Raw genomic sequence first — 72,089 nt, forward strand, 5'->3', positions numbered from 1 at the left:
TGAATATTACTCTGTACATTTAAAAATGTGTATATATATGATGTGTATATATATACATAATGTATATATAAATACACACATATGAATATATGTTTGTTATTATATTTCTATATATTATTTATTATATTTTAATACATACATATATAAATATATATAAATATATGTGTATATATAATGTATAAAAATGTATATATATATATATATATGCACACACACATATATTTCCCCAGGTTACAAGGATTTTTTATTTATTATTATTTTTAATCCAAATAGCATATAAAACATATACCCCATTTTTAAATAAGAGAACTGAAAGACAGAATAACCAATAAACTACCCTTATATGTAGACGAAATTATGAATACAAAGAGAAGGCCGACTGAACTTCTCATTACGACAAAGGTAAGCCTAGAAAAAAACAAGTGTTAATAACACATTAACAAGGGACATCCATGGTCCCTACTATTAACTTGTTCTGAAAATAAGTTCAATGAAATTTCAAGTCCTCTATAAGAAAAGCTTGTTATTTTTATTTTGTCAAATACCTTAGTAGGTCAACTCCCATACTAGCTATTAGTCTTTCTTACTGCTATTCTTACATTAAATAAAAACTTAAACCCTGCTACTCCAGCATCCCTCATTGAGTACTATTCCTTTTCTTAATACCACTGCTGTCAAGTGACAAAGGTAGGTTTCACTCATCAGTTTAACAGTGAAATGCAGAACATTTGAACAGACATTCTGAATCCTCAGTAAATAGATGAGATAATATGACTAGTTGGCAGGTGCATCCTAGCACATATACCACCTGTCTGGTAATGGTTTTAACATTTCATTGGGAGAGGATCCAGAAGAACACGCTGTTTTCTATAGGAGTGTTTATATTGGACAGGTCAAGCTCATATTATCTCTTTCAAATCATCATTACCTCATTCTAGCGAGTGGCCACTACTTTTTTTTTTTTTTTTTTTAATTATTTAATTTATTTAATTATGTACTTATTATGTGACACATTTCTGCCTAATGACTGGTTTCACCTAGTGATTGGTTTTCACAGCCACCAGTGGGGAAAAATATGTTTGGAATTCCACAATTCATTGCAGCTGCTCTCTGCAGTGAAAATGCTTGTACATGCATCAGACAGCTCTCTGCTTACATGGGCCTATACTTTGTAGCAGACCTCCATCTCAACAGAGCAACAATTCTCAGTCTAAATGGTTGAGGAACAAAGGACACCTAAGCTTTTCTGGAAAAAAAAAATAAAATAAAAAATGAATACAGCATCTTTCATCTATCATTTCAGAACAGGAATGCAATAAAAACTGCCTTCAACATGAATATAAAAATGCGTTACAGAACACTTTAAGTCAAAATATTAATGATAAGAAAAAACAAGATGTTTCATTTACTGGGATAATGGGACTATATCTCACAAATGCACAAATGCACAAGCAAAGCTTGCTCATTAAAATTCTAAATGTTCTGGAAAATAAGATGGCTTGTTAAACACAAAAAATTAATGTAATTCTTTATTCTGCCTTATCCCCCTCTACACCTCCTTCACTCCCCACACACCTTCCTGAAGCTCAGGTGTTTATGAATAATGGTAATTGTGAGGAACTGAACTCTAAATAGAAAATAGACCATGAAAAACTACTTAATTATTGTGTCATTTTTATATCCTTCACTTGCCTCTCTAGTCTGCTGGTACAAAGTGCTAAAATCCTGCCAAGCCTACTCACACTTCTGCCTGGCTTCTAAGTCTATCATTTTAACCTTCTGCTTCATGGATGGTCTTTTAAATACAGTTTTCATTTTACTATGCTATTTTGCCCAGTTAATTAAAAATAAGATATCCATTGCTGACTCATCCTGCTAATTAAAATGTCTGGTCTTGGAGGCCTGCATCTGCCCAGGTATTTTTGAGTTAAATTATATTTTGAAATCTTTTAATGGTTTCAGGTTGAGTCAGAGGAAGTTTAGACTAGACTTTAGGAAGAATGTCTTTACAGAGAAGGTAGTCAAGCATTGGAACGGACTACCCACGGAAGTAGTGGAAACCCCACCGCAGAGGTATTTAAGAGGTATGTGGACATGGCACTAAGGGACACATTTTAATGATGGGACTCAGTAAGTAAGGTGGATAGTTGGACTTGATGATGAAGTTCTTTTTCAACGTAGATGATTCTATAAATAAGCATGTCATACTTGTTCAACAAGATTTACTCAAAGTTCATTGAGCTAAGATTAGCAAAAACTGTTTGCAATTATGAATTTGAAGTATGCTTACTAAAGCAGACAAAGCAACAGTTTCTCTGTTTCAGAAAACAGGCACAGTAGCACAAAGCTCAACTGAAGCACAGAATGCATATGGTGATCCTTTGAATATTGGGGAAAATTTAGAAAAAATTGCATATTTTTCTAAAGTGTTGTGAACAATGGCAAAATAGGTTGTGCATTAACTGTAGTTATGCAGGAAAGGCTCTTTCACTCAGATGTGGCAGATGCATAGGATCCTGACAGTTTTTGCGACAATGACATTTAAGGAATGTCAGGATAATACAGTTAGTAGCATGGGATATCTTATATCCTTATTTTAAATCCTAGACTTAAAACAGTGACCTGCAGTAGCAGGAATCACATCAGTACTAATCGTGTTTATTAAAGCTCAAGAGGAAGGGCTGAGATGACTTTTTAATTTACACCATGTAATGTATCTTTAAGCCATTATGGCTACAAGTGAAGCCAGGTTTGTAAAGAAGGAGCAGTATCTTTTATAAAAGCAGCTGATAGAATTGGAAGAGAGCACCAAGCTCTGAGTCCCAGTGAATTAGGCTGGTTTCAAAGTGGAATTGAGCAAACTTATATGCCTGGAAAAGAGGGTCAGCTCACAATAAAGTTATTTCTGATTTCAGTGCTAACCCGAGACTGAACAGTGACATTGCTCATAATGCTTTGCTTGTGTTTTTCCATAACATAGAACTCCATTATACTATGTCCCACCTTTCCCTCCAGTAACATGAGATAGCTTTGCAAGTAGCAGAGCAAAGCAGAAAGAAAAGCTTCAGCATTTCCTTGTATCAGTCAGTAAGGATGGTCCAGAACACTCCTTAAACTGAGTGAGAGTTGGGTCCACATGTAGAAGCTAAGCAGCATTTACCATCAAAGATAAATTCAAACGATGCCAGTATTTGGGGGTTTAGATGTGACTTGGCAACTTTTTTTCAAACAAGCACTTCTTGCACACAAGGTTCAGCAGTTATTTCATAGAATCATAGAATGGCTGGAGTTGGAAGGACCTTAGAGATCATCTAAATCCAATCCCCCAGCCATAAAAACTGACATGCGTTGGCCGGGAATCGAACCCGGGTCAACTGCTTGGAAGGCAGCTATGCTCACCACTATACCACCAACGCGATATTTCATAACCTTCTAAAAAGTTCATTCTGTTTCTTTTTTTTTTCTTTCTTCTTCTCTATATTTGGTAATACAGATGATTCCACGTATCTCCAAACTATAGACTCTTTTTAAACTGGCCAATCACTTTCTCATTTATGACTTCGAATTTTTATTTCCTTCAGTCTTTCCCATACAACAGTGCCTGCTACATTCCTAGACAAAATAAATCTTTTAGTAGAAAGCTTTAAACTTTCTGCAAACTTTTCTATAAACAGGAAAAAAATGCCTCTACTAACATTGTCAAAAAAAAACACTGAAAATTCATGTTTGTGATGGCTTTGAAAAAGACGAGAGTTGAACAGTGAACTGTTGATTATCAACAGCTATCTTTCTCCCTCTTTTTTTTTTTTTTTTTCTCCCTCTCCTCTTTTAGGAAGAGCTGCCTATTGACTTGTAGGATTAGGAGAAAAGTAGTCAAAAGGCCATCCAGGTCTCAAACAACATGCAGGTGAAAACACCTGTATTACAAACAAACTGCTTCAGGATGGCACCAAGGATCTCTGGTACCACCAATACTGCTGCATTTTAAAACCACCTGGTCTTTCAGTAGTGCTGGGGAAAAACAAGTGGAAAGTAAATCAATTTGTTCCAGTGCTATAACAACTCTTTGCATCACGTGTACAGCAAAGAAGAAGAACAGCAAGTAAATGAAGCATCTGATAAAAAATAAATGGGACAAATTACAGAAACATTTAATGGAAAGAATTAGCCTGTAGTGGTATGGAGATAGGGTTGAAACAGTCTTTATTTCACTTAATTTCTCCCAAGTCTTTTATCCCATGATTTTGATACTTCCATTCCTGGAAGTAAAGATGCCACATGGCATCTTTTATGGGGTCAAACTACAGCTTTAGAAAGCTGTACAGTAAGGAAGGGTAAGGTGAAGATGAAAGCATGTGTTACAAGTTGGACACGTGGGGAATGAATGAGCCTAGCCAAATGTGATCTTTAGAAACTACTCAGAGAGACTGACATTAATTTACAGTATGTTTCACTTTGTATACCTCTGTAAATTTCACTTCTGACAGAAATTAAAAAAAAAAAAAAAAAAAACACACACAACCAACCAAACAAAAAACAACAACAACAACCACCAAACAAAAAACCCTCAACCTCCAAGTTTTGCAAATTGGGATCAAGGGAATTCCATTCCCCCAAAGCAACCATCAGTTAAATGCCAGTTTTATTTATTTATTTTTAATCAGATGAGAGAACAGCCAGTTTATACCCAGCTGTTTATAGTGAGAACACAGCCTTAGAAGCACCTCCTTAAGTGTACAGGTTATACAACTTTATTGTGTAGGATCTCTTTTCTTTCAAGTTACCATTTAATATGGCTTTGTAAATATTTAAATCTATCTTCAGAAATTTCATTAATTAATAAGGTTGAGTTTTGTTCTTACCATTTAAACCTCTGACATTAGAAGTTGGTGTGCTTCCCATCTGTTTCATTTCTCTCGTTAAATAAGCTCTTTTGTGCTCTTGAGAAGGTTACTAACTGAAAACACATAAACTTTAAGGTGTGTCAGGTCCTGAGAAATAATGCTTCAGTCAGTTTACAGGCCAAATGCACAAATAAAAAATGAAGGAAAGAAAAGAGCTTTTCAATCGACAGGTGATATACAGAGAGGTTTGGGCATGGTCACAAAACAACTTTGTTATTGTTGTATTGATCCCAGTTCTTGTTGTATTGAACCCAGTTCTAATGGCATCTCACCGAATGCCTCAAACATCTCCCTCCTGTATTCTATTTACACTAGCTGTTCAGGATTTATCAATGTGTAGGCATTGATATCAGGTGTAGGAATAGTTTTTCATAGCAATTTGACAAAGTTATACTTGAGAAGTATTTTTTGCCACAAGAGTCCTTATACTACTTATATAATAGAAAAGAAAACTACCATTGGATATAATTAGGATACTTTTTTCAACAACAACAACAACAAAATTAAAAAAATACATTTCTACTGTAAAATGTAAAGTTGCAGCTTTACTTTATGAAAAGGAGCAATGAAAACTCAATGGAATTCTTGTTTTAGGAAGCTTTCTTCCTAAAGAATATGCAAGACAACAAAAAAGGAAATATATACACATGCACAAAAAGAATCAATGTTTGGGAAGACTTTTTAGAAACTAACATTAGAAATAATTTGCTTTTTCTAACAGACTATAGCAGATGGGCTATGGCCATCATAACATGGTAATGACAAACTGCTGTTTAACAGCAACTTTGGTAGCTATCTGTATTCTCTACCTGTTGAAAGGTGTATACTGGGAAGTCTACAATACAGAAACTGAGTCAGGTAATAACTCCACTCAGAACTTTGTCCTAAATAACCTTCTACCTCTGCCTTGCACTATAATGGACTGTAGCCTGAAGCTCAACAAGGTCACACTATAAAACTCCAGGGCATTGTTCAGGTGATATCCCAGGCATATCACAATTCTAAGCAGAAAACAGGCTGAGTCTTAATGATCTGGTTTGGTGGCTGTGCTGATGTGTTTGGGAGAAAAACAAACAAACAAACAAACAGCTTCAGTAGAGTCAACTTTGAATATAGCTGTTAGTTTTCCTACTGAAGATGAAGACAGATGGGTGGTTGGATTTTTGCCACAGTATTCTGCCTCTTTTTAAATTAAAGGCTATATTTCTAAAAAAAAAAAAAAAAAAAAAAAAAAAAAAAAAAGCAAAGCTATTTTAAAGAAGAGGAAGTATTTCATTTTGTTGCCATGAACAGCTACATAATTTTCAAGACTTCCCACTTCCAAAACACTTTTGAAGCAAAATAGTTAAACATTGATGTGAACTAGAAAGTGGTTTATTTTATTTTGAAACAAAAATTTCGGTGAACAAAAAGTTTCTGATAAATGTACTGAGAAAATATTTTCAGTTAGAGGAAGTGTATGAGAAACACATATGAAGGAATGTTTTGAAAGCAAGTAATTTTTATACATACAGTACATACAGCAAACTTGAATTTATTGTAGTACAATAAATTTGTGTTTAGCTTGAGATTTTTTCTTTTTAATTGTAAATTTGGTAGATGAATTGAGATATGCTACCTAGTGGTTTTGACTCATTGTCCTGACTGTCAACTTTGTAATATCAAGGAATATCCCCTTGAATAAAAACCCCAAACTGCTAATGCATACACGTCCCTCCCATCTTGACTTGTCAAAAGCAGGTCCTATTATCAGTGGCATTATTTCTTCAGTTAAGGACTTCAAATAATTCTAGAGAAGCTGCTTTTATACATGGTGCATCACTGGAAACACTCCAGATAATCAAAGTTTATGCTTCTATGAGACTGCCCTTTAATATCAAACTGTCTTATCAACTAATCATATAAAGCTTTAGGGTCCTTAAATTAGAAGGACAAGATCAGTATCTTCACTCAGTTCACAGCCACCATAGCAGTAATTTAATCTGTTATTATTAGAGGAAATCAATTCATATATATATATTTTTACACTAATTCTTTACTTTGTACTTTAATCACGCAGGTTACATGGATTGATCTTCCAGTGTTTGTGGACATTCCCTGTTGGTGGTGGATTCCACTGTTGCGGAACTCCTGGGTTTTAAATTCAAAATTAACCTCCTATTTAGACAACACTGATTCTCATTTCCTTCTCCAAAATTTACCTCCTCAACAGAGCAAAGACTTTCCAGCAAAGGCTTTTTTCCAAAAAAGGCTTTGTACACATTTTTTTTTTTTTTAAGCATTATTCATGACCAGCAAACAAAGATAGCAAAAAAGTGATGAATATTTCAAGGTAGAAGCAGAGCTTCTTCATCTTTTACTTACATCATAATAACAGATAACACAAAGCACTAAACAGAGATGGGGCCTTACTTTCTTTTAAAAATTGTCCTATGTTCTCAGCTTCAGTATTTCAGAAGAATCACAGTCTTATATATATACACATCACACACAGTATGTGTTCATATGCATTCACTACCATTACTACTCTTCTCATTCAGCTCTTAGATTCATCTCATCAGTAAAGCAGGAAAACCAAACCCCACAAAACTATAAATCCTAAGCTTGTAGTTCTCAATTTAGGTGAAACTGAAGTCCCCTGACACTTTAAATGACAAATTTGGCAATTAAAAACAATAATTCTCTCTCTAAATATCTTTACACAGCTTTAATGAGAACTACCTACCTAATTATAGTTTAGAAAACTGAAGCTTTTTTTTTCTTACCATCTTAGAGCATTTTTTATTACTTTTATTTTTTAAATTTAGCTCTCCTCAAGTAATAGCTAGCACTGTGATACTGATGCATGTCATTTCCCTTTACATCCACATTTATTGGTAAATACTGCATTCCTATATCAAACTAGATCTTTGCTCTTAGAATTAACTTTATTCTTAGAGAAAACCTCTAAGTGGAAACAGCTTACCCTCCTCAAACCCTGATATAAAAGCAGATTAAAACTTAACTTTTCCCCTCAGGAAAGTTTTCACCATATTGAAGGAAGCAAGTATGGCCAGAAAAGCAAATTCAGGTTGTTTCTTTAAAAGTTTGGAAACATTGTGTGTGTGTAACTGCTGACAGCTGCAAAAAGCTGCCATGAAAGCTAAATGAAATAATGCAAGCACTCAATAGCCTGGTCATCAGAGACACTGTGGAAGCTGTGGTCAGCAGCATGCCCACTATTCCTGACTGAGCTAAAATATGCCTGTAACTTTCCTTCATCTACACAATATTGATCTGATAATTCCTTCTATTCTGTACATTTAAAAACATGCTAACTTTGTCTGGTGAAGACAAACTGTCTACAGTTAAAACCTCAGTACATTTCTCAGCTATATAGGGATAGTTATCTTTATGAAAGCACATCCCGTTTATATCTATTTACTGAAGACTAGTTTTTACCTTCAGGCTTGAGAAAATGCAAACCCTTCATAGTCGTTGATTCCTCCTCTACTACTTCCTGAAGTTTCTCTAATGCAGTTTTCATACTATTTTCACGTTATTGTTTGATTTTGCAGTACTAGCAAAACACTAGAAGTAGTTGATGGAGCTTATGGAACTTTTTTTATTTAAATTGCCTGTAGTGATGATATTTGGTTTAATGTCACTCTACAAAAGATTAAAATTCATGGTGCTCTGTTACTAATGTGCAGAAGGGAGCTCCTGCAAAATTTATTTATATCTATATATAAACATGTTCCTAGATAGTGTTGACAACAGGAATGAAATACTGCTGTTTCACACATTTAGATTTAGCAAAGCATCCCCTTATTCTGAAGACTTGGAAAACATCTATTTTTAAATAGTGCTGACCTTTCCTGTAGAGCTCTGTCAGTTTTTTTTTTCTTTAATACGAAGGACACACTGCAACCTGTATTTTACATAGTCATTAGCATTCATTAGGCTCCTTTAAAGGGTAGCTTGAATGAAGTCTTAGAGAAAAACTAAATAACGGTTCTTACTAGAAAAGAGACTTGCTTTTAAAGACAGATTTTTCTAAAAAGTTGTGATAAAACTAAAACTTTCTTCACCAAAAATACCTATGATCCATATTATGGGTGGTTCTCCTCAAAAATCTTAAATACCTATAAAAAGCATCAACATGTGTTAAGTATATAGTCAAATGAGCAGCATGAATTGATCTGGCACTAAGACTGAAGCTCTCTTCCTCTTATGTCTCTTACAAGGACATGTATACACACACACACACATATATATATACAGTTGGGGTAAAGAATAGAGAACACTTCTGTTTTTATTTCAAATTGGTGTTACTTTCTACTATTTAATACTGAACTAATGAAGGCAAAATGAATTGTTTAAAAACATTTGGTTATACTGCATTTACATCTTTATTAAAAAAAAAGTTTAAATTTGCTATGTAACAACTATAGAGCTAGATGTGAATATTATTTATAATTACCTTTAATTTCCTTTCATCTGCTGATCTCCCTCACATCACATGATATCACAGATAACAATGATTTAGAAACAGACTAAGTGTCTGCAGAGCAGCCGTCTCCACCAAATCAGTGTCTAGGTAACAGAATCACAGCCCAGTAAGGGAGGCATAGTTAGAGTGAAGAAGTTTAATCTGCACAATCATGCTTACCACTGCGTGGGACATCAGCTAGACAGACATATTTCCTTTTTCAAAATCATCTCTTTACTTCAAGACTAGTATCTGTGCATTCTCTAGCAGGAGAATAGAGGTGTGCATACAGGTTCTTTCCAGGTACAATCTGAAGAGCAAAGATTCCAGGACTTATCCTATTTAAAGAAGGGCTTTCAGATGTTAACATTAGATCACAACAGCCAACTACAGTATTTCATTGGATTTTTTTTTTTTTTTTAATGGTTTTGAGTTACTAGAAACATTGTTTTGACTGCTGAGGCAGGGAGAAAAAAAGTGCTACTCCTAGGAATTATCAGTCACTTCCCAAGTGGGGTAATACTGTATGCTTTTGTAGCCTTTCAAAGTACTAATGAAACAAAGTGCTTTCCAATCAATGCAGGTTTTTTATGTCTCAAAGTTTACAGAATAACTTAGTTATAAACTGGCATCTTGGAACAGCTTTCGAGTAAAACAAAAATATTTTGAGGAGAGCTTTGAGGAGAATATACTGTTCTCAAAACAGAGAAACAATCAAGTCATCCAATTGAAAAAAACTTGCTTTTTCAGGCCAACTTCCTTTTGAGCTAAGAAATCCATTTCTTCTGGGAGATTAGACAAATATGAAGATAAGTGCTTACATGTATGCATGAATTTGGTTAGCCAGAAAAAAATGAAGGAAATCTACATTCTAAAGCTTAGCTTGTACTTTGTCCTGCAGAAAAGCTACCTATCCATCAAAAACAAACAAAAAACCAGGATGGACACAGGAACCCAAGCACAAATCAGTTGCCACCTGCTATCACTTATTTGAACTGCTTTGGAAAACTATTTATGATGAACACAACCCCCTCTTCTGTTTTCCAATATTGACTGAAATGTTGTGCATACAGCATTAAGTCCCTGTTTCCGAAATTTTGCACAGAAACTATGTTTCTTTAGAAATACTCACTTTTTTCATATTCATACAATTTTCCCACTTCAATACTTTTTTTTTTATTACTCAAAAGTTTGTATTTTAGAAATAAACCATATCAAACAACTGGATATAAATCACTACTGCACGTAGCCCTGATGAGTCAGGAAACATAACAAATATACATTTGAATATAATTTTATTTACATATCATCTGTGTTCTCTGTAAACAACTGGTTTACTTTCTGTGATAAAGACTAAAGTAATTCATAGTCTCCCAAACAGCTAATAAGAGGGACATCCCTCCACTACAGAATGTCTCTTAAAATTTAAGATGAATAACAGATCTTTAATATTATGCATTACCATTTAACTGGGAAATGCAGACTACAAGACCACAGAATTAATCAAAAGCTTTATATACTTAGTTCTCAAGGGAGTTTCTATCCCACATTTAAATCTTAAGTACCTGAGTATTTTAATCACTGTAAAAGGGAGATGAAGCTTAAATGCCTTCTAAGCAAATACAAAGTTGTAGCCAGATTAATAAAACAGAAGCAAAAGAAGAAGTAAGACTCCAGATTCTCATATCGCACAATTCAAGTTTATTCCATTCATTCTTGCAACACAAACTTAAAAATACAGTATCATTTAGCATTCTGATGTCTATGAACCATGATAATGAACCCAACTGTGTCAAAACAGTTAACGATGGTGAAAAGAGGAAGTCAAATATCAAAATGCACAGAGCACTATTCTTCCATCACTGCGTAGAAAGATGATTGTTTATCCATTTACAAAATATAATTAAGACAAGTTCATTTTGAAATTTTGCATGCAACACTGCAATTGCTTGACCTAGGACACTCCACTCTTGCCAGCCTCTTCTACTAATAATTCAATGTTATATTCAAGGATAAGTTCCATTTAACTATTACATTACTTTTCCAATTTGCTCCCCCATAACAAAAGAGGGTACAAAATTCAAAATACACTTTAGGTTATAAGTTATTCAGCACAAGTTTCAAAGGAAAAGGTTTACGAACAGAGTGGATTTCCAAGTGTATGTGATTCCAGTCTGACAAAGTATTTAAATGTTCTTTAAAGAATGTAAAATAATTTACATTTTGGTATTTTCATCTAGTTAGGACCTACTCAAAGATACAGGCACCCACCCATTACTTTTTCCCCACAATATAGTTATCAACAAGGGAATGAATGAACAAGCCCAGTTTCTAGAGAATTACAAAAGAATTTAGTTGTTTGTTTTTTTTTTTTTTTTAATCCTGGACAAAATGATCAATCACCTCTCATGTAGTGCAAAAAGCAAAAAAAAAAAAAAAAAAGTATTTCTTCTTTACAAATCAAACATTAAATGCCATCTTTTAACAAACTGGAAAGGCAGCTTGGGTGTATATTACAGCCAAATTAATACTTGTCTCACTGAAGTTTGTTTGCATTTTTTCCGTCAAGTGAAGTAAGAAAAAAAATATGGTGTTCACATAACTGTAGAAAAAGGGAGGCAAAATTACCTCAGTGAATCACCGCAAGGGTTAGTACAAAGATGATGTTTCTTTACTATTATAATGCTCACTGAAGCTAGTTTAAGGGAAGTGCAGTAAAGAATACAGGGAGAAAAAAATAAACAAAAACAAACACTATGGCCAGACAACTTGACACTAATCAATACAAACTTGAATAATCAAATTTTCCACATAAAAACAGATTGCAGTTTTCTAGACTAGTAATTTAATAGCTAAGAATTGACTAGCATAATATGGAGGCAAATTTATGCCAAAAATGGTTACTTTTATAGCTGAATAGAGTTAAACCTACAGTCTGTGTTCAAACACTATTACAATGACATGACAATTCAGCACTGATCAGAGATAAGATTAAAGAGTTCTCTTTAAATAGTCATTAAACACACTGTTCACCAAACATGCTTCATCTTTTATCAGCAGCTCACCAATTGATTTATCACTGATTTCCAATCTTTCTGCTCTTCCTCGACACCCATATCCAAGAAGCAAGAAGTAATTGCACTGTACTGTTGATGGCCAGAGTTGATTGTTTGCTCCATTGCATTCTTTATGGGATATAGATGTACATGTATGTGTAAATCAGTCTGTTCTCATTTTACAATCTAAATGCAAGGCTTTTTATAGCTGAAACATTCAATAATAATATGCAACATGATTCAAGTAAAACTAAGTCTCCATTAAATATTTATGAGTTGTAGTCACCAACCTATTTCTACATATCCTCTCAATTTCAACAGTGATATCAAGTAGTATCAGCTACTTTAATGAATTCAGCATGAGATACTATATACATTGTTTTCTATATTCCGTATACGTTATCAGAAAGTGTGAAATCTGTTAAAAAAAGAAAATATTTATAGTTTGCGGTACTCAATTCTGTTCAATAAAACCTGTTGTTTAGTCTTGGGTGAATCAGCATTATAATGAAAATTCTCAAGATGAAAGCCAGAAGCTCAGGCATTCCTGAGGACTAAAGGATGTGACAGGAATCTCTAACAATTTCTTAAGTACCTTCTCATGAGTTGTCAAGGCTCTCAATAGCACTGCCATATTTACTGGTACAAAAAGTCATATCTAGAATTCAATTGTTAATGTGGTTTGGTTGTAGTGGGAACTTTCAGAACAAGCCCCATGCTTTAGTAATGAAATTTAAGAGATTTGTTCAGCCAATAATGAAGCACCAAATCAAGGATACCCACAATTACTTTGTCTTCTCCAGCAATAAGAGCAAGTGAAGCTTTCAACTTGTAAGTCTTTCTGTTCTTAACATCTCAACTTAGAGAACTCCCAAGTATTTAAATTACCAGAGAAGTTTAGCAACTATATTCACCTGACATTTATGTCTAAATAATTACTGTTCATTTTGCACGACTTGATTATCTTTGCATACAAAACAGCCTGGAGCTTTCACATGTGGATTCATTTTATGCTGACATGGTGAATAAAGAATAAATTCTATCTTACAATCATTTTTAGAAATAAGTGCAATGATGTTTTTAACTTTCTCAAGAACAGTTGTTTTAAACCTGTCTTGGATTAACATGCAAAGGAAAAAAATATTCAAGCACCCAAAACTATGTTGGCAGATATTCTGGAGTGTAACACCATGCCTTAACTCATCTTTTCTGGTTTACTCAAGAGTCAGAAAAAAAAATATTAGTGTGACATCCAATTAGTCAATAAAAAGACCAGCTCCAATAAGTAGTATTAAAAGTCCTCAAAACTGCAACGTAAGCTTTAGGCAGAGGAAGAATAAAGCTACCCACAGAGAAATGAGAGAAAAGCAACCCAGCCACCTATATTACTACACTTCAGATTATAGCAGACACTAAGAGCATGGGACTATTGTCCCCTTCACAATTAGTTTCAGGTACATAGCACAGTACTTTCCATCTAAAGGAATCTTGCAACAAAAATCTTAGTACTAACCTAGAAGGTTTACAAGCCAAAAATTCAAGATCATGGTCTCTCTTCTTCTGTTTTCACTAGAAATGGGAAGAGATTGTGCACTGAAAAGAAGTCCTAGAGGGACACTGCCCATAATTGTTTTCAACCCTCTCCAAACAGGTTATCTTCGATACAGGCCCCTAACTAGTCTGATTCATAAAGAATTTCCCTCCCCCCAAAGTATTTAGCTGAAGAAGCTGGAAGATGCAAAGAGTGACAGACAGGCAGCAGTGTGAGGCCACAGGAGAGACATTTAAGATATCAGTCCATCCGTCACTGAAGAAGAGTTTTGATTGCCTGGTTGTCAGTGGCTTCAAAGGCAGTTAGTCCATCTGGGCCTTTCACAGTCTTATCAGCACCCTGTAAAGACATTGAGAAGGACTGTCAATTCATGAAGTTAGGCTGTGGAAGTATCAAGAACATCACAACACTTAACTTGGATAATTACACTGATTAAATTACACCTTTTCAGTCCAGTGCATGTTCTCATTTAGGAAATGAACAGGCCACATTTATTTATCGAACTATTCAGCATGCAGCTAAACTTCAAACTTTATAGCTAGAAAAAAAAAGCCAAGTAACCTGTCACAGAGCAAATTTCAAGATCAACAATTTATCAATTAACGTAGAACAGAACTATAAGGATTTGTATTCGGTAACTATTCATATGAATGTAAAAATTCAGTCTCATACATTTCTATGAAATCTATGGTGCAGCATCTTTTTCCACATTCTAAATTAGTTAATAAGATCTTTCAGAGCTTACATGAAGTGTTTTCTTTTTCTATATCGTAACAGATTACACCCATCTAGCATTCTGCTTCTCTTCCATTTTGGAAGGAAAAAAAACCTTATTACTACATGGAAAAAAAAGTGAAGTCATTCTAAATGAAAAATTGAACAACCTTTCTGAATAAGTTTCTGAATAAGCTAAGCCTACCTGAAAAATAACAAAACAGAACAGGGAGGCATTTTATTTACAGATATGGCATTACTTCACAGATGATAACAAATATATCAAATGGGCAGTAGGGTACCAAATGGGCAGTAGGAGAATGGTAACCACAGAAGCAGCCCCACTGCCAGAAATATAGAAGAAAAAAAAAAAACAAAAACACAAAAGCAAAGAGTGATTAGTCATGTTTGTTTTGAGCACTGGTCATATATATGTAAAAATAAAAACCCAGAGGAGATCATAAATAGGGTAGTTAAATAAATTAAATAAAAGGATAAAAGTTAGAGAACATAGAACTACAGAAATCAAAACCAAGATGTTTCCTGAAAGTAAGTTAGATTCCAAAGTAACTCCTCATGAAAATGTTCAATTCTCAATGCCTGTATTAGCTCAATCAAATGACAGGAAGAACACTGTGGGTACAGACATGCTTTGGCAAGAACATGGACTGAAGAGTTCTGCCTTTAGTTTCATGTATAACCTGTCTATAAAATACAAATTCCTTTTCCAGTACATTAAAGGGAAGAAAGCGCATAGATTAATTGTAAAGGACACACAATTTTCTAAGAACATATTGGATCTAGAATTTCAAGGGCTTCTTTATTGAAAAAAGGTTACACACACAAAAAACAGATGAACTTCTACATGTAATACCTTGTTTGTTCCCAAGACAACTCTTGCCACTACACTTCCCACTGTAATTGTTCCTCGTACTTTGGATCTCACCTTACTGTAACTTGCTGCCAAAGATGGAAATATTCTACCTGCCATTCTAAGGAGATGTCTTTGCAGTACTTTTAAAACACACTAGTGCTCATCCTGTAGTCCACTGGCCAAACCTACCCTGCTTACAGCCATTTACCTCCTTTGCAGCCCCTACAGACCCTTAACACAAGGCATCAACTGAACAGACTGGTAGCAGTCAGCTGTTGGGCAGGGAGACAGGTTTCTGCTATCAGAGAAAGAGCCCGTGAAAATACAATTGTCTTGAACTCCAGCATAGAATTCCATGGAGGTTACTAATAATTGCAGTAACTCTTTCCAGGCTGCTCATGTTCTCCACACTTTTCAGACTGCAGAATGCAGGCATATGTTTTGTATGTAAGCAATAAATCACTGCAGTGACAAGAGTGATAACATTTACCTTTTTCTCCTCTTGCTATGCAACATCCTTGGACAGAATGGTACACTCTATATGCTGCAGTATCACTGTTCTTTTGGGTCTGAACGTGAGCTGACTTAGTCATTTCCTGGGGACAGACCATATGGTCAACACAAATACACCCTTTGGCTGAAATCATTGAAACCCAATGTTTGTTAAAGATTTTCCACTAAAAATACCAACTCTCCACCAGTGTACAGCATTTATAGCATAAAAGACAACTTAACTGAAGTAACTTTTAACAGAACTTTAGTATAGACTTAGGACTGCTTTTCTCCCACAGGTATGTTTGTACTTCAGAACAGCTAGACATGGTAGACTTGAATTTCTAAAGCAGCTTTACTGAATGTAGGATAAAGAAGGTCACGACCACCTAAGAATGATGTGGTTTAATAAAGTTTAGGTTTAATAAAGTTTAATAAAGTCAGTGTTCATAAATTAGGAGAACAGTGTTCATAAACACACTAGAGTCATTGTTCATAAATTAGGAGAACAGCTCTTCACTACACAGAAAGATTCCTGCCTGCATTCAATAATAAGAAGAAAATAATAAAGTTCAGGTCAAGAGGACTTCAATTTTCAGAAGTACAACAGTGCCAGGAAGCAAATTTAATGAAAAATTCATACAAGAAAGTGATTCCACAGCATTCTCTACTTCCCCAAAGTAAAAAGGTATTAACATCTTCTGTTTTATGTTCTCTTGCTTATGTTTCCTTACTTATACACATTAAAATATACACACACAGACACACACTCTCTTTGGCACCGTGAAACAGAGCAAACATTCTTGTTTGTTGTTAAGACACTATCCAAAGCAGAAGTGTTAAAAACGCTCTGAAGGGAGCAAAATAGTTACTATAGTACAGTTGCAGTTCAGAAGAATCTTGAAGGTGACAGGTAGTCAATGCAGAGCTCTTTAAACCCTGTGAAACTTGAACGGGTAATGCTTGATGAACCTAGCTAATAGAAAACTGGTTTACACAGCAAGCAGTGGACTTTCAGAATCAGTTTCCCGTTGAAGTTAGAGACAGACATCAGCTGGTTCAAAAAGGATGCAAGTAAATTCTTGGAGAATGTTTTTGGAAGTGACTTCAGAAGACTTTTGAACCTCTAAATAGACTTGCAAGCCTCTAAAATCCCCAATACGAAAGGAATAAATGAGCAAATGTGGTAAAGTCCACAACTTTTCTCAAATGGCATTGATCCTGCCAGTGTCAGAGAAAAAAGGTGCTAAATTAAAAGTATGCTATTGAATTAGGTGACACATTTTTAGTAGTAAGCAAAGTAAGTTGTATTAGGTATTTTACAAAAACGGTAGAGGTATTCTAAAAGAAGAACTGTGCCACAAATGGAAACCTCTATTAGAAGTAGTCAAAACTGATCAAATAACATCTATTGTAACACGAAACTTTTATCTTTTGTAATGTAGAAGAAGTCTTCTCACATTTAAAACTCAAATATAAAACTCATATTGAAGAAAAACATGAAACAATTCTAATAAATTTCTGCTTTTTAAATAAATACCTCTGCTATCTTGGCAAAAACTAAAAGCAAACTGAAGCACAATGACTTATGTTAGCTATTAGTGCACATTTTATCTGCTCTTTTGTTTGTAGAATGCTTGCATCTTTACCTCATAAACTAAATTCTTGGTACTTAAGACAATTCATTTCCAATTTCATCAAAAACTACTGATAATTCACTTTGCTAAGAGTAGAATATCCTTAATCTTATTTAACATTAATAATACTGAAAAGGCAGAAGTGATAGAACTGAACACAATATATAACAGCTCTGCTTCAAAGTCACTATATGCTGCAAACCACTCCACTGTTTAAAATGACCAGGAATATTTTTAAAAGTCGTGAAAGAAATATGTTAAAATTAATAAAAAAATAAAAAAGCTACTGTTAAGGTAGCATCAAGCACTACCTTAGAATTAAAAACAAATTGCTCTTTAGACTAAAGCTAATTACTTTCATGTTGCTTTGCTCTCATTTACTGTAGTATATTTTCATAGAATCATAGAATATCCTGAGTTGGAAGGGACCCTTAAGGATCATCAAGTCCAACTCTTGACACCGCACAGGTCTACCCAAAAGTTCAGACCATGTGCCTAAGTTCACAGTCCAATCTCTTCTTAAATTCAGACAGGCTCGGTGCAGTGACCACTTCCCTGGGGAGCCTCAGATCAGTTTCTGGGCAAACTCAGATCAGTTTCTGGTATCACTCTACAAACCTCTACAGGTCTGTTCTTCAGCAGGTCTATAGAATGATATTCCATCGTTTTTCATAAACTTCAAAGATATACCAAGAATTCCCCAAACTGGTTTTGGGCTACATACATACTGTATAACTGAGGCTTAATAGTTCAGAAGTGATTGATTATACAAAAGAGCAGTTTTGTGGGAATCTGATAAATGGATTCATCAAAAAGCATGTTTTAGGGATATATCAGAGGTCAAAATACTGTAACCAAAATAAGTGATTATTAGGAAAGTGTGCCTCAGTTCTGACCTAGAAGGTTTAAGCTACCGCTGACAAATTTAAAAATTAACTTAGAAATTAACTCTTAAAGATTAACTCATTTACTTTAGTAAATTCAACCATCCCTTACTGAGGGCAACAAAACCCTGCTTTATGAGTTGTATATTTCAGTGCTTGGAGTCTTTCAAACTTGAGAATTAATGACACTGTACATGTACTATTAGCTACCAGTAACAGTAGGTTAATTAAGCTTTTTGTAGGCTTATCAAGCATACATGTAGCAGCAATTTAGAGAACAAACATTAAACTCTTGTTCCCAAATGGAAGATAAAAGTCCTTTCTAATGTACAGAAAAGTTTCAAGTACAAAACATCCCCTCCATGCACATGTACTTAAGTACATTTTACAGTTCTATGATGAAATGATGATTTCAGACTAGCATTAGAGCTTTAATCCTTAAATGTCTGGAAGGATGACACTATTTGAATATTGTATACATGCTAACAAAAACATTTATCTTTAAGTTTAAATTACCATATTATCAATGTTTTGGTTTAGCTGATATTGGACAAGCTTAAACCATCAAAGAAGGCCACAACTGTGCTCTGGTAAAAAACAATTAACGAATCCAATCCATCTAAATCATCACAGTAATTGATTATGGCTGATCACTGCAATTAGCACAACAGCAGAGCTTGAACACACTCAAACACTATCTTCAGTTTTGAAGCTTTCAAACTGTATTTAAGTTTCTTATAGTATAATTTAAACTGAGTGCTCAAGATTCCAAAATCAAAGCATCTGAACAAGGTATCAGGAAGTCCTCACTGAAACAATAACTTCAGAATACTGTATGTAAACACAGACACTTTCGAGGAAGTGCCTTTAGATTAGTATAATACGTCTACCCTTAAGCCATGTTAGGTATTTACCAGTACCATACATATGCATGTATATACTATACCTGCACTGCAATTGTGAGAGCAAAGTCAGGTAACTTTTTTGTTTTAAACAATGCAAGTCATGTTGTTTATACAAAATAACCATACGTTGGCTATATCTGATTTCTCATATAGGAAAAAATGTCTGAATTTGAATATCAACATCAATTACGGTAATGTGTGAAGCTACAGTTCAAAGTAGATTCATCATAAAAGAACAACCTAAAAATGTTTTCTCTTTTTCACGAGTAGAAGAAAACACTATAAAAATAAAATGGTGGTGGTTCAGCATATTAAACCACCACATCAGAACAAAGCTTGAAAAAAAAAAAAAAAAAAAAAAATCAATCCTTGTAACCAACTTCAGTACTGAACAAAGGATTTACCAAAGGGTAAAAGCAGTTTATAGAGTTGTGGCTTTCTGAAGCTGAAAAAATTACTGTGACAACCTGCTAGAGTAGTCATTTGTAGCCACTAATTAATATTAAATCACATTTCAAATACTTCCTATAAAATCTACCAGGAAATTCCATTGCACAATTTCTCCTTATAGTACACTTCACTGTTTTTGATGATTATTCTTTTCAAAGTCAAATCAAATGTTAGGGGGTTACCTCCCTTTGACAGATCACCACTCTTCAAATTCTTCAAGGGATTCTAAGAAGAAATTTGGAGTTATATTTCTGGGTTTAGGCAGCCCTTAATACCCTTCCAAAGACAGGAATTTGAATACTTTTATCCTTCAATCATCCTACAACTTCTGAAGTGTCTGCATATACAAGGGTTACATGGCAAGGCTTTGGTAGCAGGGAGGCTGCAGAGGTGGACTGTGAGAGTGCGGCCCAGCTGCCTCATGTCAGGTTAAGTGCTAGGTCCAGCCAGCTTCAAAAGGGACCTGCTGCTGGCCATAGCTTAGCCATGAGTGGCATCGGTTGTAACTCTGGGAGAGGCAGATTTAAGAAAGAGAAAAAAACCTGCTGTGCAACAGCAGCTGAGAGACTGAGGAATGAGAAGCAGCCTGAGAATCAGCCCCGCAGAACCCAAGGTGTGTGCAGCAGGAGGTGCTCTGGGCACAGAGCAGCAGTTCCCCTGTGGCCTGTGGAGCAGGCTGTCCCCCTGCACCCATGGGTCCCCACATGGAGCAGATCTCCACACTGCAGCCCACAGAGGAACCCCCGGTGGAGCAGGTGGATGTGGCCTGGAGGAGGCTGCAGCCCATGGAGAGCCCCCGCAGGAGCATGCCCCGGGCCAGAGCTGCAGACTGTGGAGAGGAGCCCACACAGGAGCAGGGGGTCTGGGGGGAGCTGCCACCCACCTGTGGGGGACCTGTGCTGGAGCAGTTTGCTTCTGAAGTATTGACCATTTGGTATGGACCCATACTGAAACAATTCTTGAAGAGTTTCAATCTGTGAGAAGTCCATGCAGGACATTCAGTTCAGGAAGGACAGCATCCAATGGGAGGGACCCGACACTGGAGTAGGGGCAGAGATTAAATTTTATGGACTGACTGCAACCCTCAAACCCCTGCTCTAATGGAAGAGGTAGAAAAGGGTGGATTGAGAGTGAAGGTGCTTTTAGTTTCTCACTGCTCTAGTATGTTATCAGTAAGCAATAGATTACATTACGCTCCCTTATGCTGAGTCTGTTTTACCCATAACAGTAACTGGCAAAGAATTATAACACACAAGATTAAGGAAGGAGCTCTACGCTGCAGTTTTCATAGTATTCCAGTTCTAGTTTATAACAGAGTGCTGCAGGCAGGACCTCAAGGTAGTTATGAAAATGTTAGCTATTTCATAACTTGAAGTTGTGGCTGACAAAACAACTTAATGCATTTGTAATAGGAAGGAAGAGGCAGGAAAAAAAAAAACTAGGAATTATAAATTTATCCAGAAGCAATCAGTTCGAGTTTCCTGAAACAGTACTAGAAGAGAGGTAGCAGCATGGCATACTGTGTTTTTAGCAGGAATATTCTAGACTTTTTCCTATCAGTGAAATCCCCTCGCATTGAGCATGCAGCTACAGCTTCTTTTTCAAGTATCCATTTCACTTTTTACTTCCTTGAAGTCTCACCCCACACAATATTACAACTGTTACTTCCTATACAAAGGCCAAAAACTTGTTATTAACCCGAATTATTGTATATTTGGATTATTTCTGCCTACCCTACTTTTTCATAAAGATTTTCAATATTTTTTTATTTTCTTTGCTAAAATGAAGCAATCAAAAGCTTTCTTACTGTTAAAAGATGTAAGTATTTCAATGCAAGTTCAATACCCAGGCAATGAGACCATATATCCGAACAGCATGATTTCCTGTGATCAGGTACTTCCAGAGTCCTCCCCACATAAGCTGCTAGCCAAACATAAATCTTATACTGCACAGTCAAGAAACAGATTAATACAAAAACAAAAAAAAATACAGGTGTGTCAAAAAACATGCAAGGGATAAGTAACCATTAGCCTTAAGTAACTTTTTTTTCTTAGAACACATGCATCACTCTTCAGACATGGAAAAACAACAAGAGCTGTGTTTTATACACGTTACAAAACCAATAAAATTTTCCACATAGTTCCTGAAGAATAAATATGAATAGGGGCAATAGACAGAACTCGAGCCACTCTAAGTGATAGGATGAGGCAAGCATGGGTATAAAATATACTAATGAGCCAGCTAGACAGACTATAGCTTCATTCCTCTCAATCTGTTCCATGTCTCCTATTCTCAAGTTTCAGCTGAAATTCATCCATCCCCTAGAAAAACACATAGACAACTAAGTAAGCAGTTAGTACAAGGCAACAAGCAAACATCTGCCATTTACAAGGCAACGCAGATACAAGGTGAGCAGTAAGACAAAAAAATGGGTTCTGTTGCACATTTGCAATGACTGCAACAAAACCCAGAAGGCCACCCTCTGGAACAGGTATGTCACCATCACAAGACCACTGAAAATTCAACAGAATTGAAACAGAAGGTATTTCCATTCCATCTTGATTTGGCATCAGTGTTTCCCTAATCCCATAAACTAATGCAAGGAACTAAATTTAAAACAACAAATTTGGAAACCTCAATTTGCAGAAAACTAACTACAGGAAATTAACTTGCAGTACGGAAAAATGAAGAGTGTCAATGCCAGGGCTACTGTAAGGAAGCAGTTAGAATACACAAGTAATAATATTAAATGACTAAACAGGATCACCTGTTCTGCTGGCAACTAATATTTACATTGGCTGAGCTGTAACACAGGACTGCAGCTTCACCTTCAATGGTGAATGCTGGTAGACAGCATGCTCATTATTCCCTCTTACCCTTTAGAAGAGATATTATGCCATGAAAAGAAACATACAAACATTCCTTCAGTCTTATGTGACTGAAACTACTACAGGACATCAAAAATTGAACATCTAAATACGACTTAGTTATCTGGTTGTACAAAATGCGACTTAATTTTAGCTGTATGCTACAATACATTCCGTAACAATACCTGCTTAGTCAGTTCTTTTTTTTCATCTCTCCCCATCTCCACAGACCCATATTGATCCTGACAAGGCTACCAATTAGGCTGTGTTTTGTAAGATCTGGCTGGATTCTTCATCCATTTCTAAATGCTACCATGTAAAATAATTCTACTGATCTACTGAAACAATTCTACTGTTGGTGATAGTGCAGACTGCTTATGCAACTCAATGTTTTCCCTTGTCATACTATATTCCAATATGTTTCAAATTCTGAGCTGTGTGGAGCCAGCAGTCTAACTGAATATGGGCTGCTAATGATTCCTGGGTAAACAACCAGATTTCACTAATCAAAGAAATCATTTGCATTTTAGAATGTCTCACACATTCAGCTTACATATGTGCAATAAGTATTAACTAAGAACACCAAAACAGCCCTTGCTAAGGAATAAAAATAGTAACAAACAGGGCTTTATCACAGGAAAGCCTTTTTGAAAATGACTTGCAATTCCACAAAACTGCTTCTTCTTTAAAGGACAACAGTTAATGCAGTGACTTCAACTATTAGCACTGTCTACAGGAAGTTGTGTTACTGGTAAGTGACACATACATTAAAAACTTTTGTGGAAACTGAGCTAACAAATTCAGAGTCAGTGTAGGTCCCCCATTACTTCTTAGATTAAGTTCTTATTAGTGTAAACGGTTTCTATTAAGAGCTTAGCAGCCTGAATAAATTCCTTGTAGAACTGCATGATCACAAGATTCAACAACAAGCAGTATATGTTTGAAGCAACCTTGAAGCAACCCAGGCTACTTCAGCTTAAAATCAAGAGGCCACTCAAACCATGCCAATTTGAGAGATGGTGATAAAAGATCAAAAATATAAATACTTCATCAGCCAGTCCATATCAACGGAAACTAGCAGATCTAGGCCTCCATGAAGAAATCTGAAAACTAATATAAGCTTTCCGAAGCTATCTAGTTTCAATAGCATTTTTCTAATTTCTCGTCCTAGACTAAGTTCACGTTCTGCATATCTTTCTATGATTACCTCGTATTTATGACCATTGGACTTCACCAATTCCAATCAATTTACAGCAAGGATAGAGATCAATATATTCTCAAAAACTGTGTGGAAAAAAAAAAAAGGCTGATTCAGGAAGGACTTTAATGTCATCACTAACTGCAATCCATGCATAATTGTTATTAGATGCCAGAAAATTCATGCGTGAACTCAAATTTTGAGGCATTCACAGGAAACAAGTTCAGAGCAACTTTAGAATGCAAAGCACTTCAAAACAGAAATGGCAAGAAATACACTGTATGATAGAGGAGATCTTTTGTAATGCATATATGTCAATCATATGAGTAGATATAGAAATAACATTTCTAAAAATCTCAAAATTTAGGATTAGCCCTACCCTCAAGGCCTGTATTTCCAATTTCATCACAAGATACAATCATAGAGAGCCATATGAACACTGCTGCAAATCCAATTTTGTATTAAACCATACAGTAAACAAAAACAACGTAGAAATCATGAGGTAAACTCACTGACACTAAGATATCCTTTAAAATGAAACCTCTTAGCTCTCTAAAAACTTGGCAAGTTCATCTTAACTCTAGGAATTACTGTCACAGTAGATTAATCAACAAGTAAAAACAGTCATGGGAATATTAGCTATTAATTAACGGTTAAAAAACAATGGTCACAATAACGTACTGTATCTGCCAATACCATACAAAGAATTTAAGTTTTATATATTGAAAAACTGCACCTCTAGAAGCGCTCTCATAATACACTCTCCCTGAATCAGAACCTTTTAGTACTGTACCAAGCGTGTTTAACTGAATCACGAGATGTTACTTTATGTTAGCAGTTTATTGCTCATACAGGCATGGTACCAAACATCTGTAAGTCACCCTAGGCTGTAAGATGGAGATAGTATTAAAGCAATATGCAGAAAATTAAACATTTGTCTTGGTCACTGGCATTTAAGGCAGAGAAAAAGTTACTGTCTTTGAATTGGACTCGTTCTGGCTTGAAGAATGAAGGATTTACATAGTATATGCACTTCCAAGACATTAAAATCTTTCTAGTTATGGACCACATGGGGCAATCTGTTGCAAGTAACAACAGATTTTTATATTTGAGAATATCTCAAAGGAAGTCCTCACTACAAAATATAAAAATAAGCTTTCTAAGCTAGCAGTATGTCCAACAACATAGAAAAAAATATCAAAACTGTATGAAAATTTACAAGTGTGCTTCTGAACAAAGTTAATTCCCAGAACTGAACTTCAGTTTTCAGTATCAGAAATTACATTGAATCAGACAACAGGACATAAGGACAATAGTCTGTATTTAAGCAAGCATTATATACCACAGCTCTGAACTGTGTAAGAATAGCAGCTCAGAAAACAAGAGCCTAAGTCTTTCTCTTCTATTATTATATACTTCACCAGTAAAATAAACTAAAATTCCCATACACGCCACGAAGACAAATGTTGAGAAATGTTAGAATTCTACACTAGTTACAAAAAAGTTTTTTTCTGTACATATGTTTAGTTTATTTGGTCCTAAATGAGGGACCAGTCCTTTCAACAGATATAAAAGACCAATATACCGTTTGAGTCCTAAATTAAGAGTCACAGCATTTCTTCACTTCTCTGACTCAGTCTGATGTTAGTTATCTTTCTGTGAAGTAGAGATAAAATCCATGCAGTGCCAAGGCAGTTAAGGAAAGCCATTTTACCTTGGAAACTAATGTTATGCATAGCAGGAAATATATATTCCTTTGTCTGAATAATTTAAGTGGGTTGATGTACTGCAAATTCACTGTTAATCTTCTCTCTTCAAAGGAAATGAGGTATAACAAAAAGGAGCACTTACAGAGACAAAACACTGCTTGAATTAACTACTGCTTTGTAAAATTGATCGCCTTTGCAATATAAATCAAAAGGAGACCAAAATTAGGTAAGTTTATTCTGCTCTGGACAAAATTTACAAGCTCTATAGAAGAGAAAGTTTGCCACCTTCCTACTTTTATTGTCCTCAATCTATATTTCTTAACCCTGATGGGTTTTCATTCATCTCAGAGAAACAGAGAGAAACCACACCTCTGACCAACTTCACAGTGGACATAGAGACACCTAACCGGCTACTCCAGCAAAACCCCACTCACTCTTCTGTCTGCTGAACAAACACTTGTAATCTAGCCTGATCTGCTGTTAACTTCTCAGTCAGGGCTCACAATAAATACCTTTAGTGGTTGCCATTACTTTTGCTACACTGCAGTCCTAGAACATTTTCATTCAACTATCTTTTCATTACAACCATACCCTTTCTCTTTTAGTAACATAAACAGCATTTGTTTGATGTTTTGATCTTAGCTGGAGCAGCAAATCCTATTAAAAATCATAGTAACATAATTCACTAATGGGTAACTTGTTCTAAACATTTGTATCTCACCTTTGACAGAAGCAATTTCACACAGGAAACATGGCCCTCATAGACTGCTGATAAGAGTGGTGTAATATTATGTTTGTCTGGAGCCTGTAAATTGAGACACAGTTATTTGAAACACAATTTCAGACAGCATTAAAAGGTTTCGCTTAACTTCATTTTGTTTTTGTCAACCAGAGTGAAGTTAAGGATTTAAGAGTATTTTCCAGAAATGCATTCCTTCAGATTTTTTTGCTCTGCCATTTAAAAAGAAGTGTATTTAAAAATTGGTCAAGGGAACAGAATGATAGCTCTTCCATCAATCTACTTGGTATTCCAAAATTCATCTAGTATTTTTTTTTTTTTTTTTTTTTTTTAAGGCCAATGATAACATTTGCAAGGTTTCAGCTGAAAAATTTTGCCCAGTTTAAGAACAGCATTCCCAATTCTCCCATTTTTCAGACAGTCTGGCTTTAGAAACCTGTTATGGCTGGAAACATTCTCTGTGCTTTCTTCTCTCTAACCTATGATCCTGGAAAGAATAAGAAGTGTAGCAACTGAAAAATTATTATTTTTTCCTCCATTTTGTGCTGAATTAGTAAAAATCCTGAGCAACTACTAATCTTTCTAGGCACCGATGAGAAAATTCAAGCCGTTTTGTTAAGGTCTGAAGCTAAGATGTTTCATACATTAATTTTAGGCAGGTATTCTGAAGCATGGCATTTGGGGTATATGGTTGAAGTATACAGAAACTTCATGGAGGACTGTTTTGAAGTGCCAATACTGCTCAGCCAAATCTTTTCATGACACAAAGCCATGCATGTCAAGCTACAGCAAAATGACAGTTTGTGCAATAAAAATGTCTCAAATCAATAAAATAAAAAAGACAAGCACACGCATTTAGACAGTTGATCCTGCCCCAGCTAAGGATGCATTGCAATGTCTTATGAAGTCCCTTTCAACAAATTTAACATGCATTTCATGTCACCCTTCAGATATAATTGCTGGTTCTATTTTTCTAATCATCATCATCAAATAAAATTTAATTTTTGTAGATAACAGCTTTTTCTAATGTGTTTCAAAGTGTTAGAACATTTAACAAATGTAATTTTAAGTTTCTGACCTTTAGGAGAACACCTGTCAGGCATTCTTAAATGAATCAAATTGCTGTTCCATCCAATTCTTCCAGTAACCATTTAAGCACTTATACCTATCGTGTATGTGGGAGAAAAAGAGACCCTAAACTGTTTGTAAATTGATGTACGTACATTAATATCAGCTCCTTTCAATAGCAGAAATTCCAGAATCTCAAGCTGTCCACAGTCTGCTGCATAGTGAAGAGGCTTCCTCCCACCTTCAAGTGTCCGGTTGACATCTTCACCCTTCAGTGTAAACAAACACATAAGCAAAATTTAAAGTTATCACAACAAAAAAGCTTGAAAAAAATCTAACAACTTCAAATATTTAAGTTATTGCCTAATAAAAATCAAAATTAAGGTACTTGATTTTATTTTTCTCTTCACCTACACATTTAAAACTACATGACAGCCTCGGTTTCTCCTTCCACATTGAATTTCAGGTCTAGTGAGTGCCCAAGCGCAGTAGGCAACTTGACAACAAAAAGTCATTATAGTATGTGGAAAATGCCCATGTTTGCTTGTTTTGCTTCTCCTACACCTAACTGGGATCTTAGTTATCTGGCTACTGTAAGTTACTTTCCCTGGTTTTACACATGCTGAGGTGCTGCATGCTAAGAAGCTACATGTACAGAAATAAGTCAGCATCGTAACTACTAGCAAGTGAACACAGACCATCCATAATCTAAAACACAATTACAAAACTTCACTCTTTTATAAATAGTATCCACCAAATCTGTAATATGACACAAAAAGGTCTGAAGGCAGTTAATCAAATCAGGACACAGGAAGTTATATTCTAATGCCCCTCATAACAGTAGATTGAGGCATCCCTTAAGGTACAAATTAAATTTAATTCAGTGAATGCCTAATTAGCTTTGTTTCTTCATCTTAGGTTGTGCAACTAAGGATAAACTGATTTAATGCACTTCAGCAATGATAAGAAGTTACTAAACACCAAACACAGACAGGCCATATGGTAATCTCTTGTTTGTTTATGCAAGTGAGCTTAGTATTTCAGGTCACAGCTAAATTTAGCATCTTACCTCAAGTTGTGTGTCTCCACAGAAAAACAAACAAAATAATTTCATCTGCAGCACCAATTCATACTTCTCTATAGGACCTTTGCAGTCCACTTACTCCTGTCTCAGCTCTGAGAGTGGAAGGATAGACCATTAAAAGGAAATCTTATTCTGCGCTTCATGTTCTGTATTGTCACAGCTTCGTACTACAGGCCAGTCAACAAGAACACCTGGCCTGGTGTTCAGAATTCTCCTCTCCTTGCCAATAGACTATTTGACTCTTTCCATAATAAATCCCAATGAAAGTAAAAGCAGCACAACAGTGTTTAACTTAACATGCTTAAATAGAATACTCTGCATTTTCTGGTTTCAGAAATAAGGACTTTGCAAGAACATTCAGTAGCATGAGAGCTTCAAAGCAGTATGAAAGAAAAATCCCTGTAGGTGGTATTATTACTGACCTGAGACACATGACTAGGGCTTAGGAAGCATGTTGAATGTGAGAAAAGAGTTTTAACTAACTTTAAATAGCTTTAACTATTATTTATAATTTTCAAAACAGCAAGAATGTACCTCTAAACAGAGTCCACCACAGCTTTACTTTAGCTGTGGATACTCAAAGTACAATATGTAAGATACTAGTAAGGCTACTGAAAGTCTAATTATCTTTGACAACTTCACTGCCGTGCAAGTCCTGTGATGCAACTTGTCCCTTACTTTGCCAATTTTCAGTACAGATCATTGGCTGCGATATGTTAACAATTGTGTTCCAATTAAAAAAAACAAAACAAAAAAAAAAAACACAAAAGAACCCCACACTCATCCAGATCACAGTACACTAACAGCATACAAATAGCCTCATCAGTCTGAAAAGCACATAAGGAATCTGCATACTTTGCTTGAATAGGGAGTTAAGCTCTACTGATTTTTATTTGCACCACACCACTTTTCATCAGTTTAAAAACAACTGGCATTTGAACAGCACGTGCATGCAGATACCACCAAAAACAGGCTCTAAAGCATCTAATGTCTGCCACATGGGAAGACAGGGTAAATAAGGGGATAAGGGAGAGGGTCGTAAATGTTAACTCTTGGGACATCACATAGCAAAGCTTCACATTCAGAAAGTTCACAGTCAAAAATGATGTTTTGTACCTTAGAATCATCATGTGTTAAGATTAAGACAGTCCAAAGCTCCCCTTTAAGTGTCTAAACATTCAGCTGCTTGGCTTACACTATAGGATATCTTTCTTTTGAAAGAATATACGACAGATCCTTCTGCGCTCTTCTAAGCCAGTTGCAGCAAAAAATCCTGTTGGATAATGAACTTAATCACTCAAACACCAAATTTTCTAGGATCCCTTTAGAGATTGTTAAAGCTTGCTTATAGGTAAGTACTTTGCAAGAAGTCTCCAAAGACATCCCAAAAAGACATGATGTGGACTTGAATACGAGCACTAAGGAAATGTATTAGCAGCATCCGAACACAAACTATAGCACTAAAATGTTTCAGCCTGAATTAACGTAACCAAGATACACTATCATTTACAATAATAAACCGAAGAACAAAAATGTACTCCTAGGTTCTGTAATAAACAAAGCCAAATATCCATTTTTTTTTTTCTCATGTTTGTGAAAAGCCACCATACTGTGAAAAGCCCACTGGATATTATTAAGCTTCATTTGGCCTTCCCCATCCCTAGTCTAAGACATATAGAAGTAGGAAAGGAAAACAAAACAAATCAATCCACTTCACACGCAAGGATCAAATCCTACAACAAGTAGTTTTAAATTTAGTAGTTCTAAATGCAGTTTATAACATGTCAAAAATTGCAGGACTCTTCTTAGATAATTTATTTCTGGCTTTTAGATCACCTGCTTATACTGCATTCCCAGCTAATAGAATGTGAACTACAAAAAGCACACAATTGATACAGATCAACAGTCTCTGAAGCGGGGCGCACATGCCTGTAGGGGTGTGCAAGATAATCTAATGGGGGAGGGGGGGAGGAGATTTTTTGCACCATAACTGAGGTGTAAAAACTGTTTATTTCATCCTTATCGCATCCTTTAATTTCTATTTTGGGTCTTACATGCATAATATATTAGCACAGTAGTACATGTATATAACTTATAAATAAAAAAGTAGTACATTTATATAACTTATAATCTATTAGTGGTGTTTGTTCAATTTTTTTTTTTTTTCCCACTGATGGGGTGCATAATCAAAACACTGTGGATACAACTGGTCTAGAGTCCTATCCGTACACATGGAAACAATAAGTGAACTCTTTCAGGAGGTGATTAAACCGTTCCAATGAAAGTTTTACAGGCTAAATAAAAAAAACCCTTAACCTAATCCTAATAATTCTTGGGGGGTAAAAGACCAACTGTTAGAAAACTCAAAAATATCATTATAGTTCCACTTTTGCAGAGAGAAAGTGCCTTTAGGCATGGAAATGATGGCTTTTAACAGAATTTCAATTAAAGATATAAAGCTTCCACCTTAATGTACACCAGCTGGCATTTATGTGCTTAAATAGGTCGGCACATGTAAGTTTCATATAAGATCACCAATAAAATGGGAACATCAAAAGACTGCTTGAACCCTCATGATTCAAACTGGCAGTAGGCTGCTGCCAAAGACAGCAGTCACCACAGCTGCAACAATAAGCTTTTTACTTGGCTAGACAGTGACGTGGAACATATCTAACATCCCAGATAATGTTGTCAAAGATCATCTAAACAAGATGCTGTTATCCTTTAAACTTCAAACATACAGCCCTGTGAGTATTGATTTTTGTCTTCAGTCGATGAGCACTCCACATTGAATTTTCTTCTTCTTCCATTTGAAGTATTCTGGTTAGTAAGCCAGGTAGAGATGTTGACTTGTAGGGAGATGGGTTCTCAGTTTCAGAGAGGTCAGCCATGACAGACCATATTTTGCACAGCTAACATGTTTTATCCATACAGTATTGTCTACAAATTGCACGAATCGGTACTAGAAAATTCAAATATTCATAACTGCAAAGAAATTATGTATTGTAGCTATAGCAACAAGCTCCAAATCCCAATTCACATCTTCATAGGATATGAAGAAAGTTGGAGTGTAAGGTCAAGACTTGGGTCTCCTCTCTAAGGCAGCTCTGGTGAAGACACGGCTAATTATGTTAACAGAATGAGATGAAGAGCTCAGCCAAGCCCTGCTAACAGGCCAAGACTGGAAATAGCACAGAAAGTAATCTCGTATGTATGTTAGCCAAAAAGCATCCCAACAGCTCTCACAGGAAGTTTTATAAGATTATTTTTGTCATCTTCTGGAGTCTAACACAGCAGAAACAAGATTAATAGTTCTAAGGGTACTCTGAAGGACACAAATCGAAATGAAAAAAGAGCCATAGCGACTTCAAAATAAAATATACCTTCCCTCAAAGGCCACACTGCTCCTGAAGGAAAATTATTTCCACTTTCTGTAGTGGACCTACAAATTCACTGACAATTGTGCAAATGCTTGTGCAAATCTGGGGAAAGGAATGTGCCCTTGCAAAGGGAAACAATCGCTTCTTTTAATAACTTCCCAGAATACATTGAGTTCACTTAGTCAGACGTTTGAGATTAAGTCTGGCGTAAGCCACATCAATAATGTTTTTCTTTGCTGATCAAAGACCTAAGGCACCAACTACTTACTAACATTAAAAACTGGTTCAACACATGAAACATGAGAACCAGCAGTTAACAGGTATCTACTTTAATCCCCTCTACTAAAATCTGATTACAGGTTAAGAAAAGCCTCTCTGTGAATCTCCAGCTACTACACAAGACAGAATAAAAGATGTTTACAACACACTCATCTTACGTCCTACTTAGAAAACTCACATACACTTATAACTACAGAGTATTCATTTAGAAAGACTACGTAACAGCTTTAATTGAAATTTATCTACCAACATTCAATAAAATACAGGAAAATAAAAATTCAAAGCTCAGTTCTAAACACTTAAAAAGTCTTCTCTGCTTTCGAAATAGCTTACAGTAGGGTTCATCATGAAAGCAAGTATCACGTTAACTTCCTGTAATGGTGGAATCAAATCCTCAAAGATCTGTTCAAACTCATTTCTTGAGTACTGTCCAAATTACTCTTGAACTTAGTTCTCCCACTAACCTCTATCAAAGGACTCAGGAAACATGCTTAATGCAAAATCTCAGTTTAGTGCAAGATTTTGAATGACAGTCTTAGATGTCAGAAGTAACAGAATAGAATCACAGGAAAAGTAAGGTCAGCAGCGATCTTAGGAGATCGTCTAGTACAACCTTCCTGCTCCAAGCGGAGCTATCCTTTAAGTTTAATCAGATTGCTTGGGGCCAGGTTCTCTTCAATGCTGAAAAACAGAAGCACTCAAGACTTTTACACCACCTGTTCCAGTGCTTAACCACTGCTGCTGTGAAGGATATTCTCCCTTGTGTCCAATCAATTTCTTTTGTGACCACTGCATCCTGTCCCGTAGCTGAGCACCTCTGAGCCAAGTTCCATCTTCTCTATATCCCTGCCATTTAATACTAGAAAGCTGATATTAATCCATTTTCTAACATCCCTTAAAGCTAAAGAAATGCTGTCCTCATATCATAAAATCCACCCCCCTTCAACATCAATACATAGCTCTTCTCTGTCCTCACTCCAGTTTGTGTCTCTTGCAAAGAACACCATGCTGAACACACTACTCCAGATGCGGGCTCAGAGGTGCTGACAAGAAGGAAACAACTGCTTCTGTCAAACTTGTTGGACTCTTCTCTCAAACACACTGGACTTGTTACTCAGTACAGTGTGTAGGTGGCCTTCAACAATGAAAGGGCACACTGCAAACTTAGTGCATGTAGCCTGTGTTCTCCCTGGGAAGCTGTTTCTGAGTGAATTAATCCTGAACTTGCACTAGCACACGAAACTTATTCCATCCCTAGAGAATGGCTCTGTATTTCTCTTTGTTAAAATCTGAGGCTTTGTCAACACGTTCCTCTAACTTCCTGAGGTCCCCTTTGAACAGCATTTGTACTTCCCATGTTATCAGCCAATTCCCCCTCAGTCTGGTGTCATCTGCTGACCTGAGTGGTGTTTCGTTCCATTATTTCAGATGCTATGTGGTATTTATGAAAATACCACATAGCATCACTCAGGACCAACCCCAAAAAAGAACAGCAGCCATTGAGCCAGAGTGACAGAACCATTTAGGTTGAAAAGGACTCAGGTCCCTGTCTTGTTGCCTGCTTAAAGTAGGGTCCACTCTGAATTAAATCCAGGCTGTCAAACCTGTCTAGTTAGGCCTTAAAATCCATAAGGATATTGGTTGAAACCCCTGTTCCAGTGCTTAATTATCTATAGTGAAAGTTTTGTATTTTATACAAATGAAACCTCCCCTATGTCCATCAAGAATGACAAAAAAAAATCAGAAAAATTACAGAAAGCAATCAGGTTAGTCAGGCATGTTTTGGCCTTGTTAAACTGTGCTGGCTGCTCCTAACCACTATAATGGGTCTGAAAAAGCCATCCAGGAGGATGTGCTACACAGACTTCCCAAGGAATGAAGTGAGGTTGACCAACCTTCCTTTCTTGCCCTTTTGGGAAATGAGTATGACATGCCTTTTTTTTTTTTTTGCATGGGAACATGCAAAATGCATCATTCCTTCCCATGACTGACAGGTCACAGTTGAAAGATGACCAAAAGGCCTCAATGATGTCAGTGCTTCTGGTTGCACACCACCAGTCAGTCACACAGATTTGTAGATGACCAGTTTAAATGATCCCTGACTCTAACCAAAACAGAGAAGACTGCTTCTAACCCAGACTCCAAGCTAGGCACAGGAGCCCACAAGGCCTGACAGCAGAGCTTACTTATAAAGAAAGAGGCAAGAACTGCATGGAATATCTAAGCTTTTTTCTTATCCCTCCCCCCCCCCCATATCTTATCATCACTAGATCATCTGCAAGCCAGCATATTCCTTGTTCCATCTTTTCTTGCCACTATACATGTACTTACACAAAAGCCCTGGCTGCCTCATACCTTTTTCCACTTTAACTACAGTGAAGCTTTGGCTTTTCTAGTTCCATCCCTGCGTACCCTGGGAAAGCTTCTGCATTATTCTTGGATTTCAACACCCATACTTCTACTTTTCATACTCTTTGTATTTAAGACTTCAGAGATGAGTTCACTGTACAACCACACTGCTCTCCTATCATACCTGCTGGATGTTTCAGAATAACCTGCAAGGGTCTGCACCTTAGCAGCTGCCTTGAATAAGTTCTGCTAAATTTCTTTATGCTTTTGCAGTCCAAGTGATAACAATGACTTAAAATTTCACTGTCTGCCTCTAATGAATATTATGACATTAGCTCATTGAAACAACAAATGAGCAAGTTTAGTCATAAATTAAATTCTAATGCTTGTTATTTTCCAGGCAAATTATTTAACCACAAACTGACGCTACCCTCTAGAACAGACCTTACATTTTCTGTAGGCTCTGATACACAGACTGCATTCCCACACCTCCCTTGATCTAGCTCTGCCCACTAACTCCCTCCTGTCCCAGTTCCTGTCAGCTTCAAAAGCATCAATACCTAAGGCCAGCTCAGCTAGAACAAATTTATCTAGTGCCACTCAAGCGTCCCTACAGCATACTCCAAATGCTTCAAACACAGGCTTACTTTGCAGTGGCACTCCAGCTGAGGCTGAACCAGCTATTCATGTGGGCATTGTGGTTTGCCAGTAATTTTGCTCTAGAACATTACTGCCATGCTCTTAATATCTCGGCTCATCAATTAGTTTAGCACTCATTTCTTCTTGTGTAACAGTTACAGTACCACTACTCATTGTCACAGTTCGATGCTTTCCACTCCTGCATCAAAATTAGTAGCTGAAGAATGAATGCAGTGTAGCAACTAATCAATCTTAGAATTAACTTTATCATTTCATCTTTCCAAATGAACCTGTTTCTTTATCCGATTCACCACTTGGCACTTGAACACAACAGAAGTAAGTCGCTTGGATTTACACTGCAGTTCTTCTACGGGAATAGAAACTGAAACTGGTGACCTCATTAAATCCTGTTGCATAGGTTAACTGGATTAGTAGAGCAGTATCTGCAATTCTGATGGCATTAAAATGCTCTTTCAGATTTAGAAACAACTCCATATCCCCATCTGTACTTACCCTATCGTGCAGAAATAACTCTGTCTCCCCACTTCACGCATTCCCTTCCTTGAAATTTTAATGAAGAAAACCTGATTCCATGCACTCAGATGTCCTTTAAATGAAGGAAAGCACACTACAGGTACTGCACTACTGAGTAATGCCAGACTCGATTACTCTGGTAAAAGATGGACTATACAAGCCATTTCATTACCCCAATCTCTTTGCATACAAAGGATGGCCATACTTAAGAGTGTTAGATAACTCTGACCTTTTATATAAAGCAATAACTTCATTGATGAAGTTTGAGTGGTAAAGAAGACTAAGAAATCCTCTTATTGTAAAGAGAAGTTTAAATCCTCTGGATGAAATTTAGAAAAAAATCTTATTGAATATTGCGAACACTACTTTCAAGCATGTGATATTTTTCTATCTTTCCCACAGGCCTTTGTTCCATTGAATAGATTTTTTTTTTTTTTTTTTAAATTTCAACCAAAACATTTAATGAGTTTTAGTTTATCAGGAACATTTCAAAACAATCTCACTGTACATATCTGTAGCAAAACATATTTAGATTTTAATTTATGAAAAACAGCATCTCAAGCTTTGAATATTTATTGAATATTTATTTTCTCCAGGTGTAGGAACAACAGGCAAATACTTGAGAATAAAAGAGAACAGAAAAATGCGGATATTTTACATTTTTGTTCCCTTGCCACATCGTCGTGTGTGACCTTATTGGAAGGATCACATGTAACATTCCTTTATGCAATGTTAGTGAGATTTTGCACTTTCAAGTGCATAGTGTCAACAAACAAAATCATCCAGAAATTTTATGCAGGAAAAAAAAATAAATTGAAAACTGGAGAATTTTCATACAGCATCTGCTTTTTATGTTCTTCATGATATGTCTTTAAAGAAAACCCCTATTAGGTAACTAAATAAGCTCTAATGCTCCCAATAAAAGTGATGGAGGTGACCTCTAACTGAAAGGTAAAATCTTTCTTATTTTGTGATATTCTGAATCCAGAAATCCTCTTCTAAATAAGAATACCATGGTCAGGTGTCCCAATTTCACTTAAACTTTGTAAAATGGAACTAAGAGAACTAAACTGTAATTTATGCTCTTGAATAAAATCTGAAGACACATTTCACATCAAAAGAAGTTACGCTGGTATCCAATGAGTTAAGTGTCTTTCCTTACAACCAGAAGTCACACCTAACCCATTGCCTGAAAGACTAAGTTTTATGCTTTTAGGTAGAATACAGATAACATAAGCTTTAAAACCACGTAATAGTGACACAATCCTCAATATTCTTAAGGGAAAATAAGTTTGTACAAACCAAACCTTGGAAAAAAACATTAGCCATATTTTCAGAGTTTAGCTGACAGTCTTGCTTTCTCACAATGAGGGAACTCCTGTGTATTCATCTTCCTCCACTACTCTCCTTCCTTTTCCTCAAAGTTTGAATAACGGGGTGTAAACTGACTCATTCCCCAGTATAACTTTTTTTTCCTCAGAATTCATCTATATAGGAAAAGGCTTTTTTGAAAAAATATCCCCACATTACTCTGAAGATAAAAATACATTTAGCTATCTTTGTAATTCTATTTAGAAGGTAACTGTCTTTTAAGAATTTAAGCCAAAGTTCACTACCTAACCTGTATTTCAGTTGTATGTTCATAGTATTTTCAAATGTTTACTGCTGTTATTTTTCAGCTGTGACTGATTTAATCCAAAAGTTCCCTCTCCAACAACACAGATGTCAACCCCTTGATTAAAAGTCTTCAAGGACAAGGCAAAGTATAAGGCAAATACAACTAAAAAAAAAAAATTCTTTTTTTCTTTAATCATCCTACAAGTTCTGAAGTCATTATGAGTTCAAAAACATCATGAAATGAAGCAACAGCTTTTGTCCCTATTCTACATGCTTTACCCTTAAAAACATAAGATGCTATACTAACCCGCAGGTCATAAATACTTGAGGTAGTGAGAGGAAACTCAAAGACCACGCTTCCTGAGACATGACTAATAATCTAAAAATATAAGGACAGTTCAATATTACATGCTTGTGAGTTTACTAACTCATTGAATCACAGACTATTTAAGGCCGAAATAGAACTCAGGGAGTTATCTAATCCAACATCTTCTCAAAATCAGTCCAATCAGATCAGGTTGCTCAGGACACTGCCCAGCTGACACCCATGCATCCCCCTAACGACAGAGGATTCCGCAAGCTCTCTACACAGCCCTTCCCAGGGCTTGATCATCTTGATATTGAACTATTTTCCCCTTTTCCCTAACAGGAATTTTTCACATCTCAGCTGAACTGTTATCTCTCACACTTTCAGTGTGCACCTCTACTCAACCTTCTCTGTCCCTTGATACAAAAAGACAAACTTCCCCCAAACGCTTGCCTCTGAACACATTCTAGTATTTTATTGCTAGGCTTTCGGCCCCACTAAGCTGTAGGTCCACATCTTCCTTTTGTTATCGATATACTACTAGTGCCCTTCGAACTCCTTGATAGTTTCAACTACAGCTGAACTTCAGTTTTCATACCTCCACTCCCCGCACATTTGTGCAATGTTTCTGCATTCCTTCCAGTAGACCATTTCATTTTCACCTTCTATGTAACTCTTATCTGTTACAGATTCCTCAAACTATCTGGCCAGAGAGGTGTTTGCTGTTTCTAAGTAACAGCCCTGGAAAGGGCTCTCTCAACAAAATGTTTCTCATGCTGTCACCAGTCGGTCTCAGAATGCAAAGAAAGGCCCCTGAAGCAAGTTAACCTTCTGTACTTGTGCAGGCTGCAGTATTGCCTCATCTATACTCAAATACCATCAAAAACTGAAGTCTCATCTTGTTTGACTGGAATAAAGTTTTATAGCTCTTCTCTAATGATTTCCTCCAGCTTTCAGTTGCTTAAGCACAGAATTCAAGCCTCAAATACCCTGGTTTTCAATTAACTTCCTCTAAAGATTCAAAACTAAAACTGAACACTGAATTCAAACAAAGAGGATTCACTTTTACCATTTACGAGCGTAAGATCTAAGATGAGGCTTATCACTGAAAACTCAAGAGCTACTACCTCAGTTTCCTCACTACTGAAACGTTCCTGGGGCTTACATACAGAAAGCCCCGATTCCTCACGTAACCACCTGGAGAAAGCTCTTCTTTCAGGCTCCCTCATGAGGGAGGCCTTCCATTTTGTAATCCTTGTTCTCACCTAATGACTGCCTCTGAGCTGATTCACATGCTGCTAACCTCAACTCAAAGCTGCATTTGCAGACATCTATTGTTCCAAAATACATATTTCTATAATGCTGTCAGGCTTCTTTGCCCTTTTTTTTTTTTTTTTTTTTTTTACGCAATACCAGATCTCACCAGATCAAGTACAGAGCTCACTATATAAAATATTCACCTGGTCTGTGTTTTAGGCCTTCAGTTCAGCGACCCTACAACATTCAAGTTTTTGCAAGTAGCACTGCAGTTCAACTCAATGTTTTCCCCTTACAGAATAGTCTAAAACAGCAGTTTTCATTCCTGCCATGATATAAACCGATTTGGCCAAAATCCACAAGCACTTTCAGAGGTCCTTGGAGATCACCAATAGAAATACCCTTAAAATGAATTCAATAACTTAGGACTAATGACTTTTTCCCAAAGCCTTATTTCTAGTTTTCAAGTGTTATAATTAAAATGACTTCCTGCCTCAAAACACTTTGAAGCAGCAGGGACAACAAATTAGTCTCTTCTCCTGAGCTGTTTATACCATTTTCTCTAGAGATTTTGTCATAGTAACTGGAATGGAGTACGAAGCTGAAGCAGTTTCTGCTGGGTAAAGCAGAGAGGTTGCATATCTGCATCTATTACTGAAACTCTGTTCAGAATTGCTACAGCAAACATATCCTCACATCAGCTGTCCTAATAGAAGCCTGAAGCTAACTGAATCACTAGTCTAGCACTTCAGACAAGAACTATTTCATAAGCTGCTCTATATTTCATCACAATCATACCCTAATGCAGTTTCCACATGCTTGTCAACTGTTATTAGAAAGAAAAATAAAACAACCAGCTCATAACACAAGTCGGTGTATCAAAAAGATACAAAGTCCCCATATTCACTCAGACTTGTGTTCAAAAACTACGTAGCAAACAGCTTCTCAAAAGAGAAGGCCTAAAGAGGAAAGTTTCCTATATTCTACTCAGCGAAATTACCAAGTCTCAAGTTTTCTTGTCTCTATCTTCTGGTTCACAAGGAAAAATAACCTTGTTGCTCCAGCCAATATTTAGCCTAAGAGTAGAAATAGTGAATATTTAAGTAACGGATAATTCAAAGTTTGAGAAAAAGAGAAGGGGTAAAAAACAGTAAGTGTTGTGATTTGTTTATGATTTTGAAGCAGATTTCTTCAGTTAAAAACCAACATTAAGTTCCTGCCAAGGCTAAGGAAGCAACTCATTGTAACTGCAAGTAGGCAGTTTACCATGGCAACTGCAACAATTTTGTGTAGGATCCAAGTTTTCATTAACATGTTCATATCTTCAGAAATTACCTATTTTCAGTCCACTACATAAATTAATGTGATCTTGTCTCATTCAGCCTGCAGCAGGAAGACTTCTGCTTCTGCTCAGTGGTTAAGCAAATGCTGACCATTCCAGTAGTTTTCCAGTTGTGGTCGGAGTGGTCCACACACAACTGTGGTCAGACAGAAGCAAGTGACCTAGATTTATTGTGTGGGATACCGGCTTCCACTCAGAGAATTTAAGATCTAGAAGCTTGTTGTTGTTTTGTTTAAAGACTGGAAGCAGATGCATTAGCTAAGCCTTTCTACTGGTAATCTTTGTGTTCATGATAGGAGATTTACAAATGCCTTTTTGCTACTGCTGTATTTTTCATTTCTCTGCTTCAAAATGTCATAACCTGGAACAACAAGTAATTCTCTCCCAGCTGCTGTTTTACTTCCCTGTTCACTTTGGGGAATATCTAGGACGAACTGTCTTTACCTCCATCTTTTGCATCTTACCAACATAAACAGCAAAAGCGTCTCCACAAAAACCCATAGAAAATTATCAAAAAGCGAAATTCTGTTAATAGGTATTCAGAAGTGGACTTTTTAAATACAGAAAGTTAAATCTGTGGAAGCTGCAGACATCAGTAGCAAGTGAAGTTTTCATTGCTGCTCTGGATCTAACCCAGTCTTTTTTTTCCTATTAATTTTCCTTACAACATCCATCTGTGCTTCAGTATTTAACAAGCTGAAAACTGCAACTCAAAGAATTTCAGCATAACGTTCCCTATAAAAGTCACTGGTTTATCAAGAGAGGTAGCTGCTCTCCTGTAGACATTTTGCAGCAAGTGCTAGGACCAGAGCAAACAGATTAGATGTCTAAATGTTTAGAACAGGTATCTACTTTATCACTGATGTATGTAGTTCTGATTTAATAGATGCCTCAGCTGCTGATGGTACGACCAATACTTGGTCCACACAAGTTAAGAAAATGAATTCTGAACATGATGCTGGATTTGGCCTATCTTTATATGGTATTTAAAATACTCAGAGACGCTTTTATAAGCACTCTTCCACTTATTTTTGATTAAGACAACAAAAAGGTTGTATACTAATTTACTTTTCAGGTTTTGTTAGTGGTAAACAAATATCTAGCTTATCCACTTTATTCAAATGCAATCTGGAGCTCTTTCTCTTAGTCAAAACGACAACTCCAGAAACAAACTGCACTATTGAGCCATCTGTATTCGTTGTTTTATCAGCATTTTGAAAGACAAACAAACCTGATAAAAGAGTTGTTCTGCAGAACAAAAACGAACCTACTGTTTTCTAGTAAGAGCTTCTAGAAATGTGCTACAATCCCAGCCTTGTAGATGTATCAGCTATTTGCATCGTTGAAAGTAGTTGCTCTCCCCTCAATCCTTAACTGTTTAGGACTTGAGTTAAAAACAGTGGAAACTACTCAATATTTGCATTAGTAAGCAAGATGAAACAAGAATATAAGGGAAAGTTTTGCATCCTCCCTTAGCTTTTATGAATTCCTATTAAAACATTTTGTCCAAAAGTACTTGTCTTTTAGTTAGTTAGTTAGGTAACAGCTCTGGGTAATGGCAGCAACTAATTCTGACAGAACAAGCTGCTGCAGACAGAGGTATTATTGCTCCTAACAAAAGATTTGGTGCAGAGGTCTACAGGATGCCAACCATAGAAAAGAACTATGAACTATGAATGACTGAGTAAGTCTTTTTCTTTGCTTAGAAAAATTGTTAGAATTTGGAATTAAAATTAAAGTGCTTTAGTTACAGAACCAGGGCTTGTCTATCAGACCTGATTTGGAATACAGGGAACACAACTCAAAATAAAAACATTTAACAATTTGTAAGGTATTACAACCAAAACTTATCACCATATGCCTTCACTTGGCATAAAACCAGTGTCTGCTCTGAAAAGATGTGTTAATTATGCATCCATGGAATACAGTGCAGTGTCCATTTTCACAGGCAATGCTGAGCTGGCCTTAAAAAAATATATATACTTTTTTTTCCCCTCCAGAAGTGATTGGCCGAAGTCCATATTTTAACACTGTTGCACTTTGATCTGATTTGGAAGATTTACCATTTCAATGGTGTATCAAGCAGAAAAATATTCCAGCTCACATGGGTGCCAGGGTGATTGCTAAACAGAAGACGGGAACCACATTTGAATCAGAAAGCAGGTAATTCACTACTATACTATCAGATTGACAAAGGATGACATTATCAAATCAGAACAATCTTCTACAAAATACCCATTTACGTAGTTTCACATGACTTTAACTCAAGCTTAATACATCAGATCATCTAGTCATGGTATTCTGAAAGCAAGCTTGGACAGATAAAGAAACAGCATAACATGCTTCACCTCCTTTCCTGATACCACAAAGTTAAAATATAAAACCGTTTAGAGATTCAATAAGGGCATTCAAGAAGTTTCCATCATTAGACCTGGTTAACTTCTAGAGCAATGGTCATGAAAGTCTAAAAGCAATTATTATCCAATTTCCACTTAGTTTCTACCCCTGAATGAAAGCATTTTCAGTTGTTGTACGAGCACCAACATCAGCAGCATCTGTATTTAAATTCTTGATGATGTTGTCCAAAGAATGCAAAGGAAATTACCGTTTTCCTTCTAGAACAGTAGGGGCGCCCAGCTACCGAGTTTCAGGTTCCATTGATGCCAGCTTGGTATTTTAATTTCTGTGTGATCTAAAATCTACTATCAATAATTTAAGAAAAAAGAACACGACAACAATCCTGAGTTCTCAAAGTTAAGATCATACTCCACCATGAAAATATGACAGGCTAAGTGGGAAAATGAGTACATCTTCCAGAATTAATTGCTGTAGTTTAAAAAGGTACCAAATTTAAGCTTTATAACTGGGGCTAGACATCAAATGCATGACTTCCTTCTCCAGAATATAAACAAAGGATATGTCCAAAGCAAGATCAAATGTTCTGTCAAACCCAAAGCAACAAAGTTTAGCTTAGCTTATTTACAAGTATTCATATCTCATTAACAGAGAAAAATAATGCCTACATGTTGAGTTTACGTTGCCTTCATACAGAAATGTATAAAAACACATAAAATATAAAAAGCAGTATTAATAATAAAGTTCCAAAAGCTCTGATAATTAACACTGACTTTTGGTTAAATAATTCATGAAATGAAATCATGAAAAAACACAATGCAATGGAAGTAAAAGCTTGATCAGAAATGCTATTTAAGTGCATGAAATAAATGCTGAACCATAAATCCATGAAATACATGCAGCATATACTTAGAAAACGTGTATAACATTCATAGAATGCCTTTGTAAACCACTTATACTTGGGGCATTAAACTTTATGGCAATGTTTTTTTATTAAAATATACCAATAGCAATATTACACTAACTTAAATAAGCCATCTACAAAAGGTAAGCTAATTTTTTAGGTCTCACCTATTAATGAAAATGATTTAGTAACCATAAGGTCTACTAGCTTGTCACAAGAACTGTACTGAAGACTGACATTTTATTCTTCTTAAAGAAACCTTTGATCTTTTTCATGAATTAGGTTTCCTAAAATAAAAACCTTGAATGTAAGCGTATATACTGTTTGTTGAGCTACTATGCCCAAGGTAAATTTAGCTAACATAAATAATGCTTTACTACAGGTCGAATCTAAATTTTTATTTATTTATTTATTTATTTTTGTAAGCCATGATAACAGCTCTTCCTTACCTAAAGAGATAGGTAATATTATTGAAGGTATTGAAAAGTTAAGAATCCAAGGAAGCAATAATCCCAAGCCTTACTTGAATATGAAGGATCCTGCAAAATTCTTTATACAGGGTGTGCTCAAACAGAAATGCAGATCTCACTTCACAGGAAGGAACTCTCCTGGCCCACGCCCCCTCCCCTTCCTTTTTTTTTTTTTTTTTGGTAAATAGGACTTGAAACTTCCTCCTCCTCCTAATTACATTACCTGAATTGAGTATTGGAAGTGCTTTTGAACAAATATATTTTTTAAACACTTGTTGCCTACAGTATTACAGTATTTATATTCATAGCATTGTTAAGAAGTCCGTTTAGAAGAGAGATGCTGATGATAACTGTTCTATAGACAGCTCTTTCTCTTTTGTCTCAAATGGCCTTCTAGCTCAACTTTCCTCCCTGAAGCTAATCACTAATTTATAGGCCACAAGTGTGTTAAAAAGAATCTTCATAAATTACTGGAGTTTGAGCAAACAAAGTATCAGTCATTCAACAATAAAGACTTTATCTCAGCTCATAAGAAACTTTGAGCACACAGTTCTGTTTTATAAACTGACTCTGTAATTAGATACACATCTGAATATTCTTTGAACTTTGTCTGGAAGTATGACAGGCAAATCTCCAGAAAACCTTTCTACTGATGTTTTGGTCTGTTCAGCTTATTAGCCACTGTGTGCAATTACTCTATTTGATTTTCAAAGTGTAGCTGGAGGCTAAGTAAAATGATTTCACCATTTCCCTTTTGGCCTGTAACCACTAAAAGCTGCAGCAAATGTATATAAGCAAAGACAAAAAGCTAGACTGTACTATAATTCTTGTTGCAGCTACAAAAATACTTCACTCAGAGAAATGCAATGACCCGTGTTGTACTATACATCTGCATCAAACTATAAAACACTAATAAAAGAACACAAAGACCATAAAAGCAGCCAAAGTGTCAAAAAGTACTAAAATCCAAGTCCCATGAACTAATTTAAAGTCACATTCAAGTGCATATACATTATAATAGTGAATTTACAAGATCATGTTTCTCTTTCCCCTCCTGCTCTACCTCATCAGGAGGTCAGCTGCTTTCAGAACAAACTTTTTTTTTTTTTTTTTAAGGAAAAAATCCAACAAGAAAACACAAGTACCTTCCAATCTAACCAACAACTGAACAAGAACAGTACCTTGTTCAACACGACTCATTAATACTGATTACTTTCCAAGTCAGAGAGCTACAAACCTTCACTGCATGGAACAGCACCCCTGAATAATCCCCTAAACACTGAAAGGAAACCATTGTTTCCCCTCTCCTCTCTGCCATATGATTGCAGAATTTACCATTGGTGGCTGCAATCAACACAGGCTTTAGCATTGGCTTCAGCAACTACTAGCATCTCAAGCATGCAATAATTGCAAACTCTTCAATATGAGCTGTGCTAATTTGTACCTGCCCATCCTCACAAGCTAAGGGAGAAAAAAACTAATTAGTTAAAACTGCTGAAGCAGCAGTTTTAAGAAAAACAATCATTATATAACTAGCTGATCACTTATTGGCACTTAATTTCAGTTAACACTTTTGTCTTAGTAACAGATCTTCATATCCAAGCAACAACTACCTCTTTCCACAGAAAGGTGTTGGCAGGTAAAAATAACATCCCAGATAAAGTTCTTGCTAGGGGAATAAGATAAGTTAAGAACAACTTAATATAAACCTTCAACTTTGGAAGTGTGCAGATTAGGCAAAAGTAACTTCATTCACACTTCTGTCTGGGCACATATCCAGAAGCTGAAACGAGCATAATATTAAAAAACATAAATGTTAAGAACACAGCGACACATACAGAAATAAATATGCGACTTAAGCAATATAATTTGATACATCCCCCTGCTTTCTTTATCTTTCCTCCACTTTCTCTTCTGACTTCTATATGCATCTTTACAGAGACTTTTAGTCTCATAAGAATTCTTGTACTTGCAAAGCCTGTATTTATGAGTCCAGTACGTTCTCCTTAAACTTGGGTAGTTTATTTGACCTTCATGTTCCGATTCCTTACCTATGCTTTTTGACACTACTACAAGCTCTACTCATTCAGTATTTTTACTCATAAGCCTTGCATGACTCACCAATTCCATGGTATCCAAGTCAACATTCAAGTGCCTAACCTTCACAGCTAACACAACTTTCCACCCATTCTTCCAAATGCAGACATAATACAGACCACTGCAAAACTCTTCTCTTTGGTTTTAAGAAAGCTTAGCTCATCTTCCATGTGCCCTCCTGTTGCAATCAACAACTAACAAAATCAGAATACAAGACCTAGGCTTGAAAAACGTGGATTTAAAGGGGAAAAAAAAGAATAGAGGAGGGAAAAATGGGCTTAGAATGAGGAAGGATAAGAAGAAATACAGTGGTACCAGAAGTAAATATTTTCTGAACACCACCGAATTCTCTGGTTGTTATTCATAACATATTCCTAATCTATAGTGTTGTAGTTAGTGATATATGTGCTAGAGACTACCTCAGACAAAAGATATTTTATCCGCAGCAGAGGCAATTTTCTTTCATTTGTGGAATTGAATATATTAACAAAAATTTCCAGCAGCAAACATTTAAATTCAATGCTTTATTAAAAACTGGTCTTGATATCTTTTTTTTTTTCCAAAGAGCAATTAGATACAGAATGAGCACATCAACATAATAATAGCCCACACAAACAAATGAGAAAGAGCTGATTTTTTTAATTTGGGCAGGGAAAAAACACTCTTACATAGGTCACGTACTTTGGCAATCTCTTAAAGTGACCAAGAGCTTCAGGGTGCAGAACCCAGCTGATTGAACAGAACAATCACAGGCCCTGACATCAACAATACCGCTATAACTAGCTGTTCTAGACATGTTAAGATTCTTAAAATCTCCATTTATATTTCAGGTGAAAATTGCTTCAGAATCAGTTATACCCTTATCTTCATGAAATGGACAGATCAGAGAATTCTGGGACATCCATCCTGTCAGTGAGTCATACATTCCACTACAATTCCAAGTTTATATTTTAATAGACCCTATTTTCCCCTGGAAAATATTATTCTTGGCTGATTCACTCTCTGTTAAGTCAGTATGACTTTCCTGATACTTGTCCTATTTCTCCTTTTAATGTTATCTTAATTGGTAAGATTCAGTGGGGACAACACATTCAACTTCAAAAACGTCCCTTTTGCTAAACTTCAGATATCTTAATGCTAGTTCTCCAGAACTGTTTCCTACACATGAACAGTAAGTGCTGACCAGTTGGACTCAAGGATCCTTACGGGTCCCTTCCAACTTGAGATATTCTACGATTCTGACCTGTAGTCCAAAAGAATTAAGAACTAGACATTCAAAAATTGACCAATTTGAAAATCAGTTTGCAACCAAAGCCCACCATACACGTTCCTAAACAGATGCTCTTTGTACCAGGTGAGTTTGTTACTCCTTGATGTTCCTATACAAGTACTTAAAGAACCAATGCATGAACCAATAATATTTGTGACATGTCACATGTCTTCAGACTCTTTTGAATCCCACTGGGGATGCTAATCAGCCACCCTGAGACGGTGTTTTCATTGACCTCATACATCTCACTGTACTCACTACCAAAAAGTAGCAGCCACGCTATGTATTTCAGAAAACTGTTCTAGTATATTCATGGCAATTTAGTTAAGAACTATCACGAATATGCAGCCTGCTAACAGCCTCTCTTCTATACCATTCAGTAGTGCACGATGGTCTTGTTTCACAAATGAAAGATTTAGATTATTATAATCAAATTGACAAAGCAAACTGAACACCGAATTTCAGTTTTGTTTTACTGCTTAGTTATACTATCTTAAGTGATCACACTCCAGCACACTCAAAAGTAATCATGAGAAAATGAACAGAAGGCCTAGCATACTCCACAGAGACAAACCCACACAGTGCAAGTATTAGCACAACACTGGGGAGCTACATCACAGAAGCATCTGAACAGCTCTACAGGGGATAGCCCCAGACCAGCAGCTTCAGGTCAGTGCTAATCCTGATGTGTTCTTGCCCAACTATCACAGAGCATTTACGCTTCACTCTAAAACAGCAAGACTTTCAAGCCAAGCAACTGTTTCCATACTAGATACAAACTGGCTGTCAATTTAGCCATAATAACGAAGTACACTTCAGTATTCTTTACACATTCAGCTAACGTAGATTTCAGTGCATTAGCAATAGGGTTAAACAAATTGAAGTAATCCACCCATATTTAGTGGCTATTTAAATGTTTGTTTTCATTTAGTTTGCTCCTGAAGGAGTAGAAATATCAATTGACACTCAGAGGAATAGAAGCTAGTCATCAAAAGTAAAAAAAAAAAAAAACTATTTCTCCTTGCTAATCATTTTTCTCCCAGACATATTTAAGTCTCTTCTCTTACCCCTCCACAGCATTCAGACTTTAAATATACCTCTGACTGCTGTCCTTTTTACAAAAGAGTATTTCTAATTTCTGAACTATGTTTTTTTGCTTTAGTGTTTCCAGTTAATTTTGCAGCAGTCAACTTCTCTCCATTTCTCACAAAATATCCAATCAAACATCTTTATATCCCAAAGTACAAGAATTTTTATAGCATAACAACTTTGTGAAGGATGTATAGGTGGTTGCTCTGTTTTCCAACCATTTGAATTATTGAGGGTCTCCTAGCTTTCTCTCTTTCTCTTTTCTTTAAGAAGTTAAAATGAAGACTCCCCATCAGAAATGTCCACTAGGCCAGCATAGCATAGCACGTGTCTTCCAAACACATTCTACTCTCAGCCTACCATCATTTCAACCTCCCTGTCCTCTTAGCAGCAAAAAACTGGTACTTCCAGTCCGGCACTGTCCTACCTTCTTATAGTATTAGGTTAGTTGATTGGTCAAATTCATCTGTAAGCAGTGCTACGTTTAAGAAGCAACAATGTAGGGGATTACAGCAGCTCATGAATTGAGGAATTCTCAGTTAAGCCATGGAAAGTGAAATTACTCCAGGAAAATAACATTTTAGCCTCTTATAAATACAAGTTTATCTGGAGAAAGTCTTTGTGCCCAGTGACTGAACGTAACTTCTACTTAGTCTGAGAAGTCTTATTGCTAACTGGAAAACTTACAGGTACATGTTAAAAGAGGAGTCTTTTTACGCAATTATATAACTTACTTCATTTTAATGGGGAAGGAGAATAAAGAAAGGGAAAAGCGCAAATACCACTCACGATAAAAAGTTCTGCAGGCTTAATATAGACTGCTCTTCTTCTAACTGGTACTTTTTTACCCTCTGTTCCCTCCCCTGAGGGAATCAAATTTCTCTAATCTGCGTGGGTCCTCCTCACCCATTTGAGTGCACATTTGATTCATCTGTTCATATGAAAGCTTCTGCTTTCTTGTGGAATTTTAAAAATTTGAGTGGATGTATGTGGGAAGAGCACAGAATTCCTTCAATTCTAGCCCTGCAAAGATACTTCTGAAGGCAACATATGCTGGCTATATTCAAAAGGAAGACATCAAAGAAAGCAAACAGTAAAAAATACTTTTTAATCTAGTCATCATAAACATAGATGACATTATACTTATCAGCTAGCATAACACACTAACTGCTGTACTTCAGTAGAAATTAACATTTACCATAAAAAGTTAATATGATTACAAGTTTAGAAACGATGAGACTAATATTTCCTACAGAAAAGAATGAAGTCTCATAGAACTCTTAAAACCATACAAATCATCTTTCATATTTTTATCAAGTAGAAGCCAGCTGTGACTTCTAAAACACACAGATAAGAAGCACTAAGAACTTCTTTGCAGAGCTATAAGGAAATATTAGGTCGCATTTGCCTGTTTCATTGTCGTCCATGAGAGCTACTGTTTGTGAGAACATGTTCTTTCTGAAGAAAATATCCTTAAGAGAACACAAGATCTCTTCACACAGAAAAAAAAAAACAACACATAAAATGCAAATGGAGACTCTTCCTTTTGCCTCTGTACCCTTCGCTTGTCTAAGAACCATTGAAATCGCAGAAAATTTCTCTAGAGAACAAACCATGCCACTGAAAATAAAGGTTTTCACATCATATCTTGAGTTTCACTTATGTTTGAATCTGAATGATTATGGTTTTCTCCATACCTACTAATCATACCTGAGATGAAATAAAAGAAATGCTAATAATTCCAAATACAAAACCTTTGTAGCTTAAAACACACAAGTGAAGAAAATACATGATTATTAAGAGTTCAACCCTCAAAACCTCACTGATAACGCCCTTTTATACTATTATTTTTAAATCACAAGTGGTCATTTGGTTACCACTTCAAGACCTGCCACTCAGATACTGAACAAAATCAAAGGTCAAAAAACTTTATGATGTAATTGGCAGCAAAACCACACAATTATAAGCTGTTTTGTATCCATTCAAGTAATGGGAAAATAACACTAGAACAAGAACTAAAAAGAAAAAAGAAAAAAGAAGTTGGAAGTCAAAAGTTCCAGGAAAACAGATAAGAAAGTTAGAAATTTAGGAAGGTGAAGACCGTAAGAAGACTGCCTCCCACATTGCTGGGAGAGGAAATTCTACCACTACAAAGCTTATAATTCTAGCAAAATTCCAAAACATTAAATCATACTTAAAACAGGAAAGCAGCAGGAAGAAGCTACATAACTGCTAAGCAAGACACTCAAAAAGAGAACACACAGAATGAAGGTATTTTTCTGAGAACTGTAGCTATCAAAGCATGATTTGAACTCACATACTTCATTAATTTAGGAACTAATGTGAAATAACTGAGGCTTTTCTTACAGTCAGAAGGCTTCTAGAGTTTTCCTGTACTCCCTTAACTCCCTTTTGTCACCCTTGCACTCTTTTCCTCCCTACGGGATCTCCCTTTACTTCATTCAGTTTCATAAAAAAAAAACAAAAAAAAAAACTACCTTTGGAAACATCTGCCCTGTGAAACTTATGAGAAATTGACCAAAAAAAGATTAACAAACCATTAGCAAGGAATACAGTCAGCCAAAATTTGCTCTTTAAGTTTCCACAGGAAATCACACTAAAGGTTTACCTGTCCACCATCTGTCAGGAAAACATAGCGCTTGAAAAATAAAACATTATATTTCTTGTTTTACTGGAAAGTAGGATGCTTAACAGCTGAGGAAAAAGGACTTATTTGCAAGTGAGGGAAAAGAACAAATGAGATTTGACCACAAAGAAATTCCCATAGTTTATTCACCTTCTACATTAGAAACCATTCTAAAATGTAAGTTTCAAGGACTGTAGGCTTTTTTTATTGTAATCGTCTAACCTTAAACCAAATTTCCCTTTTAAAGGTTTCTAACTTATTAGCACAGGTAGAAGATGCCCTTTATCTTCACTACAGCATCCACCAGGCTGGCTCAAACAACTTTCCATATTTGACTTCATACTGAAGTAGATGAAGAGTGATCCATTTGCTGTATCAGTTGCAGAGCCATTTGGGAAGGGTCAGAACTTTCAAACAACCAGTCTTATTAAAAAGTATTGCAACAACCTTGTGGATATAAACTGACTCAAGATGACTACTGCCAGACTCTTTGTGTGAGCAACAAACACAGAAGAATCCATTACCAACGAGCATGCAGCAATTTCTCTAGGTATGCATATATGCAATTCCTGTAAGAGCTGTAGCAGGAATCCAAATCTTCTACTGAAACATTTTGGAGGCCTTCAAAGCTGAGAGGAAATAAGAACACGTCAACGTAGCATTCAACTTTATTACAAAGAAAGAGAGCTACGTGATCATTAACAAGTGGCTGAAGCAGGATAATAATATTACTCCTCATTACTACCTCTAGCACTTTGCAGATAGAGCAGAGCATGTGAGCACCCAGCCACTTTGATGCAAAGTCCAGGAGCTTAGCTGAAATTGTCAGAGAAGACTATCCAAGCTAAGCTGTTGGACTTTGCACTAAAGCAGCTGGAAGTACTTGCACATGTTTCTTTCTGCCAAGAGTGCTACAAGTTTGGGTAACTTTCAACCAAAGCTGACAAGTGGAGTAGGAAGAACTTCAGTCATCAGAAGGTATGTCAGCATGCGTCGAGTTCCTGAAGACAACCATTTGTGTGTTCAGAGATCTAAATAATTACAGCTAAATTACACGTAAACCAAAGAGCCTGTGAACATCTGCTCTGATGTAAGCTTGTAAACAAAATATTCCTGAACACTACAGACTGACTGAAGCAGAATTTTGTCTTTATATAGAAGCTCTTTTCCCCCAGAACTCACTGACAACTGTAAGCAATCGAGGATGGAATCCAGACTCCAAATATGAGGATGTGTGTGAAGATTATTTCAGCCATTACACAGGTGTCTGCTGTTCCTGTAGCACTTGCCCTAGCTAGATATCAAAACACTTGACAGAAGGTTAATGAATTAAGCCCCAACACACCTGGCAGCTTAGCATCACCCTATTAAGGACGAGCCCTGAGGCACGCAGAGGATAACCAAGCCGAGGCCACACATATGCATAGCCACATGAGCTCAGTGAGGCAGGACCGGGACACCGCCTGTCAAGTCACGACGCTGCCCTTACTCGCAGCAAGCCCCCCGGGGAGCAGGCCCAGGGGTCGGCGGGGGGCGCAGGGCTACGGGTGCGGAAAGGAGGAAGCAGAGACACGGAGCGTGCCGCCGGCAGGGGGAGGGGAAGCCCGGCCTGGATGCCCGGCCCCGCAGGAAATCCGCGCAGAGACCGAGCTCCGCATGGGCTGCGGCCGCCGCCCGCCCCAGCCGGACCCCCGGGCAGCCGCGGGGAGGCCCCTGAAGGCTCCCAGCGCACCCCTTCCTCCGCCCCTCAGCAGCCCGCCGCCGGCCCGGGCCTCCCTACCTTGGCCACGTAGTCCTTCACCTCATCCAGGTCCCCGTTTTTGAGGGCCCACATGAACTCTTTGTCGGACATCGCGGCCGCCGGGCAGGGAAGAGACGCGGGCGAGGCGGCGAGGGGCCGGCAGCGCCTCCAGGCAGCAACGAGGGCGGCGGCGGCGGCGGGCGGGAGCCCCTCCCCCGGGCGGGCGGGGCGGGGCAGGGCCGGGGCCCGGTGGCGGTTGGGGCGGTTGTGGCCGTTGGCGGATGGGGCCCGGCGGCGGTTGGGCCAGCGGCAGCCGCCCGGCCGGAGGGAGGGAGGGAGGGAGCGAGCAGCGGTTTACTGGCGCGCGGCGCTTCCGCTTCCGGTTTGCATCCGAGCCCCCCCGGTCCCCTGCCCACCCCTCCGCGACACCCACGCGGGAGTGGGGGGGGGCAGAGCGGGGGGGGGGGGGGGGGGGAGGGAGGCGCGGGGCGCATGCGCAGCACGCCGCCTCCCTCCGTAGCCCGTTCTGCGCAAGTGTCTAATTTTAGCACCCCGCCCCCTCCTCGGGCCCGGAGATACCGGGCAGGGGGACGGGATGAGGGCGGAAGCGGCACTGCGCGTGCGCACTGCATCCCCGAAGCCTCGCCCCGCCCTCGGCGGCCCGGTGGTTGCCATGGTGACGGGGCCTGCGCCGCGCCCCAGCAGCTGCGGGCCTTGGGGCGAGAAATGGAGGCGCGGGCAGCGCTGCGCTTACCTCACCCAGCGCCCGCGGCCCTGCTGAGGCCTGGGGCTTGTGTCCTGGGCTCCTCCATCCCTGCTGCCCGAGGAGCAGCGTGTCTGAGTGTCTGTGCTCACCCAACCGAGCGTCTCAATACCTCTTCTTCAACGCCCCAGGCACTGAAACATGCAGTGAATAATTACCATAATACTTCCAAAACATGAGCGGCGAGACATAAAAGGAAGTGTGTGATAATTAATTAGTAGGCTGGCACTTGGTGGTTGCATCTGGTTGTTTTTTTGAAACCACATGTTTTGCGTATGGAGCATGCGGCCTGTTATGTGAGTCAGGCTTGACTGTTAACAGGCAGCCGCTCTTTCTAACCCCCTCTGACAAGCATCGGCCCAAACACCCTTGCAGCTAGAGTTGGGATGAGTGTACCCAGTCTGGCAACAGTATGCAAAAGCACAACAGTGTTTGAAGGTAGTAATGGTGTCATTAATGGCAAAGAGGAGGCACTCCATGGCCAAAGGAAATTTATGAGCTTGCTATACAGCTTATGATGTTTCTGTGCTTTCTTTATATTTCTGAACACTGAAATGTTAAATATGTGGAGATCTGCCAGAGGGTAGGAAGACCCTGCAGACGAATTGATGGGCAAAGACCAATGGGATGAGGTTCAACATGGCTAAGTGCCAGATCCTGCACTTTGGCCACAACCTCATGCAGTGCCACAGGTTTGGGGCAGAGTGGCTGGAAAGCTGTGCAGAGGAACAGAATCTGGGAGTATGTGATCCTCCCTCTCTACTCAGCCCTGGTGAGGCCACACCTGGAGTATTGTGTCCAGTTCTGGGTTCCTCAGTACAGGAGGGACATAGAACTACCTGAGTGAGTCCAGAGGAGCGCTATGAAGATGATTAAAGGACTGGAGCAGCTGTTGTACAAGGACAGGCTGAGAGAACAGGGCGTGTTTAGCCTGGAGAAGAGAAAACTGAGGGGAGACTTCATCAATGTGTATAACTATCTGAGGGGAGGGTGTCGAGAGGATGGAGCCAGTCTCTTTTCAGTTGTGCCCAGTAAGAGGACAAGATGCAACGGGCACAAACTGAAGCACAGGAAGTTCCATCTGAGAGGTTCCATACGAGAGACAATTTCTTTACTGTGAGGGTGACAAAGCACTGGAATAGGTTGCCCAGAGAAGTTGTGGAAATATTCAAAACCCACCTGAATGCCATTCTACACAATGTGCTCTAGGTGATCCTGCTTGGCAGGGGGGTTGGTCCAAGTGACCTTCTGAGTTCCCTTCCAACCTCAACTGTTCTGTGATTCTGTGTTGGTTGTTACTCACCTGAACATGAGCCAGCATTGTGCCCAGTTGGCCAAGAAGGCCAGATGATCTTGAAGGTCTTTTCTAGCCTTAATGATTCTATGATTCTATGATCTGCAGAGTTTGAACGGGGATTAAATGGTATTTAAATTAAATAGCTAGAATATTATTTGCAAGGAAATAAAAATCTATACTCTTTCAAGTCAGAATCCTTATTGATTTCACATATAAATTGAGATGCTTTGAAATATATATGGTTTTGTCGATGTTCCTTCTCCTAATACAATAAAAGAAAAATTCTCTGAGAGGCACAAATTGTCAAGTGCTATTGCATTGCTTTGTAAGTGCTCCCAGTATATGTGTAAAATTTTTCAATGCTTAATTTTCAGTCAGCAAAAAGGGTAAGGAGGTTTGGATTTTTTAAATAAAAAGTTAAATCCAATATCTTCCTTATTTAGGCAGACTAAATAGTTAATGCATCTGGTGAAACATTTTTAATATTCTGGTTACTTACTTAAATATTTGAATAATGCATCAAGGAGCCAATCTGTGACCACCTTTTTTCTTTTAAATGTTACCAGACACTTCAGTTTCCGTATTTGTACTACCTAAATTCAGTCTTTCAATTTGCCTATGTTTTCCCTACTCCTACCTTATCACTGAAGCAGAAAAGCTTTCACACTTACCTCTTTCTCTACAGGCCCTGTTACATAAAGTGCATGGTTTACTCAGACTTTTCTCCCCTTCTACCTGATATATGTCTTTACTAGATGCCTACTCACTGGTTAGCTTCAGGCCCAAATTATGAATGTTTTTTATCTGATTAGTGACTAATACCAGATCTCTCAGTCATGCATCGAGGAATTAAAAAAAACATACCTCATGCAATTTTCTAGCTATGCTATCATATGTACCTTAAAAGCTGTATGGACTGTGTTAGCCCTCATTATTTTTCTTTTACATTTTTCGGGTTTAATTCCAACTCCTAGAAGCCTGTATGCATGTAAGAACTTTGTTTTTTAGACATTAATCATAAAAAAAATGAGAGAAATACATTCAATACACATTTAACACAGGAATTTCTTAAACATATACATTTTTCTCCTAAAATCACTGCAAAGTTACATTTGAAAATAAATGCAGCTAAACATATAAAGTCTGTGAGACTTGGGTTAGATTGGAAGTCTTAAAATTGGAATCGCCTAAACTAGTAATTTTAAACTTCTCCCTGTTTACTTTGCCCTTCTTGTGATCAGTAGTGGAATCACTTTGCATTTGTAGAACGGATCTCCTCTTCATACTGTCTTGAACCATACTAGGCAAAGCTCTAAGTGGGTTGTAAGTTCACCATCCAGAGAATTAGTTCATTGCCAAGAGAGTCATGATTGTTAGCCATAGAATTTATGCTGGCTTCTTGGATATAAGCCTTCACTTGGTGACATTCCTTCTTCAAAACAGTATTTTTAGTCTTACCAAAATAAGTGTCAATACAATGTGCAAGTCATGCTCCTGAGGATATACTATAATGAGGACCATTAAATAAAATAGCATTTGTAATTAGGTAAAGATATAATCCAAATGTATTACAAGAACAAACATTCTTTCCAGTCAGCAGCTTTGTATGTTTGCTATGAATGTGTGCTTCAACAGACTTAAAGATGATTATTTATTTTATATTCTGCATCCTACCAAAAGCTCAAGAAGCATGAGATGCTTCATCCCATCATTTGAATGGCTGGAGTAGACAGGAAGTTAAGGTGTAGGAAAAGTGCTAGATCATTGAACTAGAAACTATGCATTCTCTAGCTCAGTTATTCCTGTTGAGATGAAATTAATCTCTCTGCTCTCACTTACAAGTTAAGGCTTGTTTTGGAGGCCTACATTTCCAACCTCTTCTAAGTGGTTTGTGGGGATAGGACAAGGGGCAATGGCTGCAAGTTAGAGCACAGGAAGTTCCGCACTGATGTGCGAAAGAACTTCTTCACGGAGAGGGTGACGGAGCATTGAAACAAGCAGCCTAGGGAGGCTGTGGAGTCTCCTTCTCTGGAGATATTCAAGGCCTGTCTGGATGCCTACCTGGGCAGCCTGCTCTGAGGAACCTGCTTTGGCAGGGGGGTTGGACCCAATGATCTTTCGAGGTCCCTTCCAACCCCTACAGTTCTGTGATTCTATGATAATTGCTCAGTTGTCTCATAGACTCATCCTGCTCTGCTGACCAGAGTGAATCTCACTTACTGGATACAAATACTATTATTTTTTGTATGTATCGTGTATTTTCACATATGATTTCGCATATAAGTATTGTTTTACATTTTTTCTATTTCAGCAAATACATGTAATTCACTTCAAACATATTCATTTATACAACAGTACTATTGTGTAATGCATACACTTGTATAAATCATAAATGCAATACAGAAATAGTCTAGAACAGAAGACAGTGAATTTAGTTATTAAAATAAAAACCAAAACAATATCAAAACACAAACAGGAGACTTGCATATATGATGGTCCTCTTCAGGCTTTATATAAAACCCATGCTTGATGACACAGTTGCTGTATTCCCTTCGAATAATGCCAAACAATTCATAAATAGCAGTTGCTAGTTTAGCAACAACAGCCAAACAGTAGTATTATATATCATAATAAACAAAAAATTCTGTTGAGGAGAAGATAATAAATTTAAAACAAAATAGTAGACTGAATAAAATTACAGAATTAACATGAGATCTAGGAATGACAGGTGAAAATTGGACAATTGATTGGTTTTCTGCATATTAGTTTGCAATACTTATACTATTTGATACAGTTGATTTGCCATGGAGACCACCAGAGAAGAAAAGTTCATATCTTCCCCTTGGCCATTGAATCCAGCAATAATAGTACTTCATTTTAGCCAAAAAAAATTTGGGGTTTTGGTCTACACACCTTAAACTTTTGCATACAGGATATGAAAGGCAAGTATCTTCTCTCTCCTTAAGTTCTTTCTTTAGCTGCATAAATCTCTGGTGAAATAATTGAGTATTTGCCGACACTACTGCAAATAAATTTATTCCTAACCTTTTCAAAATCTGTGTAAATATTTGAAATGTAAACATAAGTCTAGGTTTCGCTTTGCCTGTTTGTGAGGTGAGGTGTCTGAAGGAAAAGGGGAGGAAAAGGAAGTAAGTTATTTTTTCCTTCCTGAAGTCAAAAGATTGCAGCCAGAGAAACCCAACAACTGTTGACTATATTTGTTGTGGTGCTTGAAATAGCACTAGAAGCAGACAAAGACATATAGCTCTAGCTTCTTGGCACTTGTTCTTCAATCCTAATGAGACTGGACCTTGGAAACTAATACAGTAGTGGGTGCCAGCCTTTAGTAGTAATGAAGGGCAACATTTGTGGAAATGAATCTTCCCGTGGAGTGGAACTGCCGTTTCCTTGGACGCTATTTAGTAAATATGATCTAGCACTCAATTTAGCAATTGCTAAACAAGTGGCTGTATCTGAAAACTGAAAGGTGTGTATCGGTGTTGACAAATACTCTCAGGAAGATCAGCAGGTGAATAGTGGTGTAGAGGTTTGACCCATAAAGAGCCAGGCTGGGTTTATTTATTAACACAGCATAATGTCCTTCCATCTGTAGGCTTTCTCTTTCCCAGAATCATTAGATGTCATTACTAGATGCCAGTAAGCTTTTTTTTTTTTTTTTTTTTTTTTTGGAAATACAAGAAGTGGAAATACAAGAATGTGGAAATACAAGAAGTTATCTCTTCATAATCTCAGTTATATCTCTAAATTAAAATCAGTAAATTATAGAAATACAATAATTCTTGCTGGAAGGAAGCTGGGGGAGGTTATCATCATTCCTGCTCAAAGAAGGGCTAACCTGTGTGAGATTGCTCCAGGTATTCTCCAATCAAGTTGTGAGCATATCTAAGTATGGCAAAAACACAAGTTTTCCTGGCAACTTATTCCAATGTTTGGTTCCTTTTGACAAACAACCCCCCAAAAAACAAACAAACAAATGCAACAACCAACAACAACCAAAGAAGAAAAACTTTTATCTAATCAGTGTTCCCCTGTTTCAGCTTTATCTTTGTTACATCTTATCCTATACCCCTTCAAAAAGGGTTTGGCTCTGGTTTCCCTTTGCATTCTCATGAGGTAGTTGAAGACAACATTGAGATCTCCTGCTGCAGCTTCACACCTCACCTCCTCAGCCCTTCCAAATCTCACCATCTCAGGGCTGAACAAGCCAATTTCTTCCAGTGTTTTGTTATTGCCATATGCTTTGGCCAGCTTATTGCTTTGGTTTGTCTGATGGACTTGTACCAGTATCAACATCTCTGTTGTAATGGGGAGCCCAAAACTGGGAGCAGTATACCAGCTGCAGTCTCACAAGTGATGACTAGAAGGGATCAATCACTATTGATTATTCCTTTGGATGCTGAAATTGCCTTCCAGCAAATGGTTGTAATGAAGGGTTAAACTCTGGAGAGCTTGTACTATCATGGGTGAAAACACAGTCTATGTTCTAAAGCAAGGGACTGTACAGGATAGCTGAGAATCGCAATCAGGAGAACCCAGCCCAATGCTTTGCTGAGTGTGCAAGAGTCTGAATAGGTTGCAGTTTGCATTTTGACAACAGCATGGGCTATGCAGTGCTGACTAAGGTGAAATCTTTTGCTAGTAAGCACATGAGAGTTGGACGCATTAGGGACTTATGCTAACAAAGAGGAAACTTTAGGAACATCATTTTTTTCTCACAGTAGTCAAAGCAATAAACAACTGACTACTAAAACTGATACCAGTGTGATCTTCTACACTGAAAACAAGTGATTTTTGAATTTGCATAGCTGCATAGAGATAATTCTACATTGTAATGCTCTGAAAAAAAAAATAATAAAATAAAATAAAAAGAAATTGCTCAACTCTACATTGAAGAATTCCACCTTTCATAGAAAAGACAGCCACTGAAAATAAAAATTGAAAAATTACATCCACTCATGCATTGTTGCCTTAATTCAGAGAAGGTGTCTGTGTGCAAGTTATAGTTTGAAAAGTGAGTATAAGTTGGTGTAATATATATTGGGTGAATGGGCAACTGGAGCAGTTGGCTAATACCAGGAGCAGAACAAACTGTTAAAAAGTTTTAAGGTAAAACAGAAGCATTTTAACATTAAACTCTTTTTATTTTATTTTTTTTCTGCCACTTATATTTCCATCCAGATCAGTACCTCAAGGTAGCATGTGGTTATGTGCAGTCTTCCAGGTTTTATCTGGACAATAATCATAGGTCTACCTGCAGACTGAAAGTCGTGTTTTCACTAGAAAACAGCTCTATCTGAAAAAAAATAATAAAAATAGAGATGCTACTGAATACTTCAGTTTCTACAAATACAGCAGAGAAAACTGCCTCTGGAGCAGCTGCTTCTTAGATCTGAATTTTTCCACTCACTGACTATATAGTTTGGCATGTGGTGGGGCCTCGTTGCCCTTTCTAAGCTGAGAATTTTATAGGGATGCCTATGCCTTTTTTTTTTTCATGGTGGCAAGATCTTACAACTGGGAGGGGCACTGAGTGCTGGCTTACAAATCTTGTTCATTTTGGAACAGTTCATTTTTTAGTGCTTTGAGCACTGTCTGAAACTGTCCACTTTTAACCCAAATGGAATTTATTGTCTGAACATTCAAAAAGACTGATGAAACACATACTCTAGTGTTCTGTCCACTACCATAATAAAATTTGTGCCACTGGTTCCACACTGAGACATACCATTACAGACCAGTATGGCCCTGATTTTATGCAGATTCTTTGCTGCTATACGGGTTGTCCTGTGTGAATCAGAGGATAAACCAAAGGTCTTAAATATAATAAGATCTTCAAAGCAAATACCTTCAATATAGCAAAACTCATCAAGCTGTGCTGATTTAAAAAGTGTAACACTTTGTGAAATATTTTGTATATTCTGATGTGTTTGATAAACTGAGTCACTGTCTATAAATCAAAAGGCAAGGAAGATAGCTTCTTTTCTTTCTTGGGTATTGAATTTTTCACTGGTGACATTTAACTAACAAATGTTAACAATAATAGCCATGGTGCCACAGGGAGACACTGTTGTCCCAACCATCATTTCCTATGCCTTTGTTTTCCTATCCATAGTCTAACGTATTTCTGTAATTGTAAAAACCCCTGAAAATCTTGGCTGAAGGAGGCTTTATAAGTGAAAAGTATTATAAATATATGGCAGATTTTTCTTTTCTGACAATTGTATGACAAGATGATAGACAGGTGTAAGGAATCAATTATGATTGTTACTATTCAGCTTTGGAGAAGAATTAAAAAAAAAAAAAAAAAAAAAAAAAAAAAAAAAACCTTTGCTGAAAGGTGAATTTCTCCCCCAAAATGAAACATATCCTACTTTTGCAGACAGTTCATACCAAATACGTGCTTTTCAGACATACATGTGACTTGGGTAGGTATTCAGTTTTTATCGACAACCTTCCCCTGAGTTTGAAGAACAGTTTTTTTTTTTCTTTCTTTCATTTTTTATTTATGCTCTTTCTTTCCACATTTTTCCACTTTCTTTTCTCTGTTTGCTATTTAATACATGAACTATCCCTTCATAATAACAGAGGCAGAACTATGAGAATGTTCTTACCATAATCTATTTATACAACAGTTTGTGTTATGTTCTTCATGCTTTGCAAAAGGCAAAAGCTTCCTTGAGTTTGGTGTACATCTCTTGTTACATGGATTATGAAACATTCTGGTCTCAGTTTGATGAAGATCTCCAGTACAGTACAGTCTGATTCAGTGTTATGTTGCAATGCTGCCCCTTCCATGCTAACTGGGTACAGTTTTGTTGTATTCTTCATGGTCTTAGCAGGGGGTGGGAGGAATTTTAAACAGTTTCAAATTATACCTCTCCCTTTAATTGTGCAGAAGGCCCTTGCAAAACTGTAGCATGCATTATTCCAACATTGTGTGTGGGAATACTGCAGGAGCCTCACAATAGTCTCAAGAGGACAGCTAAGGATTGCTCAATGCACTTGGCCAGATTGCTTATGTCCTGTATAGGTCACTCTGGAAACAGGGCTACTCATGTTTGTGATGATAGGAATAGTATACAGCCATTCCTAGAGTTAACAGACTGTAACTCTGCCATTGCCCATCCACTCTTTATTCAGATTTGTAACAGCACAAAAACATCTGCACAGGTTTCTCATTTGAAAAATGTGAACAATTCAGTCTTGCTGCATTCATTGCACTGCTGCGGCTAAGCCTTGTTGAACCCATATTAGCTTTAAAAGCAAAGTCATTACTTCTGCATGGCACTGATCCATATTTTCATGGAGCACGGGAACCAGCTCAGATGCCACTGCACCATGCAGTGCCTCCTAGAGTGTCTGCATTGTCCTAGGTAATGTATTTCAGACCCTCCTGTTCTGCCACTTACAGTTTATTTGTGCTTTTAATTAACCCTGCATGTGCTAATGAATATCTGTGTTTAATTTCTTGGCAGATTCATGAGATCCTAAAGTCTCAGATCACACAACAAGGGGGAGCGAGATACCTATGCCCAGAATATTTCTGCAGCTCTGGTTATTTATAAAGGTTTATGCTCATGCACCATGAGTCTGTAAAGCCACTTGTTGTCCATGCTTCGCTTCATTCAATCAATATGCCAAGGTGCTATGTCACTATTCTTGTGAAGATGCATAGCCTGTTTCTGCTCAGGAAAATGGAATAAAGAAGCACCATGCCAATACAGCCTAACTGGATAAATTGACACATGCTGACCACATACTGACTGTGCCTCATTCCGTGTCTACCCTTTCTTTTTGTTATGGTCTTTATTAACATACAGAATCACTAATAGCAGCTTATTGAGTATTAACAGTATTTTCTCACAATTCACATTTTAAATGTAATTGCAGATTGTATTGTGTGCATGCTAATAATAAATCTTGTGTTGTCCTATGCGCAGAGCTATACATTTACTTCACTCTCCATTCACCAGGTGTTACTCTCCAATTTCTAACTGCTGTGCAATATGAAATTCAGGGCTTTGCAGTGCAGGTGGCAATAAAAACAAGTGGCAAACTGCATTTTCCTGTGCCTTTGTATTTCCTTGTTTCTCTGCATGGAAGCTGATGAGAAATTGGCCCTCTCTGTTTCTTTGGAAGAACAAAAGAAACTGCGGGATACATGGGTATTTGCCTATGCATCTAGTAAAGACATAATATGCTGCAGGCATCTAGTCTAAAACAGCAGTGCTATGTATATAAAATATATAGAGACAAAGGAACAAGAACAGATCTGTGCTATCTTTCAACAGTCTTCTGTAGTCCCTATTCATGGTGGTAATAGGTAGATTATTCCTACTATAAGTAGGAATAAAATAAATATAACATCTGCAGAAACACCATTTTTTGGTACACCTTTACAGGTTGCACTTGTACATAAATTTTTGTTTGTCAGCTCAGATACAAGTCCAGAAAAAAAGGGTTCCCAGTTTACCCTGCTTTGTCTGAGGCCAGTTCTGACATTGAAGCAACTGCACAAAAGATGCAGGTCTTATTCCTTTACAGTTGTTACATATGATGTCCGCTGTTGAAGGAAGAAAAGGTTTATCAGAAGCTACATATTAAATATTAGCAGGCTCTATTAAATAACAACATGTATTATGCATATCTTCCTCTACTACTACTACTACTACTACTACTACTACTACTACTACTACTACTATTATTATGTTTTATTTTCTATTGTATTGTTGCAAATGAGTCTAAATTTACTGTATATCATTTTGCCTAATACCATAACACAACTATCTCACAGTCCAGTAGATGGCAAGTGCCTATAAAGATTTTGGCTAACCCTAATAAAATTATGTTTCTGGCTGAAGTGATGGTTTTGATAGAGCTATCAAGGACAAACATCTGTAAGAACAGATTTACAGATCTATAAAGAATTAACAGAACAGGAGGTACATTCAAGTGTGAAGTCTTAGTAAATGTTACCAAATTTTCAGTCATTTCTTCTGTTCACTTTGGGTATGGTATCCAGAAAAACATAGGTATTTGCAAGTAAGCAAGCTAACTAAAGTCACTATTTTTTGTTTGTTTGTTTTGGATAACTGATCCCACCTTAATGTGAACATTGGTGGAATTATTTTAAATGTGAACAAGAAAATGAGCTGTCAGGAAACAAAAAAAAGTTCCATCAAAGATCTGTATTCACACCCAGCTACACATCAAACATGTTGAGCTTGATGGTTTGGTGGCAAAATGTGGTTCTCTATGCACCCACTGAGCTATTCCTACTCATCTATTCCTACTGAAGGAACAGACGTTCCTGGGGAGCTCACCAAAATAGTGACAAGTAAGTGGGTAATTCAGGGGAGTAGCTGCTGAACTGTTTTGAATATTTCAGTGTCATATCTTCAAAGACTGGGATGGTATTTCTCATTCAGACAAGAAAAAGAGAGAATGTTTTTCTACTTTCAAGTATTTTTCTACTTTGTCTGTCTCCCCTTTCCTTCTGTAATGAAAGCAATATGGATAAACTGCTTCATATGGCAACTGAAGATCCACTAAACAGGTAATTTTTTGGTGATTTGAACACGTTCTGAATTAGGTGTTTAATGTGACCAACTTCTATTTATATCATTGTGCATATTTAACTGTACACCTGTTTTCCAGTAAAATTGGACTTCCTCACCGTTTACCTACTACCAGCACAAGTCATCTTCCTGAATTATACCGGTTTTCAAATCATGGTTTTGCTTTCTGACATGAAAAGTAGCAAATATTTCAATCTTACGTGTCACTCCGGTCACTCGTTTATCTTGCTAACAGCCCTTATAGAAATCTCCCGTCTGTGTGGCGATGAAGTGCCACACATGCCTGACCTCTAGTGGTTATGTTCGTGAATTGAGTCTCCTCCTGCCTACGGAAAGACTACATTCTTATTTCTGACAATCAGGAAAAGAGGTGACTCTGTGAGTTGAAATAATATCTATCCATCTTTACAAAGTCCTTTGAGATCTAAGGATCAGTTTTTCATGAATTTAGATAGATTTGATCTACCAGTGATAAAGAAGTAGGGCACAAAGGAGATGTTATCACACAGAATCACAGAGTAATTTGGGTTGGAAAGGATCTTAGAGATCATAAAATTCCACCCCCCCTACCATGGGCAGGGACACCTTCCACTAGTTCAGGTTGCTCAAAGCCCTATCCTGACCTGGTGTAAAGCAGCAATTACAGCTTTTGGATCTATATAGTAGTGTGTATGTGTGTGAGCGCATGTGCTTTTGGTGCATTGCTCTGCACATATACATCACATAGCAGTGTATATATAGGAAAAGAATGTCTGTGTTACTTATAATATCAAATGAAGAAATATTTTTTGTTATTTACCCTACCCCTTTGCTGGTAATTATGAAGCATGCCTGTATGCATACAACTACTCATAGGTTATGTAAATATGTACATGTATGCACTGATTCTGCATGCAGATTTCTGTATGCGGTAATACTATTTCTGTGAGGGCAAAATCAGTATGGTGTCCCAAAACCTATTTTTAATTTGGTCATTAAACTTGTTCCTATTCTGTACATTTAAACATTCCATAACTATCTGTTTACATAAGAGTTGCTATAACAAGCAGGTATTCATACTGCTCTTCCAGTGACTTCTATCTCAGCAGATCAGCCCCATCAAATTCCCAGATGCTGCTACAGTTTTCTGTTCACAATCCTTTTGGCCACATTTACTTTACTAATAGAAAAAATAATCTTACTACTAAACATGCATCTACTTCTAAAAAGTTATCTTTTTTTTATTTTTATTTTTTCCTAGCTTTCACTTTATAAGAATGAATGTGGCTTTAGAATGTTTAATGTCAGTACATATAGATATCTCTCTTGATAGTGACTTTAACATAGGCAGTTCTGCTTCAAAAATTCAGAAGTTCCAGATTTCCTTAGCCTGATATAGAATCATAGAATATCCTGAGTTGGAAGGGACCCACAAGGATATTAATGTTTCCTGTCTGTATTACAGATACTAAAATTGGTAGGAAATGTCTTCCTGTATTTGAGAAAATGTTTCTGATTACAAGACCCATTGGAGTGGATAATGATGTAAAATCTCATTGTGCCAATGTCTGAACACCTGAGAGGGAAGTAAGGTTTTCTCTGCAAGTTACAAGAGCAAATAAGAAAAAGTGTGGAAATGTACTTTGAGTAACAGTAAATAGCCTGTCACTGCGGTACCTAACTACTGCTTTAATAGATTCAGTTTTAAATGGAATTTGCTGCTGTTCTGCCTTGTTATGAACCAGCTATGGTATTGGAAGTATTAACTTAGTAAAATGCAGCTCTGGAGCAGAACTGAACTTCCTATATAATATTCCACAGTACCATCAGCAAGTAACTACTCTACTTGTTTATGATAAGGGGAATTTTACTCTGTGATCATCTGACATAAAAATAAGAGTACTAACTCATATTTCAAAACAGTATTATAGGATATCAAGAGAAGAGTATCTGAATTAAAACTCTTTTAATACACAGTACTAATGGATCTATCATTGGATTGGAGATAAGAAACACCAGTAATCCTTTGGCAGTTTTGACATGATCTACTTGTATAACCTTGGGCTAGTAATTTTAAACATATCCTATCAAGATTTTCTGAGTCAGAAGATTCTGTAACTCATGTATATAGTAGTATCTGTGGAGTGTTTTTGACCATGATAAGTAGGCTTTACCTGCTCAGGATGAGTAGGATGAAAGTAGATTACTATTGCAAGGTCAGGCACTTCTAAATTAGGATACGCCAGACTGATTATTGTCAACTTTACATTAACCAGTGGCTAAAATTCAGTAAACTTAAGAAGAATTGGGATGATGGACAGGCAGCTGTAACTAAAATGACTGTTCACAGCTGCTCTGAGGAAAATAAATAAATAAATAAATAAATAAAAATCAGATACAGGAAAAGGATAAGTCCAGCTTTAGGCTTGCTAGCAGATAGATATCCAGTGAGGTGTATTTGATGGTAGCATAGATCCATTTTCTAAGAATCTTAGGAATGGATTTAATATGTACTGATATTTTGAAATGATTGTTTATTTTACTAATGAACCTGAAATAAAACATATAATTCCCTAACTTTGACTCATTGTGTATCCAAAAAGATACAGGGCACTTTATTTGGAAGTCATATGCTTTTCTCTGCAGTCCTTAATGGAGAAATTGAAATTCAAGGAAACATAAAGAGTTAATTTATTGATGTCAGCACAGCACCTGTAATGAGCTGCAGTGGTATCCTGACAGTAAACTGCTAGTACATAGTTCAAACAGATAGATTCAACATTGTCTTCCTGTCACAGTGGAAGGAGACGATGGTCAGCCCTTTCAATGCAATTTAAAGCATTAATTTTAGAGAACCCATCACTATGGGAGAAAGTGTGCAGATATCTTTGGGGAATGACGTGGCAATTTTGTACTTTTTAAATGAGATGCTGTTAGACTGAATTTCAGCTGCTGTTTATTCCCCTTGGAAGGCATTCTGCACCAGAGTGGCTGGGGGGTGAGAAGAGAGAAGGGCAGTGTGAATGGCTCTGTTTGGAGCTCAATAGGAAAGGCCAGACAACAAGTGGCTTAATAAAGTAATTGCTTTAATAAGACAGAATAAAAAGAGAAATGCAGAGTGAATAAATCTTATGTTCTTTTAGATGCTGGACACTCCAGGTTTGTGCAGCATCAGACAGAGCCCTGATGGATTTTTCTGCAGTGTGCTGCACATAGCAGAGCAGGTCTTGTCCGTGGAGAGAAGCTTTCCCTTTGGACCGTTCAAGGCAATATATAATCTCATTATAAGAAAACAACAACAAAAAGGAAGTTCTCATGGGGACTTCTTTCTGCACTTTTTGATAGCTGCTAGGCCACACAGGTGATGAAATCACTGAGTGGGAGCTGCCTGCAGGATGCTCCTATACAGACGGCTGGCTGAGTTTTTGCTGCAGCCAAGGACTTTGTGCAACACAACACATATCTGAAAGTCATGCTGTACAGGAGGAAAAAAAAAAGCCATACTTATTCTAATTTGTATCCCTGTGAATAACACCACAGACAAATTAGCATGACTTTTTAAAAAGAGTTTTGCTTGGAGTGAGAAACCAAACCCAAAGGATTCTCACGTCTTTCAGTTTTTCTCCTGGCCTTCCAGTAAGGAAATTTTAAGTTAATTCACATATAAATGCACATTTTCTCCCACTGTCTGTTTTTGATTTATTAGTATGTACTGTGTAAACTGTATCTAAAACATTTTCCTGACTGAAAATTGCTCAAACCTTTCAGATGCTGGAGAATGTGCCAGGATCCATAGAAATAATGCATTTGCATTAAGCCATTTAGATCTGACAAGTTGTAGGTTTTTCGTGCAGTGTTTTGTATATAGCTTTAGTATTTGTTATTTCCAGATAAGAAGCTAGGACTTCTCTCCATGCATTACAAACAATCTCTAACAAAAAATCAAGCATAATCTTTTGAAAAGAACATTTAAAATTTTCTCTGTAGTACACCAATGTTGAAGGAATTAATTTTCCTGAAAAGTTAAGAGAAAAAGTAACATGTGACATTTTAAAAGTCTATTAATATGATGCTGGATTATCAAATAAACTCCCTGCAAATTTAGTGGTCAAGAATCCCCAGACTGCTAGAGGATGCAACATCCCTCCCTTGGTTTCCACAGTTTGAAGGGAACATTTCAATTCATACTAGAGGAATGGAAGATCAGATAGCTACCCCTGACAAAGTACATAATGAAACCTACAGTAATGGGAAAATTGTTGTTAAAAGGCAGACTTCTACTCCAGAAAAACACGGTTTTGCTGACAGGTTCCAAAAGAAGGCTGGTCACATAAAGGGACTAAATTCACTAAAACCAGTTAAGGAAGGTAAAAATAACACCTCCCGTTGTTACCTCCAGGTCTTTTTGCATTGCAAAGAATTCATATTCAAGGAGGGCATGAAGGATTATTGACACCACCACTTATTTTGTCCTGAGAACACACCTGCACTTCTGTCAAATCTGATCCTCTAAGCACTTGCATCTTTGTTCACCTGTCTCCTCCTTCACATCCCCCCACAGCATGGGCTTATTCCTCCCATACTTGCAAGGTTTGTCTTGCATCAACCCCATCTCACTTTCAAGGGTGACTGTGGAGGAGAGGCCCATTAGGTTACAGGCTGAGGTCATGAAGTGGAGGGGAAGTAGAGACACTGTGCTGCTGTGAAGGAGACAGTTACCAGCAAGATCTAGGATGAAACATTGCCCTGTAAGTGGCACAATCTGCAACTCTTGGACTCTGCTGTGGCTTTTCCGAGCATCAGAGGTGACTTCCATCAGGTGAGAAGCTGAAGTGCTTCCTTTTGCACAGCAGAAAAAAAGAAATGAGAGGTTTGCATAGGCCCATCAGAAGAATGGCTGAACCTAGTTTCTAGCATAAATGTGTTTAACAAAAGCATTTATATATTCTACCAAAATGGGATCACTTTTTTAATGTCCACAGAATCTGAAAGGATTCATACTTGGTTTCTGGGCTGTGCCTGGAACCATCTCTTGTCATTATGGATCTTCATTCTTTTGTTGTTGTTGTTGTTGTTGTTTGTTGTTTTTTTTTTTCCTACAAAATTGCCCCAGAAGTTATAGCTCTGTGATGTTATAGCTGGCAAACTTTGACATGGAAAACAAAGCTTAGTTTATAAATAAGTAGAGCTGTGAAGAGGTTATAAAATATATAATGCTGTTTTGTGGTGGTTTTTTTTTTTTTTTTGTTTTTTTTTTTTTTTAATCTAATACAGTGTTTTATCTACTGACTAGTTTTCTTTGATCTATATTTATTATCTGTCACTTGCCTTAAAACGAGAAATGTAACTACTTTGATAAATGGATTTGAAGGGTTATTTAGTTCTATGGCAGCTTCTCTAAATTACCATTACAAGCTTTGCTAAAATGTTATTTGATAACTTTCTGAAGGAATACTTCTTGGTGAGCTAAATTCAATGTTCTTGGTTCATAATAACTTTCTCATTCTCACTGTATGGATAGATGAGAAAGGACCTATGCGAGGCAGGAACTGTTGCAGTTTCCTCTGTGCAGATAATCATTGAAAGTGTCCTGTACTCTCCCTATGAGCAAGTGGAGGTCATGCATTTAAAGGTCCCACTTCATAATTTTAAAAAAACACCCTGAATCATTTTTGTCTCAAACTTGAAGTGAACCCTGACATATAGTTTTATCTTGAACTAAATTTCCAAACAAAAAGCAATAACAACAACAACAAACTTATATGCTTGTAGATTTGCTTACTAAATGATAGATAATATGTCAGGGTTTGAAAATGTAGTAATTCTTTTTACATTGATGACCCATATTCCTTTATACTGGATCATACTTCAGAGGTACAATTTGTTGCATCTGATAATACAGAGTGATTCAGTGAAGGTTTTTCAACCTCCATATTTATATTTGTTAGAGGAACAGCTACCACAGAGGGCTCACACTACAGATGAATGTATTGTATGTCTTACAGGGCCAGTCCTAAACTGCACAAGGGCAAGCCAGATAAAATGATCTCTCCATGGGATTTTTCTCAGTGTATTTGGTGAGGACTTCCCATTGACTCCAGCAGCATGCTGTATGACCAGAACCAAAGGCCATGCATCAGTGGTTGTCTTTCCTTTGACGTAGGATCAATTGTCACAAGAAGACTCCATATGCAGGATATGACCCTAGTTACATCTACTTACATATCTAGATGCTTGCACCTGTCAACTTATTTGTAATTGAGCACTCTTGCTCTCTAAGTGCTGTTATACTCTTTTTCAGCCTACTCCCTATAGAAGAAGGCTGAGAAAGGTAAGATACTTATCTGAAGAAACAGTCAAAAACAAACAAACAACAACAACAACAAAAAACACAACAACAACAACAAATTCTATCGAGCACTTTTTGTATTTCTGTTTCAGCAAAAGATACATTGTGTTCCTGCTATTTGTTAAGAAAGAACTGTCTTCTATTTTTATTTTTTAGTATAGGAGATGATGTTATCTAACTTTGACCTACACTTTATCTTATGCACATAATTAAAATTTATATATATATTGTAACTTTTGTCAGGACAACTGTGGTTTCTCAGATCTTTTTGTCTTTCTCCATTCTCATCAACATTCCTTGTACAATCACTGGCTGGAACATCTGCATTTAGATGTGTAGATTGATAGTGCATCATCTGTACACTGTTTTATGGTACCTGCTTTATGTTTGAATCATCCATCTCAAGGCAAAGGACCAAAGCAGGACAAAATAAAAATACCATTCTAAGCACTCTGTAACATACACCATCTCTTTTTAAAAATGCTGAAAGAGATAGGCAAGGATATGGCAATGAAATATAAGGACATTATTCGTCATAATAGAGTGAGCTGAAAGAGAGAGAAAACAACAAAAACAACAATAACAAAAACAGTTTGTGTGGGTATATTTGTACATAATAGGCAGGAGAAGAAGCCAAACTTCTTAACCTGAAAGCAATAAGCCATTTATTTCTGTATTGGTCAAAAAAAAAAAAAAAAAAAAATCAAATTTTGGACCCAAGGTTTTTGAGTGAATGTATTGTATACATTTCATATATATATTTACTGTTGCTCTACACTTTCTTCCCAGTAGTGAGGGTGTTTTCTCTAGTCCTTTGTTTTGCTTACCTACAATATTTTTTGAAGGCTACTTTAGTACAGTGCGAAGTATTTTTATCTAAGGAGAAAGTACTGCGCTCTAGTGGACTGATAAATTACTGCAGCATAAAGGGCAGCAATAACGGGAGCTTTCCCAGATACTGGCTAGTCTCATCTATCTGTCAACAAAACCTTTAGAAAGTAGTTCAAACTAGATAGATACGTCAATGCGCCACTTCTGCATGGGAAATAAGTTAATTTTAACCATATATTCTTCTGTTATTATAAGATCCTTCTTCAGCCTTGCTTAACTACAGGCAAAGAAGTTGAAATCTTCAGTTTGAAAGGTAAAGAAATAATATGAATATAGAAGAAGGTAATTAAAAATAAGAGAAAAATGTAACACAATTCTTTTGTTGCTCTT

At 37.0% G+C, this 72,089-nt stretch overlaps 1 protein-coding gene across 1 annotated transcript; it reads right to left on the minus strand.

Annotated features, from left to right (window-relative positions):
* Positions 1-11,053: 11,053 nt before the first annotated feature.
* Positions 11,054-53,289, minus strand: MTPN (myotrophin). Its single transcript, XM_082775268.1, has 4 exons — positions 52,921-53,289; positions 27,676-27,789; positions 26,435-26,518; positions 11,054-14,322 (listed from the first exon to the last, which is right to left on the minus strand). Exons 1-4 carry the CDS (start codon positions 52,990-52,992, stop codon positions 14,236-14,238), a joined length of 357 nt encoding a protein of 118 aa, XP_082631394.1. The 5' UTR covers positions 52,993-53,289; the 3' UTR covers positions 11,054-14,235.
* Between the last annotated feature and the right edge of the window lie 18,800 nt (positions 53,290-72,089).

This window comes from Aythya marila (assembly GCF_965140915.1).
Source record: "Aythya marila genome assembly, chromosome: 1".
In the NCBI taxonomy this organism is placed as follows: domain Eukaryota; kingdom Metazoa; phylum Chordata; class Aves; order Anseriformes; family Anatidae; genus Aythya; species Aythya marila.

Coding starts and splice junctions, on each gene's coding strand:
- MTPN (XM_082775268.1), bottom strand. CDS start 52,992: ATGTCCGACAAAGAGTTCATGTGGGCCCTCAAAAACGGGGACCTGGAT. Junction 27,790..52,920: donor TGAAGGACTACGTGGCCAAG/GTAGGGAGGCCC, acceptor TTTACACTGAAG/GGTGAAGATGTCAACCGGAC. Junction 14,323..26,434: donor TGAAATTGCTTCTGTCAAAG/GTGAGATACAAA, acceptor ATGTCTTTACAG/GGTGCTGATAAGACTGTGAA.